We start from the raw sequence: 72,089 nt of genomic DNA, 5'->3' as shown, positions 1-72,089 counted from the left end.
AGGTTTAACCTCACGGAGCAGCTCTCATATCCTCAAACACTTACTCTGGCACGGAGCAGCTCTCATATCCTCAAACACTTACTCTGGCACGGAGCAGCTCTCAGCTCCTTACACGTCACTTACCCTGGCACGGAGGAGGGCGAGCTAATGATCGACTGATTCAGAAAGAGACACTCAAGAAAACAAAGGGGGAGGAGGGATTGGTAGGTTCAAGTTTACATTACTGTCTTGATATTATATCAGATATTGATGCCTAAAGATGCTGCTGCTGGTGGTGCTGATGAGGGGGCGGAAAAGGATGCTGAGTATCACAAGTAATAGTATTGATTTGAAGTGTTTCACACATTTTACCTCAGACTGCAGCGTCAAGACACCGTGTCAGCATATAATGCCATAGGGAGTCCATGAGCTGCTCTTTTGACCAGGTGAAGTCAGGTTGAAGCCAGGTGAAGGAGGTTCCCTGATTAGTTACAGACTACTGGAGAACATCTCCTCTCTCTTGTTCTGCTTCATTGGCCAGGTGATGACCTCTAAGAGCTGGAGAGAACATCATTCTGGAGCTGCCCCAGTAATAAGAAGACAGAAGGGAAAGAGAACAGAGGATCCTAGTCTTTGCCAAGTATCCAAGGATTTCAGGCTCTGTAGGACAGTATTTTTTAAATAATTGTTTCAATGTAACCATTATTTAACTAGGCAGGACCACCAAACTCTGGATCATCAATACAGTGTCTTAGAATCCTATGTGGGCACCTGAATAATTAAATAATTTTTTTAAGTCCCTATAATCCAGTGTTTTTTGGGAGGGCAATATAAAAGCAAATGTAGTCCTACTTCTATTAAATGAACGTCTTCACAGTGAATGTGCTGTTATTGTTTTCACAGCAGTGCTGTATTATGATTATATAACATTTATAATTAATAACTGCATACAAACACATGCATGTTGTTCCCTTCTGGTGACTGCATAAGGATTACATTACAAATGCAATTTGGCTTGATAGATTGGGCTATACAGCATTTAGCTGAGGCTTGGACAACAGCGCACTCGTGTGGTGAGCAAAAAATACTCAAACGCACCTGTCCAAAACTAAAAAGTTAAATTAGAGCACCACCTGCAGGTGAAAAGGCATGGTGTCTATATAATATGTTCAGTACTATAATTTCACCCTTACCTACAGTATGTATCTCTATTCTATTCAGTGTCATGTAAGACAACATGCATGTATTGTAACACTTTACTCATATCGCTATTTCGTTCATAGATTGTTCCATATTTCTAAATGTCAAGTACTTAGTTCAGTTGTTTGCAAATAACAGCAATGGTTGATGAATTCTGACTACTAATTCTAGCGGTGTGTTTAGGGTGACTGGGACACAGATGGCATTGAACTAGAGCCGCTGGAGCCGTGCTAGCTCTTCAGTAGGCCTGGCTAGTTGTCACCAATGGGGTGTGAAGGTGTTTAGAGCTGAGCAGACCTCCAGACCTGCATGTCCTGCAGAGTGCCAGATAAGCAACCTCTTTCTATCTCGCGTTGGGGGGAGCCTGGAGGGGCTGTCTAGGCTAATTGGAGAGCCAGGAATCAGTGGTTATATTACACTCACTGTACTAAAATCATATGCATAGTAAGCTGTAATCTATCAACTGGAATGAAAAGAAGGGTACACCTGTATGGCAGGAACTGGCTGATGATGTCGTCTGTCCCTCGTTGTAAGAATGTAGATGGAATTAATTTGTATTGAATCAACAGACAATCTATTTCATGTCCAGTGGTTATTGTACACGTGTTCATATGCAAGCCTGATGACTGTGTAGGTCTAAATCACTCATTAGTCACACAGTTCGTGTCAGGTGGTTTGTGCTTCCAGCAGCTGAAGTACTGTCCAAGTGGTCTGTCTCGTTCTCTATTTCTGGAATGACAAACTGTAGCAAGAGACCTGATTGGTTGACTAGAACGAGATGGCTTGATGCAACCTGGGCATAACAGGTGCCCCACTAAACGCTGCAGCTATTCAGGACTCATGGAGGTCCCTCCCTCCCTCCCTCCCCCTTCTCACCCACCCTCAGTAGCTGAGAGCAGCTGCTCCAGCATGCAGTAGAGCTGATCTGCAGTAGCCACGGCTCCAGATGTCTCTGCTGGGCGGTATTAGTGGAGGGTCATGCTCTGGAATTTACTGCAAATCTTCCCCATCCTTCACTGCTACCAGAATGTGCGGACCCCCCTGGAGTTTGGCCCTGAGACGAGTTAGCGGGAAGCATTTCAGTGCGATACCTACTGCATTTTTGTAGACCCTAGCATTAGGCCTAGGCTATATCTGTATGAGGTATGCTGAGTTAAGGGAAGGCATTGATTAATAATGGTTTACTGACTGTAGTGGCTCCCACATGTGTGACAGGTGGGGAGACAAAGTTGAGATCCGTTTTCCCCATCCAGTGAAATAAAAACCTTGTTAAAGCTCAGCTCTGTTTGCTTTTTAAAGCCAGGTGGTCATGGCGACGGCCACTTAAAGGTCAGAGGTCAGAGGGAGTGGGGCATCTATTACTTGACACTGACGTGCACTATTTCCACCACCAGGTGCGGTGAGCGCTGTGACAGCCATTGTTAATGGATGGTATGCCACTAATATGGCGCAGATGTCTTCGCATATGGTTCCCCCACCGCCACACCGTTTCATTGGAGTGAACAAATTAGGCAGGTGGCCGCGGAACGGAAACTCGAACACAACTGGAGCGTATTCATTAGGGCACATCGTAGCAAAACGTTTTGCAAGGACAATGATAAATGTTTAAGTCAGTTTTCTACCGTTTGGTGCCTAATGAATACAACCCAGATAATCAAAAGGGATAGGCCTACTTCCTCTCTCAGAACTGTCTGTATGGATATTCCGTGAGAGGACCTATACCAACATGCTGTTTAGAGGCGGGTCTCCATTATGGAATGTATGACACTGTATGCTACTACACCACATGTTTACTGAAAAAAACAGGCAGGTTGGTTGAACAGCTGAAAAATATAGGCCTACATCAGGAACATGATTGTGTCCAAAATGGCACCCTATTCCCTAAATAGTGCAATACTTTTGACCAGAGCCCTATGTGTTGTGGTCAAAACTAGTCCACTACACAGGAAATAAAGTCCTATTTGGGACACAAACCTGGTTTGAGGAGCATTAGCTAATGACATGAGCTGAGCCTTGGTCATGGTGAAAGGATGCAAATTGTTGAGTCATAAATCCTCATCTTGTCATCCTCTCGATTTGTCTTCTCTGAGATAAGAGGGTTTGCAGAGAAGCACGCCATCAGCCCCAGAGGGCTTTCATTCTCTCCCCTGTCTGGTCTTGTCTGGAGAGCCACAGCAATAGGACAAATTGTTATTCTGTAGGGAAGACTGATGGTGCAGCAAGTTGAGCATTGCTATTACAATATCAGAAAGGAAGATATATTGAGCAATGCATACATGTATATGACTTGGCTTTATGTCTGTACTGCTTACGTTTTGCTTTCGGCTTTGCTACCCCCATCTTTCCCTGAGGATGGGATTGGAAGCCTCTTCCTTATAGGAAACATATTTCTGGTCACTGGTCTTATCACAAAAGTAACGTAACGTTTAATAGTATTAAAAACCTCTACCACAAGAATACATCTGTTAGCCGTCTGCTGTAAAGCGTTATTTGTAAGGGTTAACGTTGGGAGGACTATTTGGGTACTTGAGATGAGGGTACTTCAACACTAGATGGTGCTCTGGCCTCACTCTGAAGTCAAAAAAAATCAACACAGTTGATATTACTCAGAAGTCTGTAATACTGAACCAACATTTTGGCACAAAGCCTGCGTTTACACAGGCAGCACAATTCTGATATTTTTTTCCTCATTTGTCTTTTGACCAATCAGATCAGCTCTTTTGCCAATAATTGGAGAAAATATCTGAATTGGGCTGCCCGTCTAATTGCAGCTATAGTGACTGCCTCAGGGCTATGACTTAGTTGAAACAGATTATTTGTATGCAGTGCAATCAGTGTAACCAATGACCATAGTGAGAGGTAACGTAATCTTAGTGGTATACTCAGTGGTTTTTAAACAGTTCATATCTGGCTTCCATTTGATAATATCCAAAAGCATTTCATGAAATACCCTTTTCTGAGTGTTTATTGAGTGTGGTTTGTCTGAGGCTGAGGGAGGAATCAACATGCAGCCAACTGAGCCACATTCCCTCTCCCACTCACCACCCCAGAGTGAGACATCCAACCAGGTGGGATCATAGCCTGACAGATAGAAGCATTAGAGAAGGCTGGGGCCCTGTACACTGACATGGAATCTGAACCTTGGAAGGACATTGGGGACCTACTTGCAAGCCCATTGATCCCATTTGTTTAGATGTCAGGCTTATGAACTCTATTTCAGCGCTTTCTTCAACATAGAAACATAGCATAGGTCTATGTCAAATCCTCTTCAGGATAATGTGTGGCTTCCATAGTGTTCATCAGTATTCCAGTTAAAACTCTGCAGTGAAAGGCCTTCAATACACTCTTAGAAAAAAGGGTTCCTAAAGGGGTTCTGCGGCTGTACCCATCGGATAAACTTTTTTGGTTTCAGGTAGAACTATTTTGGATTCCATATGGAACGTTCTGTGGAAAGGGTTCTACATGGAACCCAAAAGGGTTCTACCTTGAACCCTTTCACCTATGGCGACAGCCGAAGAACCCTTTTTGGTTCTAGATAGAAAAAAAGGTGCTAATTGTAACATCCTTCTTTGAGCCACGAAACCAAAACATTGGCTTACTTAGAGAAATGAAGGAATTGGTAAATGGAATGTACAGTACATAATGTTAAGTACATGTAAACAACAATATTGTGTGTCTACTCAGATTTAGATAGCACAAAGGGCTTGGAGATATTTTAAACTGATTTCCCCTCAAGATAATGTAGCCAATATAGACTGAATAAGCCTTGTGTATGCATGCATGCACACACTGCCAGTATAGCTTGTCCATTGGTTTATTAATTCAATTACATATCAAGATGATAGAAACGGTAGGAGAAGTTATGTGACATCAAATATACATACAGCTACTAATTTAGGGTTGAGACAACATCTATTCCTAACGAGAGCTTACACAGCATGGAGATGTGTGATGTTTAGTTTTAGACTTGTGGCAAGTGAGTGGCAAGTGAGTAGGATGCAGAGCATGGAAACAGACCCTCAGGGCCTGCAGAGGCTAACATGGCCACAACAACCCATTATTATTTACAGCATTGATACAGGTGTAGGATCTTAATTTGATCACTTGTTGCAAGAGAACTTTCCTGCATGCAGGACATTTTCAACGTGCAGTGTATTTGAGGTTTAAAAAGGCTTCTGAATTTAGAAATTTCCACTTAGAAATTTCAGACTTGATTTTCCCTTACGAAATGTTTCATCAACCCATACAAAAATAGCCATTAATTATAATCCACATAATAATTCACATTTCCTGTTGTTGCAGGATTAATTTCCTGTTGTAGCAAACTGGTTCATATGAAGATTTTTTACCTTTTGCTTTCTGCTCGAAATCTCTCACACAGACCTTCACCAGAACTGACAGTGGACATAAGAATATTCTCACGGCATGGGAAGGACAGCCTCAGGACCAGGTCATTTGCCCTATCGTACCAACTCCTCGTCACTCATTGTCAAGAAAAACAAGATTTGGCTTGACAATGAAAGTAAGGGAGTTGACAAGAGCACCTTCAGATCTTGGACCAGACTATGAGAAGGAGGCTTCAGGTGTAAGAATGAGAAAAGGACATATTGATGTTAGCTAGATCTTACATATGCTCCATATACTGTATGATAAGATGTATTCTGAAGATAAGCAGCTGTGTTTTGTTTTTAACAATACAATAAACCAATTCAGCTAGCACAGTTACGGCTCTTCAGTGATCCATGTGTAAAAGCGTCCTCTGGCTAAGTGGCTAGGATTGCTTACTGTATAATAGTTAAACAAACCAGGCAGTGCTACAGTCAATGTCCATTTGACATAGTATCATCCAGGTCGAAAATGTATTTCTTTCTAGGGTGGTGAGAGCGACCCCCCCCCACCCCCCCCCCCCCCCCACCAACGACTTTAAAAAGAAAGCAGCGACAGACAGAATCCCTAAGCGCATGAATAATAACAAAGTGCAATGCCCATCACAAGTGAATCTGTCGTGCAATAATGTGATCTCTTCATATAGAGATGGGAGAAGTGTGCTGTTGTCATTTGGCTCTGTATCCCTCCACATCGCTCAAGCTCAAGGCCTATTTTGTAGCCTGGTTAAACCAGACTGAATGCTGCGCTCACCATTGTCTCACAAAATGGGGAAGCATAGAAAACTCAGTGTATTAATATACATGGCTCTGAGGCTACCTATTTTGCACTTTCCTTCTCTCAAATAGGTTCATTCGGTCAGAGGAGACGCAGTATGAAGCTGACTCACAGGACAGTGTTTAATTTGTTCCAGTAAAGTAATTAAATCTCTCTCAGGTATGCATCCCAAATGCCACCCTATTCCCTATGTAGTGCACTACTTTTGACCAGAGCCCTATGGTTCTGCAGGTAGTGCACTAAAAAGGGTGCCATTCAGGATGCAAACAGTCTGTCTGTAAAATAATCACACAGGTCACTGGCTAGATCCATGGGACTACAGTATAAAATTAGCCGGCTGGCTAATCTGGCACAGACATTTTCACACATGTTGATTAATGTGCATTGCCCCTGTCAAACACACCTAATAAAATCAAGTAAAGATGAATGGCAAACATCCACTATAACAGGGATATCATACCCAATGTGTGCATGGATTTGTATTGTATACAATAAATGAATGAGCAGCAATAACCTTCAACCTGTATGCTCTCATAACTTACCATCTGAACCACTGAGACACTGAGTAGACAATGGATACTTAAGCAGGATTAAAGACTTCAGAGTCACTGTCGTTCCAGACATCTGAATGCTGTGCAGAATATATTATTTTGAGCCCTATATTTACTTGGCTCTCAGATGGAAAAGTCAACAGAAAGTCCCTCAGTATGAGACCCAGAGAGACCTGTCATGGACATTTCATTGGCAGAATACAGTTGTTTTCTAAACTTCTTTATTGTTCAATTAATCCAAAGACAATGGCTATTAATCTGAAGTGTAACAAACCCCAGCAAAAACAAAGACCGTAAACTCATACAATATTCTTATAGATAAACCCCTGCGACACATATGTCAAAGATATACACACTGTATACTGTAAACATACAGCTGAAAACAGCATATCATAAGACATGAAAAATAGCACTTTATCACATAATACATGGTGTTATATCGTATGTAACATCACCTAATATGTGCGCATGTCAGTAACTGAAAGTAAAATGTAAGCATTATTAGAGCACAGATAGGAATGGGATAAGACAGACGGAAAGCGGTAGAGTTGTGTTGATGCTTATTACAATTGGAATAATGTGGATACATGTGGGCGTCAACAAAAGTATGCTTTCACAGTATAACGATACAGCTGATGGTAAAAGCTGTGAAGGGAGAAACCAGTGTATCACTGAGTGGAATTTAAAAAATTTAAAAAATAACATTTAACCCTCAGATTTTGTCCTACCACTGTGTTATTCTACAAATAAAAAGCCTCCATGATCTGTAGTCCTATGTTGCAAGCACGCATGCACGCACGCACGCACACACAAACCAAACACACACACACACACACATCACATTACCCCACATCAGCTACAGTTGAAGTCGGAAGTTTACAAACACCACAGCCAAATACATTTAAACTCAGTTTTTCACAATTCCTGACATTTATTCCTCGTAAAAATTCCCTGTCTTAGGTCAGTTAGGATCACCACTTTATTTTAAGAATGTGAAATGTCAGAATAATAGTAGAGAGAATGATTAATTTCAGCTTTTATTTCTTTCATCACATTCCCAGTGGGTCAGAAGTTTACATACACTCAATTAGTATTTGGTAGCATTGCCTTTACATTGTTTAACTTGGGTCAAACATTTCGGGTAGCCTTCCACAAGCTTCCCACAATAAGTTAGGTGAATTTTGGCCCATTCCTCTTGACAGAGCTGGTGTAACTGAGTCAGGTTTGTAGTCCTCCTTGCTCGCACACACTTTTTCAGTTCTGTCCACAAATTTCCTATAGGATTGAGGTCAGGGCTTTGTGATGGCCACTCCAATACCTTGACTTTGTTGTCCTTAAAACTTCTTATGGCTGCAGGGGCAGAATTGAGTAGCTTGGATGAAAGGTGCACAGAGGTGCCCATAGTAAACTGCCTGCTCCTCAGTCCCAGTTGCTAATATATGCATATTATTATTCGTATTGGATAGAAAACACTCTGAAGTTTCTAAAACTGTTTGAATGATGTCTGTGAGTATAACAGAACTCATATGGCAGGCAAAAACCTGATAAAAAATCCAAACAGGAAGTGGGAATTCTGAGGTTGGTCGATTTTCAACACAGCCCCTATTGAACACACAGTGGGATATGGATGAGTTTGCACTTCCTACGGCTTCCACTAGATGTCAACAGTCTGTAGAACCTTGTCTGATGCCTCTACTGTGAAGTGGGGCCGAAGGAGACAGGAAATAGTCAGGTCTACCATGACCTGGCCATGCTCTGACCATGCGCGTTCACATGAGAGGGAGCTCTGTTCCATCGCACATCTGAAGTTAATGTAATTCTCCGGTTGGAACGTTATTCAAGATTTATGTTAAAAACATTTTAAAGATTGATTCAATACATCGTTTGACATGTTTCTACTGACTGTTATGGAACTTTTTGACATTTCGTCAGCTTTAAGTGAACGCTCTTTCTGACTTTGGATTTGTTTACCAAACACGCTAACAAAAATAGCTATTTGGACATAAATGATGGACATTACCGAACAAAACAAACATTTCTTGTGGAAGTGGGAGTCCTGGGAGTGCATTCCGACGAAGATCAGCAAAGGTAAGTGAAGAGTTATAATGCTTTTTATGAGTTTTGTTGACTGCACAATATGACTTCCTTTTGTGGCTGAACGCTGTTCTCAGATGATTGAATATTGTGCTTTTGCCGTAAAGCTTTTTGAAATCTGACACAGCGGTTGCATTAAGAACAAGTGTATCTTTAATTCTATGTAAAACATGTATCTTTCATCAAAGTTTATGATGAGTATTTATGTTATTTGACGTGGCTCTCTGCAATTTCTCCGGATATTTTGGAGGCATTTCTGAACATGGCGCCAATGTAAACTGAGGTTTTTGGATAAATATATGAGCTTTATCGAACAAAACATATATGTATTTTGAAACATAAAGTCCTATGAGTGTCATCTCATGAAGATCATCAAAGGTTAGTGATTAATTTTATCTCTATTTCTGCTTTTTGTGACTCCTGTCTTTGGCTGGAAAAAATGACTGTGTTTTTCTGTGATTTTGCGGTGACCTAACATAATCATTTGTGGTGCTTTCGCTGTAAAGCCTATTTGAAATCGGACACTTTGGTGGGATTAACAACAAGATTACCTTTAAAATGGTATAAGATACATGTATGTTTGAGGAATTTAAATGGCTGGGATTGCAGCCATTTAAGCCATTTTGCCACAACTTTGGAAGTATGCTAGGGGTAGTATATTGGGTCATTGTACATTTTGAAGACCCATTTACAACCAAGCATTAACTTCCTGACTGATGTCTTGAGATGTTGCTTCAAAATATCCACATAATTGTCCTTCCTCATGACGCCATCTATTTTGTGAAGTGCACCAATCCCTCCTGCAGCAAAGCACCCCCACAACATGATGCTGTCACCCCCGTCTTCACGGTTGGGATGGTGTTCTTCGGCTTGCAAGCATCCCCCTTTTTCCTCAAACATTACGATGGTCATTATGGCCAAACAGTTATATTTTTGTTTCATCAGACCAGAGGACATTTCTCCAAAAAGTATCTTCTTTGTCCCCAAGAGCAGTTGCAATCCGTAGTCCGGCTAATTTATGGCGGTTTTGGAGCAGTGGATTCTTCCTTGCTGAACAGCCTTTCAGGTTATGTCGATATAGGACTCATTTTACTGTGGATATAGATACTTTTGTACTTGTTTCCTCCAGCATCTTCACAAGGTCCTTTGCTGTTGTTTTGGGATTGATTGCACTTGATTGCACTTTTCGCACCAAAGTACGTTCATCTCTAGGAGACAGAACGTGTCCCCTTCCTGAGCGGTATGACGGCTGCGTGGTCCTATGGTGTTTATGCTTGCGTACTATTTTTTGTACAGATGACCGTGGTACCTTCAGGTGTTTGGAAATTGCTCCCAAGGATGAACCAGACTTGTGTAGGTCTACAATTTTTTTTCTGAGGTCTTGGCTGATTTCTTTTGATTTTCCTATGATGTCAAGCAAAGAGGCACTGAGTTTGAAGGTAGGCCTTGAAATATATCCACAGGTACACCTCCAACTGACTCATATGATGTCAATTAGCCTATCAGAAGCTTCTAAAGCCATGACATCATATTCTCTAATTTTACAAGCTGTTTAAAGGCACAGTCAATTTAGTCTATGTAATCTTCTGACCCACTAGATTTGTGACACAGTGAATTATAAGTGAAATAATCTGTCTGTAAACAATTGTTGGAAAAATTACTTGTGTCATGCACAAAGTAGATGTCCTAACCGACTCGCCAAAACTAAAGTTTGTTAACTTCTCTGGGATAGGGGGCAGCATTTTCACGTTTGGATGAAAAGCATACCCAAATTCAACTGCCAGCTACTCATCCCCAGAAGATAAGATATGCATAGTAGACTTGGATAGAAAACACTCTGAAGTTTCTAAAACTGTTTGAATCATGTCTGTGAGTATAACAGAACCTATTTAGCAGGCGAAACCCCTAGGACAAACCATTCAGATTATTTTTTTTGAGGTCACTCTCTTTTCAATGGATTTTCATTGGGAATACAGATTTCTAATTGACCTTCTTGCATTCCTACCGCTTCCACTGGATGTCAACAGTCTTTAGAAATTGGTTGAAGGTTTTTCCTTTGTGTAATGAAGAAGTACGGCCATCTTGAACGAGGGTCACTCGAAGTGTCCTGTTTGTTAGAGGCGCATGACCAGAAAGCTAGCTACAGTTTGTTTTAATCTTGTATTGAACACAGATCATCCCGTCTTCAATTTTATCGATTATTTACGTAAAAAAATACCTAAAGTTGTATTACAAAAGTAGTTTGAAATGTTTTGGCAAAGTTTACAGTTAACTTTTGAGATATTTTGAAGTCACGTTTCACAAGTTAGAACCGGTGTTTTTCTGGATCAAACGCGCCAAATAAATTGACATTTTGGATATATATATCGACGGAATTAATCGAACGAAAAAGACCATTTGTAATGTTTATGGGACATATTGGAGTGCCAACAACAGAAGCTCGTCAAAGGTAAGGCATGAATTACATTTTTATTTCTGCATTTTGTGTCGCGCCTGCAGGGTTGAAATATGCTTCTCTCTCTTTGTTTACTATGGTGCTAACTCAGATAATAGCATCATTTGCTTTTGCCAAAAAGCCTATTTGAATTCTGACATGTTGGCTGGATTCACAACCAGTGTAGCTTTAATTTGGTATCTTTCATGTGTGATTTAATGAAAGTTTGATTTTTATAGTAATTTATTTGAATTTGGCGCTCTGCATTTTTACTGGCTTTTGGCCAAGTGGGACGTTAGCGTCCCACATATCCCAGAGAAGTTAACAAGAAATGTGTGTAGTGGTTGAAAAACTAGTTTTAATGACTCCAACATAGGTGTATGTAAACTTCCAACTTCAACTGTATGTCTTGCCTACATTGGACACCTAATCAACACCAAACATCCCTCGCGAGGGCAGAGCACTCATTGTACTGCTTCAACATAGCGATCCCAGATCCACAGACGGCCCGTCTGCACGTCCTCCTGTCAGTCACCATCTAAATCTAACCCTGTCAGTCATCATCTAACCCTAAACCTGTCAGTCATCATCTAACCCCAACCCTGTCAGTCATCATCTAACCCCAACCCTGTCAGTCATCATCTAACCCCAACCCTGTCAGTCACCATCTAACCCCAACCCTGTCAGTCATCATCCTCTTTGCCTATCTCCTCAGGTAGCGGTGTGCTGAAGTCCTGAAAACATGTTCTGAAGTAGCCAACCAGGGACTCAGACAGGTGCTTCTGGCTCTGCAGGGACAGGAAGTGGCCCTCGTCTGGGTAGAGCTGTCTCAAACAAAGGTCAAAGGTCAAACACAAGGTGAGTCAGGATAGTACTGTCCAGCATTGGGACTGTCATTCCTGTAGTGAATTGTGGTTACTCATCTATCAGTTAGATCGAACAAGAAAGTAACTCAATGTTTTTCCTGAGAGGTGTGTGTGTACGCGGGCGTGCACATGTGCGTGTGCGTGCACATGTGTGTACGTGCGAGTGTCGTGGGTGAGTGCAAATATATCGGCTAGCAATCAAAATCACTTCAATAATCACATTATGTAATCACTCATTCAACATTTTCATTCAAATTTGTTGATCACGGCTCGTACCTGCATTGTGTAGTTCGCTCCAATTTTGATCAAGTGCTTAATCAACTCTGCTGAATGTTGGAAATGAACATTTGCTGAGAAAAGAACAAAAAAGCACCAATTGGTTTTGCAAATTGACTTTGAATACAACACTAATCACTGATTTTGACGGATTTAGGAATGTCTATTTTCCATTTCTGTTGGACAAAAAGGTAATTACCATCAGCGGTTCCATGAATCAACAGAAAATCCGGTCCTTGCGGTCCTTTCATCATGTTTCCTTGCAGTCCTTTCATATTTGGAAGCACTCTAGAAACCTGAAAGAATAGATATGGGAGACAGTGTAACCTCAGGTTCTCAATTTTTTTGAACCTTTATTTTGACAGGGAGTCATGCTGAGACCAAGGTCTTTCTCACAGATGAGCCCTGTATACACATCAATATACACATCAATATTCACATCAATATACACTACCGGTCAAACGTTTTAGAACACATACTCATTAACAGGTTTTTCTTTAGTTTTACTATTTTCTACATTTACATTTACATTTAAGTCATTTAGCAGACGCTCTTATCCAGAGCGACTTACAAATTGGTGCATTCACCTTATGATATCCAGTGGAACAACCACTTTACAATAGTGCATCTAACTCTTTTAAGGGGGGGGAGGGGGGGGTTAGAAGGATTACTTTATCCTATCCTAGGTATTCCTTAAAGAGGTGGGGTTTCAGGTGTCTCCGGAAGGTGGTGATTGACTCCGCTGACCTGGCGTCGTGAGGGAGTTTGTTCCACCATTGGGGTGCCAGAGCAGCGAACAGTTTTGACTGGGCTGAGCGGGAACTGTACTTCCTCAGAGGTAGGGAGGCGAGCAGGCCAGAGGTGGATGAACGCAGTGCCCTTGTTTGGGTGTAGGGCCTGATCAGAGCCTGAAGGTACGGAGGTGCCGTTCCCCTCACAGCTCCGTAGGCAAGCACCATGGTCTTGTAGCGGATGCGAGCTTCAACTGGAAGCCAGTGGAGAGAGCGGAGGAGCGGGGTGACGTGAGAGAACTTGGGAAAGTTGAACACCAGACGGGCTGCGGCGTTCTGGATGAGTTGTAGGGGTTTAATGGCACAGGCAGGGAGCCCAGCCAACAGCGAGTTGCAGTAATCCAGACGGGAGATGACAAGTGCCTGGATTAGGACCTGCGCCGCTTCCTGCGTGAGGCAGGGTCGTACTCTGCGAATGTTGTAGAGCATGAACCTACAGGAACGGGTCACCGCCTTGATGTTAGTTGAGAACGACAGGGTGTTGTCCAGGATCACGCCAAGGTTCTTAGCACTCTGGGAGGAGGACACAATGGAGTTGTCAACCGTGATGGCGAGATCATGGAACGGGCAGTCCTTCCCCGGGAGGAAGAGCAGCTCCGTCTTGCCGAGGTTCAGCTTGAGGTGGTGATCCGTCATCCACACTGATATGTCTGCCAGACATGCAGAGATGCGATTCACCACCTGGTTATCAGAGGGGGGAAAGGAGAAGATTAATTGTGTGTCGTCTGCATAGCAATGATAGGAGAGACCATGTGAGGATATGACAGAGCCAAGTGACTTGGTGTATAGCGAGAATAGGAGAGGGCCTAGAACAGAGCCCTGGGGGACACCAGTGGTGAGAGCACGTGGTGCGGAGACAGATTCTCGCCACGCCACCTGGTAGGAGCGACCTGTCAGGTAGGACGCAATCCAAGCGTGGACCTTGCCGGAGATGCCCAGCTCGGAGAGGGTGGAGAGGAGGATCTGATGGTTCACAGTATCAAAGGCAGCCGATAGGTCTAGAAGGATGAGAGCAGAGGAGAGAGAGTTAGCTTTAGCAGTGCGGAGCGCCTCCGTGACACAGAGAAGAGCAGTCTCAGTTGAATGACTAGTCTTGAAACCTGACTGATTTGGATCAAGAAGGTCATTCTGAGAGAGATAGCAGGAGAGCTGGCCAAGGACGGCACGTTCAAGAGTTTTGGAGAGAAAAGAAAGAAGGGATACTGGTCTGTAGTTATTGACATCAGAGGGATCGAGTGTAGGTTTTTTCAGAAGGGGTGCAACTCTCGCTCTCTTGAAGACGGAAGGGACGTAGCCAGCGGTCAAGGATGAGTTGATGAGCGAGGTGAGGTAAGGGAGAAGGTCTCCGGAAATTCTACATTGTAAAATAATAGTGAAGACATCAAAACTATGAAATAACGCATATGGAATCATGGAGTAACCAAAAAAGTGTTAAACAAATCAAAATATATCTTATATTTTATATTTGAGATTCTTCAAATAGCCACCCTTTGCCTTGATGACAGCTTTGCACACTCTTGGCATTAATCTACAACGTATAAAATAGTAAAAATAAAGAAAACCCTTGAATGAGTAGGTGCTCTAAAACATTTGACCTGTAGTGTACACCATACACATCAATATACACATATATATACACATCAATATACATATCAATACACACCAATTTTCATATCAATACCTGAAAAGTAAAACAAAACCTCAGGTTTGAACAGAAATCAATATCTGAGGGAAAACCAACCACAGCACTGAATAAATAGTTGTGAAAAGATCACGTTAAACAACTAGCCTTGTTAAATCAGACTGCTCACTTATTTCTTCACTTCACAAACAATGCTGAGCACAGTGTTCAGTCTGGTTGAGCCAGGCTACAATACAGGACTGGATCAAACCTGTCTAACACCCCAGGGGATCCAGTGTGTTGCTTCATTATAAATCTTCTTCTGGATCGGTGTCCCTTCCACGGGACGGTTAAGCTAACGTAGGCTAATGCGATTAGTGTAACAGTATAGCTTCCATCCCTCTCCTCGCCCCTACCTGGGCTCGAACCAGGGACCCTCTGCACACATCAACAACAGTCACCCATGAAGCATTGTTACACATCGCTCCACAAAAGCCACGGCGCTTGCAGAGCAAGGGGAACAACTACTTCAAGGCCTCAGAGCGAGTGACGTCACCGATTGAAACACTATTAGCGCGCACCACCGCTAACTAGCTAGCCATTTCACATCGGTTACATTAGCATGAGGTTGTAAATAACAAGAACATTTCCCAGGACATAGACATATCTGATATTGGCAGAAAGCTTAAATTATTGTTAATCTAACTGCACTGTCCAATTTACAGTAGCAATTACAGTGAAAGAATACCATGTTATTGTTTAAGGAGAGTGCACAATTTTGAACATGATAAGTTATTAATTAACAAATTAGGCACATTTGGGCAGTCTTGAAACAAAATTTTGAACAGAAATACAATGGTTCATTGGATCAGTCTAAAACGTTGCACATACACTGATGCCATGTAGTGGCCCAAATCTAAATTGCACCTGGGCTGGAATAATACATTATGGCCTTTCTCTTGCATTTCAAAGATGATGGTACAAAAAAAATACAAAAGAACGGTTTGTTTTTTCTTTGTATTATCTTTAACCAGATCTATTGTGTTATATTCTACTACATTCCTTTCACATTTCCATAAACTTCAAAGTGTTTCCTTTCAAATGGTACCAAGAATATGCATATCCTTGCTTCAGGGCCTGAGCTAAAGGTAGTTTGATTTGGGTATGTCATTTTAGGCGAAAATTGAAAAAATCCTAATCCTTAACAGAATGTGCCTTTTTCCATCTACCTCTAAGGACTGTATGAGTGATGCCCCGCTGTTCGTTTATGATCAATTTGACCTACTTCTCTGGACTAGCATCATTTACATTTTAAATGGCTGGAACTGTGTGGCCCACATATCAACAACCCACTTTCAGGGGAACACTTTCACTGATAACACAGTAATCTCTCACAGGAAGTTGTACAGCTTCACTAGTTATTATTCTGACTGATGAACAATACCTGGCCCATGAACATACGCACACACGTAAATTTGCGCACGTACACACACATAAATACAAACACCCAACACACACACACACGCACACACACCTCCCACTGTTCTCCAATCTGCTGTGAAATACTGTAGAACAACAAATAGAAAACCATCAATAACAACAACAGATGGACTGTGATAAACAACTTACTTGATATCTGTTGTCGTTCTTTGACGTCAGGCCAAAGTATCGCTCTGAAAATGCTGAAGCTTCATGTAGAGAAAGTACGCAACATTTCAAAAAAGTAGTCAGTTCTTTCATCTCCAATTTCATTGATAATCACATTTGTACAATATTTAATCCTAGACTGAGCCTAAACCTAGACTAGAAAGCTATTTCAATGGAGATTGTCCATTCAGCTTGCTTTTCAATTCAGGACTAGGTTTAATCTCTGTCAAGGAAACTGACCTAAAGGGTAAGATCATGGAAACATTACTCACCGTAAAGTTTCCAGTCAACCACTGGGGAATTAGCAGCTGCACACTTAATCAGCGCAGTGGACCTCAGAAGCATCAAGGTGAGGTAAGCACCGTATCCCTGGAAAGAAAAGAACACCGCCACTTGTTGAACACACCCGTGAGTGTGAAGCATGGTGATCAACTGAAAGACAGCAGTTAACCTTTTGTCAATAGGGGGAGCAGTTAGCATTTTTTTTTTCTGGGTGTTGCCAAATTAAACTGCCTCGTACTCAATTCTTGCTCGTACAATATGCATATTATTAATTCTATTGGATAGAAAACACTCTCTAGTTTCATAAACCGTTGGAATTATGTCTGTGGGTGACCCAGAACTCTTTCTACAGCGAAATCCATGACAGGTACTGCGAAGGTCTGAGAGCGAAGCTCTGGTCTCAGATCAGTTTTAAAGGTCTGTGTGTATCCTATGGAACGACATGAACTGCACCCGCCTTCCCCTGGATGTCAGTAACCAATGAGAAGTGGAATGGGCTTTCTACGTAGCTCTCAGAGGTTATAAAAGGCCAAGGAGTGAGGTGCGCCTTCTTTTCGACGCTGACCATTGCGCAGAGAAGGACCTCAGGATGCCATTTTCAAACGCTCAGTTATCAACCTTAGATGTATCCGTCTGTAATTTAATTCGATATAGGTGTTAGAAACATCATAACGAAGCTATTTTAAACCGAGTTATATCAGATTATGCGAGTATATTGCTATTTTTCGGAATTTCCTCAGTATTGCGTCTTGAGGATTTGGACACGTTGGGGCAAAATAGCTATTGTTAGCTATTGTTAGCTGCTATATCAGAAGTTGAATGCAACGTTTTACAACCAAGCAACGATTCTTTTGGACAAAGGACCACTTGGCCAAGATTCTGATGGAAGCTCGTCGAAAAGTAAGAGCTATTTATGATGTTATTCCGTTTTTATGTGGAAAAATGTAAACTCAATAATGGCGACTAGTGACGCCATTATTGCGGCACTAGTCTGGCTGTAACGCACACTGTATGTCTAGTAACGTTAATTTTAAAAATCTAACTCAGCGGTTGCATTAATAACTAATGCATCTTTCATTTCATGTCCAACCTGTATTTTTTTAGTCAAGTTTATGAATAGTTTTCGATAAAAATAGTTGTATTTTCAAGATGGCGCCGGGCAGATTGCTTGAGTAGTTGGACACTATTTCCATTGTGTAAGCACGATTTGTGCCGCTAAATATGCACATTTTCGATCAAACTCTATATGGATTGTGTAATATGATGTTACAGGAGTGTCATCGGAAGAATTCTGAGAAGGTTAGTGAAAAAATTAATGTATTTTGGTGATGATAACGCTATAGCTCATTTTGCCTTGAATCAATGCTCGGGTAACGTTTGCAAATGTGGTATGCTAATATAACGATTTATTGTGTTTTCGCTGTAAGACACTTTGAAAATCTGAAATATTGTCTGAATTCACAAGATCTGTGTCTTTCCATTGCTGTGAGCTGTGTATTTTTAAGAAATGTTTTATGATGAGTAAATTGGTAATACACGTTGCTCTCTGTAGTAATTCTAGTCGCTTTGGGGAGATTTGTGATGGTGGCTGCAATTGCAAACTATGATTTATACCTGAAATATGCACATTTTTCTAACAAAACCTATGCTATACAATAAATATGTTATCAGACTGTCATCTGATGAGGTTTTTTCTTGGTTAGTGGCTATTTATTTCTTTATTTGGTCGAATTGGTGATAGCTGGTGATGGAGTGGAAAAATAGTGGAGTAAAAAAAATGGTGTCTTTTGCTAACGTGGTTAGCTAATAGATTTACATATTGTGTCTTCCCTGTAAAACATTTTAAAAATCAGAAATGGTGGCTAGATTCACAAGAAGTGTATCTTTCATCTGGTGTCTTGGACTTGTGATTTAATGATATTTAGAAGCTACAATTTACTTGTGACGCTATGCTAGCTATGCTAGTCAGTGGGGGGGTGGTGGGGGGTGCTCCCGGATCCGGGTTTCTGAGGCAGTAAAAGTTAAACTTGCCTTTCCGTAGATTCCGATCCGCGCGCGGTCAATGTATGGGAGTGTCATCAAGTATCTGTAATAAGTCAATAAAAACAACCCAAAACCGATTGACTAATTCTTTTTCCAGACATTTCATGAGGGCTTTAACACAGATGACTGACAGGGAAGTTGAGTACACAACCATGACATTCATTTTCAATGGATTTCAATGAAAAAGGGAAAATATTGTATCGTACCATATTACATCCTGTCTTATCTTATGGTATTGTCTTTATCATATCGTATGGCATCGCACCGCACTGTATATAGCATTACATGTTATATATTGCATATCGTATCATATCATCTGATAGTGTATATCGCATCGTATTGTACTCTATATTATATATATATACATATTCTATCCATATACTGTCCATAATGTCTATACATCCCATCATATGTAAATAAATAAATATATATAGATATGATATATTATTATATATACATATATATATATAATCATATCACATGCTGGTCGGAGGTTACATACTCCAATGCAGCTATCTGGTCCTGAACATCCACGGTACCCAGGCGCTGGTGGACCTGCTGCAGGACTCTCAGGCCCCGGAAGCCTGTCCCCCTGCCGTCCAGCCTGGCCACGATCACCTCATCACAACTGACCAGCACCGAGTCCCAACCCAGCTCATACTCATCACTCACCGACTGACTGCCAGGCCCACCATCACTAAGAGAGGGGCGGAAGGGGGAGGGAGAGGGAGAAAGAGGGTGGTTAATTCAAGCTTCACAAACAAGTTAACAAATTTAAAGTTCCATATTATGTGAAAACATCTTCGCTTAATTAAAGAAAGCGTAATCTCACATCATGGACTTGGAGTTAGAAAATCATTGTGTTTGTTCTCAAGGTAACGTATTCAGTTCTAAATGTATTGCTGAATGAAAATGTACTTAAGACTGTGTTACTACGTTAGAACGCCAGGAAAGAGGAGCGATACTTACACAATCAAAAGAAGGCCATAGAGAAGAGATTCAGAAAAGTCAAGTGGATAGGTGAGTTTCAAAGGCAGCTCTGTGAGAAGAAAATACTGAATTACAGTAATTATTAAAATAAACGATGTGTGAGAGAGAGAGAGAGAGAGAGAGAGAGAGAGAGAGAGAGAGAGAGGGAAATATATATACACAGAGAGAAATGGTTAGTTACCAAAGTCTTCACTTGGAATAACCCTGACATCTGACTTAGAGATCTTTTTGATTTCCAAGGCAGCTCTCAGCGGCATGTTGTTGTCCAATATAAAGTAAGCTGTGAGGATAAAGTGTGAAAGTAACCATTGACATACTGTGTGTAAAGAGACACAAGGATACCGATTATATGGGGTATTAAACTGTGATGGAAAAATCAATCAACATATTGTTTCACGAAGCACATTCATTTGAGTTTAAAATGTTTCTAATACAGTTGGCTGACTTCACATAGGCCACTGCACCTAAACCACATGTCCTGTGATTCTTTGTTTTAGACTGTCACCAATCACATCATTTCAGTACAATTATGCCTCATATTCAGTATCATTGAAAAGCATCCAGGCATATAAAAGACAAATCAATACAATTTGCATTAAAAACACTTCCCAGATGCTCATTTAAACCTTGGCAGAACATTTCATTTGGACAGCTGTTGAAAATGTATTTCACACGATGTGAAACACAGCCAACAATCTCGTGGCCAAATATGAAATAGGAACCATTAAAACAGACCGGAAACAGTACAGTACAGGAGACGAGAGTTCATATCAATACTTAGTATTACTCACTGTTTACATCATTAAAACTCTGTAGCATCACAGATGGAGCACCGGGACCTGTGGAACAGAAGATACACTAGCAATACTGCATGGCATCACTTTGAGACTGAACAAACACTCAGTATGATATTCTAACATGGTTTTATAGTAGTATTGTAGCTACCCTAGCCTATGTAAGCCCAACGACGTCACCCGCGGGATATACTTATTAAAGCAGTGGTTAGGAGACCCAGGCGCCATCTGCTACTGTATCATAAAATACATAATGGCATAATTACTCCCTAACCATATCTCATACATTACCCAGAATAGGTTGGGTTTTACTACATAAAGCTGTATTTGGCTGAATGATTTCCAGAACGAAAAAACACAGACCTTACCTTTACACTGTAGAATAACATGCTGTTTGTTCGGGCTGATGTCTGCATCGAAGAACGTGCATGCTTCCTGGTTCATCTCGCAGGTCAAACATCGTTGAGAGAACAGACCAATAGTAGATGCACTGAAAGAGGGATTTTTTGATGTTGTTGCACTTCTTCACATTCTTGAGATAATTGCATTTCAACAATGTATTATATCTATGCAGTACGAATGGGTAAGATAAACTGTAGCTGAATAGGGCTAACAGCTACTAGAATGCGGCTGAAATGTCTGGTGTTATTGAGAAGAATATTTTCGACATACAGCATGCGCATTTCTTCATGGGGAAAACGTTTTAAAATAATTTCTCACCTGTACACGTGTCTCTTTTGTGGGGAGTCTTGAGTACTGATAAAATATCTATATAGGTGAAAGCAGAATAACTTTAACTAGGGCAAGTACAAGAAACTATAGTTACAAATATAATAGTTTCAACAGAAGAGATGTTTGAAAATAGAAAAAAGGTCAACACTTGTTGAAGCTCATATCTGTAGCACAAAATATGATATTCAATTATTCTCCTAACTGATCTGAAACGATCGGATAGACTTACATGGTTTGCTCCCCCTCATCATAAGCTAATATCTTGGTCACCTCCCAGTTGCCTGACGTCAAGTGACGGACATCATTTTGATCACTTCTGAACTGAGAAAAGACAAATTGTGATTTTTTTTCTCTCGATAAAAACATGTAAAAAAAAAAAAGACACATAGTGACCACTGAAAAAGCCAGAGAATGACAAGATGACCCATGTGTATTTCAGAATTGGAGTATGACAGCACCCACCGATTTGGTGAGCATGGCAATATGATGGAAGTCTCCTTGTCCCCCCTGCTTCACCGGTATGGTCAGGAAAAACCTGCTCCCGTCCTTTGAAAACACTGGCTCCTGGTTCTGAGGACATTGGATTTTAAGGGACAGTCAAAGTGCATCAATTTCCTCTTTACTATTAGCATATAGATACAATACTCACTGTTTTAAAATTGCAGCACAATTTGAACCACATCAAGCCCACAGTAGCATTCAAATAAAATGTTACTAGATGGAAATATGAATTTGCTAATATTATAGAACATTTACATTTCAGCTTACCTGTCTGGTGAGCCAGAGATCTGAAGCTTCCTCATGTTTCTGAAATTCAAGTGAAGGAACACGTCTTAGATCCAACATGGAGTACGACACAGACGACGCCAATAAAACCCTTTTCTAGGGAGGACCACTTTAGCGTAGATGAAGGAAAAACCCACCTGTACACAGGATCCGACGGTGGCGTCACACACAGTGAGGAAGGACACGTTCTGGGGCCGGTTGAGCCATCGAACCGCTGCATGGGTGTTGCTGATCCACTTCACCATACTCACATAGTGTTCTCTGGGTCAACGTCAGACAAACATTCAGACGTATAGCAACTACTTCTCTGGGCCATTTGAATCATATTTCTGAATGATGGTTGTGTACTTGTGAATGGCACTTGATCAAACATGCACTGTAACAATCAGGGGCGGACTGGCCTTCTGGCATTTCAGGCAAATGCCAGATGGGCTGGTTCATTTTTAGTCTATGGGCCTCTTTAGCTTGGATTTTTCACGCAAAATGATCACTTTCTGGCTAATAATGGGAGCCTCGATGGGAAAACTGGGCCAATGTAGGGGCCTTGAGGAATATAATGGACGGTTTGGGGGTTTCAAGGGGAAAAAATTGCCGGTGTTTTAGAAATGACAATACCGATTTCTGGTCCCAGTCTGCCCCTGGAAACAATTAAACATGCAGCCATACAGATTCAATTGTCGTATACTGGTTATAACGGTTAGTAAAGAAATAACATGCAAAGAATAACCTGACACACCTGGTGGCACCACAACAATTACAAATGGACACTAAAATAACTAAGGGGCTGCCAGAATGATGTGTCTTCCTCACCTTCCTCTCAGGCCATCAGGTGGTACCAGCTCCTGAGTGTGTGTGGGACCGTACAGGTTTACCACCAACAGCCTGACTGTAGGGTTGGGCTGGCCAGCCTGTCAGCAAAAAGATCCTCATAAGGTCAATTAGTTAGTATTCCGAGAAAAACAAATACTGTTGCTACACCGCTTTCAAACCAGGGTGCATGAACAATGGATATTCAGCAACTCATTATAAACTATGCAAACAATCAATGCTTCAAATGACCGCACAGGTTATTATATTCTTAACATCTTTGTTTTGCCTGGACCATTTGGATGTCTGTTCTAGCTTAACATCTTTGTTTTGCCTGGACCATTTGGATGTCTGTCCTAGCTTAACATCTTTGTTTTGCCTGGACCATTTGGATGTCTGTCCTAGCTTAACATCCAACGAGAGATTATCTCAGAGATGACCGAGCAAATCATCTATTTATTTTTTTTAATCCCTGGAGGTAATGACTGAACTGGCAGAATATCATTGTGAATTCTTCATACAAGCAGGCTTCTTTGTTCTGGCGGATGTAGATAGAAGTAGGGCTGGCACGGTAAATCTATAATCGTGTAAACAACGATTATGGATGAAGAATGTCATTTTTAAGTCGACAAACTTTACCTGAAAGCAATAAGTAAGAGTAAGCCTGATTCACTAACAACCAATGTAAGGAGAGATGAGAGAAGATAAAAGCTGACTGTAGACTGTAGACAGCTGACTGTAGACTGTAGACAGCTGACTGTAGACAGCCGGGCATTTAAAAAAGACCAGACGTGCAGTCACGAGCCAGAGGAGCCAGTGCTTCTTTTTTTTTGCTATTCGAACGGTTATACTTGTAACTATAACCGTGATCATTTGGCTGACAAATAACCGTAATTCAAAATTCCATAACCATCACAGCCTTTGTTAGAAGCGCTATTACCTCCTGCTACAAAATCTGAGCAGTGTTCTGATCATTTTGTCTAATCATTTATTCAGTTTCCAATTTCCCTTTTGTTGAGACTCCATAAATACTTGATCTATCAGAATATAAGACCTTTATGTGAGAAGTATTTCTAACCAACTCTATGCGCGGGATAATCTAGATAACTGGATAGCCATAGATGTTGTATCGACAGGCAGTACACATAATACAGCGCATCAGTCGATAGCACAGAAACATGACTTCCGGAGCTCAAATCTAGTATACTGTGTGAATCAACAAAGACATACAATAGTTATATCATCAGAACTGAAATAACTGTTCCTTGAGCCAACAGTTGTTGTTGTTGTTGTTGACCAATAGTGTTGTTTTTCCAACAAACAAGCACAATTTCACCAATGGAGGCAAAATAATGACACAGATAGATACATGCACTTTCTTCAGCAGCATGCTATCCCATTATATCGCATCTCTCCATTACCTTGGGGTATGGGTACTCCTGTGATCTGGGGTAGGGGCTGCCAGTGAACCGTGGCAGGAACATGTTGGGTACCAGGGTATCGTTGATCATGAGGAAGGCCAGTCTCTCGCCGTCAGGTGACCACCAGTGTACTATGTGTGACTGCAGAATCTCCTCTGAAAACACAAGGACCAAACTGCCATCAATTACACTCTGAAATATACTATTGTTTTTTCCTTTGGATCGAGTCCTATCCACATGAATTTTAGGCTTCTTCTGTACACCAGTACTTAAAGTTGCTATATACTGTATAAGAGCAATATGTTATTGTAAGTAAAGTTAAGAGAAAGTTAGAATTTGTGTCTGCATCAATTGGAAATCTGTGTTTTACACAACCTTGTTGAAAATATGTCAAAAGGATGACAAATAAAAAATTCTTACAGTTTTTTTACGGAACTTGTTTTTGGCTGATGTAGATAAAACACAAAATTGGTCTTAATTAAGTCAGGGCTACAATCCATCATTAAGGTGTAAATAATAAGTGCAAATTATGAATGAAATTGTCCCTGCTATCCCTGAGCATGGAACAATGTGTGGATTATGGCCCATTCATGAGGAGACAACACTGCTGTAGTGAAATAATGACTTTCCTTCATCTATATTTAATTAACTTTGATAAAAATTCTGAGTTAGTTCTCATTTATTCAATTATTCTTCAGAAATGGGACTAATATCGTTAGTAGAGTTCATTTTGAATTCTTATTCCATCCGTCCCTGAATGCGACTGAGAGCTGTTCAACTGTGAAAGTGATGAATTCCTTTGTGGCTGAAAATTATTTATTTCCAATGCCTGGAATACCTTTCCTGACATTATGTCCTTGGGTACAAGGCATTCAGACAAACCTTCATACAGCCAGTCAGCGATTCCATTAAATATGACTCCTTCCTCTCCCGACGAAGTAATCCTAAGAGAATTGCTCTGCACATCTGATTGGTAATAGATGTTGTTTTCAAAGATGTAGATCTGAAATGAGAGTAAAGAGAATTGTAGTTCTGCTTTGCACGGTCGCTATAAAACTATAGCACAGCAAACGCCAGACTCTGATTCCCATCAGTATCTACAATACAGCACTAGTTCACTGCCAGAGAAATATGGTAGTCATTTTATGACTTATTTCCATTTATGATCCATTTCAGGAATTAAAGTGCACCGTAATAGGTAGTATTGATTAATGACTATATATTGCTAAACTTCAGTATTCTCTTTTTCAATCAGTTCCTTTCACAGGTTCACTTTTGTACCCTTTTAACAATCAAGTGTGCTTTGTTAGGCCGCCAGATGTTCGGCAAGACAAAAATCACATGCTGGGTTTTGTTTGTGACCAAAAAAACTCTGAACGGAGTAACAGATGCTCAAATGTCTGGTCCGGAAAAGCGTCGTCTGCATCCCCATCTGTAACAGGACCACCTGCTGTCAAAATGGCTGCCTGATATACAGCAAATAGTGCTTTCTACTCCTTCACATGAGAAACTGTACCTCAACTTGTCATCATAACAAATATAAATACAGCACATTTTATACCAACCCCTAGTGTGACGACTGGGTTTGAAACCGGGTATCCCGCATGCCAGAAAAGCACATTCAACACATCTTGATGGAACATGTCCAAAATCCATCAATAATGCTCACACCTATCAATTTCTTTCATATGTGTGATGAGGCATCTATGACAGTCTAGGAGCTGTGCCCATAGGTTGATTTCCGATTGGCTGAGAGAGAGAGAGAGAGAGAGAGAGAGAGAGAGAGAGAGAGAGAGAGAGAGAGAGAGAGAGAGAGAGAGAGAGAGAGAGAGAGTGAAAGAGGTGTATGGCATCATAGAAGAGGAGAGGAGAGACTCACCAGCTGCTGTCCCTTCACACCCCACGCTGCATGCTGGAGCACTGCATTCTGGACCTCCGGAGGATTCAATTCCCACACCTCTCTGAAACACAAGCACGCACACAAAAGTACACAAAGACAGGCAGACAGGCATGAACAAACCCCAGCTGTTGTTGAACTAGAGATGTCAAAGATTGGGTGTAGCATACATAATACAGTATGTTCTTCAGTGTGGGGGTATGCATGTCAATACAAGACATGAAGCATCAACCAGTCCATTCAGTCTCTTACCTTGTGTGGATGTTGTAAACAATGTACGATGCAGTATAGGAATGTCTATACACCTGAAATTGAAAGTATTGACAATTCATGTTATAATAAATAATAGACAACAATAAAGCATATATGATGCAAACGATTCATGTTAGAAATCACGTGTCGGGATTCCACAATGTAACTGTTTCCGAAAATAATTCAAGACTGTGTTAGTCCGCACAGCTCAGGGATCCAACGCACATCTTCAGTTGTCAGGCAAGGTTAATCATCACGCAAACTTTGATACTGCATAATAATAATGCATAACACAACTAAACAACATTTGCATCAGTCCATTCTCTAGGGAATCCCATTCTGGTGCAATGTTTCCAAACCTTTGCCAGCGATCCAGCCATTAAACAAAGAGGAAATCAATGAGAGATCCTTGGTTTGGCCTAAATATTAATACGTAAAAACACATAAAAGGTGAATAAAGAAGGAAAAAGAAGATAAAACTCAATGAGGTTAGTACACCCGCCATTAAACCAGCTGGTGCAATCTGATTTCTGATCAGAGCCTATTTGCGATTTGGTCTCTTTCCCAGTCAGACTATGGGTGAATCTCAATTGCAACTCCCTTGAATCCTCGCGTCCTCTCTCCTCAAGTCCTTCTCAAAACGCATTAAAACAGAAGATCTGAGATTTCCTTCGGACCTTCTCCTCCGATGCATTCTGAGAATGAGGCGAGGAAAGAGGAGGCTAGGAATCAGGGAATAACAATTGAGACTCAACCTATGCTTAGGGTCATGGGAACCACTGAATTGGACCGATTAACAAGTTTTCTCTCTGAAAAATTGAGTTTGTTTAATCTGATTGTCATAAGGTTCCATGACTTTGTCCACACAGGGCATCTAAACACACAAAATACATTTTGATGATTTTCATGACATTTTGGGTGTTTTATTTAACTTTTGTACACCTGTGGTGTTCCCAGTCAAAAATGACCGGTCATTAGAAATGAATGGGTGAGACTACAATTAGTGTATAAAATTCAGTTCCGGCACATGCCCATTCATCAGATGGACACACTTCCTCTCCCAGACCCCCACATGCATGTGTGTTTGATCACACACACACACACACCTCACTCCCCTTCTTGGCTTCCATGGCAACCCCCCGTGGGAACCTTTCCCCAATAGAATCTTTCCCCCATGGGAACCACACCTGTTGGCATTCTCACAAACAATCGCAACATTGTTTCAATAATATATAGAACTTTTCCATGCAGCTCTGGTATATAAAGCTTATTTGAGGCCTTGCTCACAATTCATTCTGTGGCAGCACAATGACCAAACGATATACTGTGAGACTCTTGATCATATCTTTGATCATGACACTGGTGAGGAGGAGAGAGGCCAGGAAACTGACAGTGAAGTAGTCTGTGATAAAGAGCACAATGTGTTTGTTATAGTCAAAATAATCCATACATTATGCTTTTTTTACTCAAAAACAAGATGTATGAGCTCAGGTCAATGAGGCCTACAGGCCATAAATAGAAAATAGAAGTTCAAAACTTGTAATGTTCACAAGAACTTCAGTTGATAAAAAAGATCTAACACAGCATTAGGTGATAATATACATACATTATTATGGATTTATAATCAGCTATAATGGGGCGGTCATTTTGGACCGGGAACACAGAATTAATTCACATGAAACGAACACAACAGGAGGGTTAACGGCTGTTCATATCCTACCTGTTTCACTTCGTAAGCAAATAGCACATATTTCATGTCTGGAGAGAGGGAATATTTGGCAACTTTGAAAGACACCTAGGACAAGGGAAAGACAGAAGTCACAAATAAAACATCTAAAGGTTAATACATCTTGTACATAGATCTAGGACATATCTTGTACATAGATCTAGAAAGTATATTTTACATAGATCTAGGAAGTATCTTGTGCATAGATCTAGGACATATCTTGTACATAGATCTAGAAAGTATATTTTACATAGATCTAGGAAGTATCTTGTGCATAGATCTAGGACATATCTTGTACATAGATCTAGAAAGTATATTTTACATAGATCTAGGAAGTATCTTGTGCATAGATCTAGGACATATCTTGTACATAGATCTAGAAAGTATATTTTACATAGATCTAGGAAGTATCTTGTACATAGATCTAGGACATATCTTGTACATAGATCTAGAAAGTATATTTTACATAGATCTAGGAAGTATCTTGTGCATAGATCTAGGACATATCTTGTACATAGATCTAGAAAGTATATTTTACATAGATCTAGGAAGTATCTTGTACATAGATCTAGGACATATCTTGTACATAGATCTAGAAAGTATATTTTACATAGATCTAGGAAGTATCTTGTACATAGATCTAGGACATATCTTGTACATAGATCTAGAAAGTATATTTTACATAGATCTAGGAAGTATCTTGTACATAGATCTAGGACATATCTTGTACATAGATCTAGAAAGTATATTTTACATAGATCTAGGAAGTATCTTGTACATAGATCTAGGAAGTATCTTGTACATAGATCTAGGAAATATCTTGTACACAGATCTAGGAAGTATCTTGTACATAGATCTAGGAAGTATCTTGTACATAGATCTAGGAAGTATCTTGTACATAGATCTAGGAAGTATCTTGTACATAGATCTAGGAAGTATCTTGTGCATAGATCTAGGAAATATCTTGTACATAGATCTAGAAAGTATATTTTACATAGATCTAGGAAGTATCTTGTACATAGATCTAGGAAGTATCTTGTACATAGATCTAGGAAGTATATTGTACATAGATCTAGGAAGTATCTTGTGCATAGATCTAGGAAGTATCTTGTACATAGATCTAGGAAGTATCTTGTACATAGATCTAGGAAGTATCTTGTACATAGATCTAGGAAGTATCTTGTACATAGATCTAGGAAGTATCTTGTGCACAGATCTAGGAAGTATCTTGTACACAGATCTAGGAAGTATCTTGTACATAGATCTAGGAAGTATCTTGTACATAGATCTAGGAAGTATCTTGTACATAGATCTAGGAAGTATCTTGTACATAGATCTAGGAAGTATCTTGTACATAGATCTAGGAAGTATCTTGTACATAGATCTAGGAAGTATCTTGTACATAGATCTAGGAAGTATCTTGTACATATATCTAGGAAGTATCTTGTACATAGATCTAGGAAGTATCTTGTACATAGATCTAGGAAGTATCTTGTACATAGATCTAGGAAGTATCTTGTACATAGATCTAGGAAGTATTTTGTGCATAGATCTAGGAAGTATATTGTACATAGATCTAGGAAGTATCTTGTACATAGATCTAGGAAGTATCTTGTACATAGATCTAGGAAATATCTTGTACACAGATCTAGGAAGTATCTTGTACATAGATCTAGGAAGTATCTTGTACATAGATCTAGGAAGTATCTTGTACATAGATCTAGGAAGTATCTTGTGCATAGATCTAGGAAATATCTTGTACATAGACCTAGGAAGTATCTTGTACATAGATCTAGGAAGTATCTTGTACATAGATCTAGGAAGTATCTTGTACATAGATCTAGGAAGTATCTTGTACATAGATCTAGGAAGTATCTTGTACATAGATCTAGGAAGTATCTTGTACATAGATCTAGGAAGTATCTTGTACATATATCTAGGAAGTATCTTGTACATAGATCTAGGAAGTATCTTGTACATAGATCTAGGAAGTATCTTGTACATAGATCGAGGAAGTATTTTGTGCATAGATCTAGGAAGTATATTGTACATAGATCTAGGAAGTATCTTGTACATCGATCTAGGAAGTATCTTGTACATCGATCTAGGAAGTATCTTGTACATAGATCTAGGAAGTATCTTGTACATAGATCTAGGAAGTATCTTGTACATAGATTTAGGAAGTATATTGTACATAGATCTAGGAAGTATCATATCACAGTACATTCTGAAAGTTTCCAGACCCCTTGACTTTTTCCACATTTTGTTACGTTACAGCCTTATTCTAAAATGTATTTCAAACATGTTTTTCCCTCATTAATCTACATACAATACCCCATAAACAAAAACAGTTTTTTTGTAAAAAAAACAACAACAATTTATTACATTTACATAAGTATTCAGACCCTTTACTGAGTACTTTGCTGAAGCACCTTTGGCAGCGATTACAGCCTTCTTGGGCATAACGCTACAAGCTTGACACACCTGTATTTGGGGAGTTTAATCCATTTTTCTCTGCAGATCCTCTCAAGCTCTGTATGGTTGGATAGGGAGAGTTGCTGCACAGCTCTTTTCAGGTCTCTCCAGACATGATCGATCGGGTTCAAGTCCGGCCTCTGGCTGGGCCACTCAAAGACATTTAGAGACTTGTCCCGAAGCCACTCCTGCATTGTCTTGGCTGTGTGCTTAGGATTGTTGTCCTGTTGGAAAGTGAACCTTCACCCCAGTCTGAGGTCCTGAGCACTATGGAGCAGGTTTTCATCAAGGATCTCTCTGTACTTTGCTTCGTTCATCTTTCCCTTGATCCTGACTAGTCTTGATGCTGCCACCCCCATGATTCAACGTAGGGATGGTGCCAGTTTTCCTCCAGGCGTGATGCTTGGCATTCAAGCCAAAGAGTTCAGTCTTGGTTTCATCAGACCAGAGAATCTTGTTACTCATGGTCTGAGAGTCATTTAGGTGCCTTTTGGCAAATTTCAAGCTGGCTGTCATGTTCCTTATACTGAGGAGTGGCTTCCATCTGGCCACCCAACCATAAAGGCCTGATTGGTGGAGTGCAGAAGAGATGGTTGTCCTTCTGGAAGGTTCTCCCATCTCCTCAGAGGAACTCTGGAGATCTGTCAGAGTGACCATCGGGTTCTTGGTCACCTCTCTGACCAAGGCCCTTCTCCCCCCGATTGCTTCTCAGTTTGGCCGGGAGGCCAGCTCTGGGAAGAGTCTTGGTGGTTCCAAACTTCTTCCATTTAAGAATGATTAAGCCCACTGTGTTCTTGGGGACCTTCAATGCAGCAGACATGTTTTTGTACCCTTCCTCAAGTCTGTGCCTCGACACAGTCCTGTCTCAGAGCTCTATGGACAATTCCTTCAACCTCATGGCTTGGTTTTTGCTCTGACATGCACTGTCAACTGTGGGTGCTTTTATAGATAGATGTGTGCCTTTCCAAATTATGTCCAATCAACTAAATGTACCACAGGTGGACTCCAATCAAGTTGTAGAAACATCTCAAGGATGATCAATGGAAACAGGATGCACCTGAGCTCAATTTCAAGTCTCAAAGCAAAGGGTCTGAATACTTATGTAAATAAGGTATTTCTGTTTTTAATTTTTAATACATTTCCCCCCCCCCCAAAAAAATCTGTTTTTGCTTTGTCATTATGGGGTATTGTGTGTAGAGTTATTGGGGGGGAAAGTATTTAATCAATTTTAGAATAAGGCTATAACGTAACAAAATGTGGAAAAGGGGAAGGGGTCTGAAAAATTACCAAATGCACTGTAGATCTAAGAAATAATTCAGATGATGGTAAACCAATACACAGCCTGTATACTGTACTTTGCCCCTTAGGGCCACCGTGCTATTACAATCACAGGCATATGACCTGTCCACCCAAAATTGTAGCTAGCATGTCTAAACATTAATCAGGGATTAATGGTGCCCTGCTTTCCACCCAGTTAGATTATTAAATGGCAAAAAGCAAGCCTGGCAATGACAGTCAAAAGCCGCTTAGCCTTATGCAACACATAAAACATGACCTGTCAGATCAGTCTTTTTTTTGTTTTACGATTATATCCTTTTTCTCAAACAATAACAACCATACATAAACAAATGACAATACACAGACAGACATACATTTCATTAAACATCAATGACATCACAACTGCTCAGACCTACGTTCCCACCGCAATGTCTCACAACCACACGTCCCCTCATCCTTCATCCCCTGGAACTTTCCAGTGCTTGTAGCAGTCTATGCCATATTCTCCGTAGCCCACACCTTTTCAATATTTAAATTGATTTATCACAATGCTACAGGAGGCAAATAATGACAATGTGCTCAGCTTTGATATTTCTATGCAATATGGTACAGTGTTATGAATGCTGATGGGGCAATATAGTACTTTGTTATGAATGTTGATGGATCAATATTGTACTGTGTTATGAATGTTGATGGATCAATATGGTACTGTGTTATGAATGTTGATGGATCAATATGGTACTGTGTTAAGAATGCTGATGGGTCAATATAGTACTGTGTTATGAATGCTGATGGGGCAATATAGTACTTTGTTATGAATGTTGATGGATCAATGTGGTACTGTGTTATGAATGCTGATGGGTCAATATAGTACTGTGTTATGAATGCTGATGGATCAATATGGTACTGTGTTATGAATGCTGATGGGTCAATATGGTACTGTGTTATGAATGCTGATGGGTCAATATAGTACTGTGTTATGAATGCTGATGGATCAATATAGTACTGTGTTATGAATGCTGATGGGTCAATATGGTACTGTGTTATGAATGCTGATGGGTCAATATAGTACTGTGTTATGAATGCTGATGGATCAATATGGTACTGTGTTATGAATGCTGATGGGTCAATATAGTACTGTGTTATGAATGCTGATGGATCAATATTGTACTGTGTTATGAATGCTGATGGATCAATATGGTACTGTGTTATGAATGCTGATGGGTCAATATGGTACTGTGTTATGAATGCTGATGGGTCAATATGGTACTGTGTTATGAATGCTGATGGGTCAATATAGTACTGTGTTATGAATGCTGATGGGTCAATATGGTACTGTGTTATGAATGTTGATGGATCAATATGGTACTGTGTTATGAATGTTGATGGATCAATATGGTACAGTGTTATGAATGCTGATGGGTCAATATGGTACAGTGTTATGAATGCTGATGGGTCAATATGGTACTGTGTTATGAATGCTGATGGATCAATATGGTACTGTGTTATGAATGTTGATGGATCAATATGGTACTGTGTTATGAATGTTGATGGATCAATTGAGGTTAGAGAGGGGGACCCATAGGTGGCAAGCTACTTACAAACGTGATATTTCTCAGGATCATTTCTGTTTCATTTAAAGCAAAGTTGAACTTGATGACGTGGCCGTCTCGGTTCCTGTACAAAACCTCTGAATCTGTAAAATGATAAAAGAAAAAGGTTGTAAAATGTTCCTTAATAACCACATTTTAGATAAGATGAAAAAAATAGGCCTACACATTCTGACATTGTATAACACTTATCAATATCCATTTCAGACCCCAAAGAGAGAGGGAGAAGGCATTTCATTTTCCAGCAGTTCATTTTAAGAGTGCCTCTCATCTCTCATCATTTCTACTGAGCAAAACCTTTTTGACCTGCAGTCAGCCAGCCAGCTTTTGTTCTGCATTACAAATCTCACTATCTATCTTTAGGAAGATGGCTCCCAATTCACAGTTGTTGGCCTCGGGCAGTTGCTCTGAGTAAAAATGTGATCTTAAATGCAGCTACGTAACTGGTATGCTAAATAATGCAGAACGAGTGTAAAACGGTTGGTCAGCATTATATTATGTTATATATTATAGAACTGAATTCCTCAAATAATAAAAAATAACAATGGAAAATGTCATTCAAATCTACAAAGCCACCTAGCAACGGCCAAATGTGCGAAATGACTAGGACGTTGCAACGTTAGAACGTTAGCTTACTGCTTGTAAATACACCTTTGTGATTTCACACGAAACATCTTACAAAAACATGCCAAAGCATGAATTCTTTTGGAGGGGCGGTTCCTCAGATGGTTCCTAAAACGTGGAGGATGTCTAACTGATCCATTGGGAAGTTGACGGAGAGGAGTAGGAAGCTACATGCTTCACTGGTCCAACGCAATTGGAATATTTGAATGACACCTCAACTCGTACTTTTGACATGATAATACAGGTAAACTATGATGATATTCCAGCAGCTATGGTGGATGTGTAACCAGGCCGGTGCAGTACAGCTTGACTGGCTCAGTAGTGTGAAAAGGGTAGCCTACTACAGGGTTTCCCAAAGTCGGTCCAGGGGCCCTCCATAGGGTGCACATTTTGTTTTTTGCCCTAGCACTACACAGCTGATTCAAGTAATCAAAGCTTCATGATGAGTTGGCTATTTGAATCAGCTTTGTAGTGCTAGGGCAAAAAACCTAAATGTGCGCCCAGGGAGGGCCCCAGGAACGAGTTTGAGAAACCCTGGCCAACTATAGACCATTTAGCAATACTTTGATTTCAGGAGAACTAGGAATAAGACAACCAACAAGCCCAGTTCAAAGCCTGTAGCCTATGTGGTGAGTCACACTATCTAGCTGGAGCTCATGTGACACTATAACCTTTAAACAGCCTGTTCGCTTAGCCACTGCCGTCTCTGCCTCGGTGACGTCATTCGAAATATATTTATATTCAGTTAATGAAAATTCCTCCTATGTCCACAAGGCTAGGCAATTATAATATTGAAATAGCCTTCCTCACATGACATTCAACCACTATCTATGTAGACCATAATCAGGTAAAATTAGTGTTGTGGTCCTGTGTGGCTCAGTTGATAAGAGTATGACACTAGCAACATCAGAATTATGGGTTAGATTCCTGCTGGGGCCAGCCATGAGAAAATGTAGGCACTTTGGATAAAAGCGACTGCTAAAAATACGTCTTCCAATTTGAGATACTACTACGGTATTCATGATTAATAGAAAAACTGTATCAGTCACCAAAACATGGACATGAAAATATATATGAATACAGAGGTGAACATAAATAATGAATTATTACAGAGACATGTCAGAGGTTATGGAATCACATATGCTAGTAGTCGTGATCATGCTGGACATGTGTATGGACAAGCTAATAGGGTATGACTGTGGTGATGAAGTTGATACTATGTTGAATCACTCATGACATCCCCCAGGGTATACCTATAATATACACTTCATATTCTATATGTATGGACAACCACTTCATATTCTATATTTATGGACAACCACTTCATATTCTATATGTATGGACAACCACTTCATATTCTATATTTATGGACAACCACTTCATATTCTATATGTATGGACAACCACTTCATATTCTATATTTATGGACAATCACTTCATATTCTATATTTATGGACAACCACTTCATATTCTATATGTATGGACAACCACTTCATATTCTATATTTATGGACAATCACTTCATATTCTATATTTATGGACAATCACTTCATATTCTATATTTATGGACAATCACTTCATATTCTATATTTATGGACAACCACTTCATATTCTATATGTATGGACAACCACTTCATATTCTATATTTATGGACAACCACTTCATATTCTATATTTATGGACAACCACTTCATATTCTATATGTATGGACAACCACTTCATATTCTATATTTATGGACAACCACTTCATATTCTATATGTATGGACAACCACTTCATATTCTATATTTATGGACAACCACTTCATATTCTATATGTATGGACAACCACTTCATATTCTATATTTATGGACAACCACTTCATATTCTATATTTATGGACAATCACTTCATATTCTATATGTATGGACAACCACTTCATATTCTATATGTATGGACAACCACTTCATATTCTATATGTATGGACAACCACTTCATATTCTATATTTATGGACAACCACTTCATATTCTATATGTATGGACAACCACTTCATATTCTATATTTATGGACAACCACTTCATATTCTATATGTATGGACAACCACTTCATATTCTATATTTATGGACAATCACTTCATATTCTATATGTATGGACAACCACTTCATATTCTATATTTATGGACAACCACTTCATATTCTATATGTATGGACAACCACTTCATATTCTATATTTATGGACAACCACTTCATATTCTATATTTATGGACAACCACTTCATATTCTATATTTATGGACAACCACTTCATATTCTATATTTATGGACAACCACTTCATATTCTATATTTATGGACAACCACTTCATATTCTATATTTATGGACAACCACTTCATATTCTATATTTATGGACAACCACTTCATATTCTATATGTATGGACAACCACTTCATATTCTATATTTATGGACAACCACTTCATATTCTATATTTATGGACAACCACTTCATATTCTATATTTATGGACAACCACTTCATATTCTATATGTATGGACAATCACTTCATATTCTATATTTATGGACAACCACTTCATATTCTATATGTATGGACAACCACTTCATATTCTATATTTATGGACAACCACTTCATATTCTATATGTATGGACAACCACTTCATATTCTATATGTATGGACAACCACTTCATATTCTATATGTATGGACAACCACTTCATATTCTATATTTATGGACAACCACTTCATATTCTATATTTATGGACAACCACTTCATATTCTATATGTATGGACAACCACTTCATATTCTATATTTATGGACAACCACTTCATATTCTATATGTATGGACAACCACTTCATATTCTATATTTATGGACAACCACTTCATATTCTATATTTATGGACAACCACTTCATATTCTATATGTATGGACAACCACTTCATATTCTATATTTATGGACAACCACTTCATATTCTATATTTATGGACAACCACTTCATATTCTATATTTATGGACAACCACTTCATATTCTATATGTATGGACAACCACTTCATATTCTATATTTATGGACAACCACTTCATATTCTATATTTATGGACAACCACTTCATATTCTATATTTATGGACAACCACTTCATATTCTATATGTATGGACAACCACTTCATATTCTATATGTATGGACAACCACTTCATATTCTATATGTATGGACAACCACTTCATATTCTATATTTATGGACAACCACTTCATATTCTATATGTATGGACAACCACTTCATATTCTATATTTATGGACAACCACTTCATATTCTATATGTATGGACAACCACTTCATATTCTATATTTATGGACAACCACTTCATATTCTATATTTATGGACAACCACTTCATATTCTATATGTATGGACAACCACTTCATATTCTATATTTATGGACAACCACTTCATATTCTATATGTATGGACAATCACTTCATATTCTATATTTATGGACAACCACTTCATATTCTATATTTATGGACAACCACTTCATATTCTATATTTATGGACAACCACTTCATATTCTATATGTATGGACAACCACTTCATATTCTATATGTATGGACAACCACTTCATATTCTATATTTATGGACAACCACTTTTTATATCACTAACGGGGTAAACAGAGTGTGTATGGTGTTCACATTTCAGAGGCTATATTTAGTATGAACATCGTGTCGTCTTCCCTGATTAAAACACGTGTTCTGACTAATATGTTGTGTGAAAATGTAGGGTTAGTTCTCATTTACATAAGTCACATATACAGTACATCCCACTGGCCAGAACAAACAGTTGTTTATCCTTCCCCAGTCTGTGGAGAATGATATACACCACGTACAATATATTCAGGAAATCGATAAATAAGGTATATAGTTTCCGTGGTTACACAAATTAATTGTATGGTATTTAAATGAATTGTTGGGATGCAGGCTGTTTGGAAGTTCATGTAGTGTATGCACTAGAAAATAACAAGGGCCATACGCAATATCATGATCAGCAAGAGTGTGTTTACTATTACAACATTATTTACGGCATGTGAAATTAACACTAATTGATACTTTTTGGTACTTATGTTTAAAAAATATAATAATAATGATGAACTAGAACCGACAACGTGATACACAGTTAGTGCTGATCATTTCAAGATGATAAAAAAAGACAATTCAGTTAACATGAATGCGACTGTGAACACTAGTTTTCTAATGGTAATAGTCTAAACCTGAGCAGCTTTTCTAAGGGGCTGTGTCTACTTAGGAACAGTCTGATCGTGTTGCAGCATAGCACGCTAGCAGCAGGCAGACAGGGAGCGCTCACCAAGATAATCCCCCCAAATGTAATGAGGTCCTAGCAGGAACTGTCTCTGCAGCTGTGCCATGGCAGACCACTGCCCTTCACCAACGCATCACTGTCTGTCTGTCTGTCTGTCTGTCTGTCTGTCTGTCTGTCTGTCTGTCTGTCTGTCTGTCTGTCTGTCTGTCTGTCTGTCTGTCTGTCTGTCTGTCTGTCTGTCTGTCTGTCTGTCTGTCTGTCTGTCTGTCTGTCTGTCTGTCTGTCTGTCTGTCTGTCTGTCTGTCTGTCTGTCTGTCTGTCTGCCTGTCTGTCTTCATACCACCTGATGGCTTGGCTCTAATCTCACCAATATTTACCACTATAACGTAATGTCAGCTAACATGAGAGAGGTGGTGATGAAAACACTGGTCATTATATTTCTCACAGTGTTTTATGGGGGGGGCAGCAAAGTTTTATCGCTGTGTCCTACAGAAGGAGAAACGTCAGCGTGAGCGGACGAGGGGGCGGACGATATGGCTTGATCCATCACGGAAGGCGTTGTGAAAAACGACGGGAGGCCCATAAGAGTTAATGCAGTCCATCAGGTCAACACAGTGTGTGAGAAGGCATCACACTCCAATCCCCATAATGAGAATCAACAGGCGACTGAAAAAGTCATTTGTATTTGCTACCCTTGGATGGAAAAGCTCTCCGCAGGCTTCCAGGCCTCAATTTCATACGCAGGCTGGAAGAGATTCCGCTCGCTGTGGCCAAGACGAGCGAAGAAGAACCACACCAGCTCAGACAATAGAACAGACACCAGCGCTGCCACCCCAAACGATTCTCTCACACTATTATGAAACCTGCTAGGTTTTGGAGAAAGGGGTGTTGTTCTGGATACGGGGCTGGGAGATTTGACCTGAGAGTATATCCCAGAAGGGCTCCCAGTGATGGCTTGAGATAGAGTCAACCCTGTTTTGGCAAACCGGACAGAATAGGGGCATGACTGGGAGGCCATCTGTTTTACTGAGACTGGTCAGGAGGTGTTGCTCCCATGTCATGCTAAACTCTCAGCTGTCATTATAGCTCAAGATGAGATGAAAGCTTGAGCTATCATACTCCCATGCTTGAGTTGAGAAGATCAGAATGCTCTGCTTGTGAGTGAAACAAAGTTTAAAATGTATAACAACAAACAAACAAAAATCTATGATTTAATCGTTTATGAGAAGTACTTTGGATTGTAGGATCATGTCAAGAGAATAGAATCTCTGTCACCCTCATCCAACTATCAGATAGACTGTAGCCCAATAAGCTTCCAAAAACTAGCCAACCTGGCCACACCCTTTCTCTTATAATAGTAGCCTCCTGGCCACACCCTTTCTCTTATAATAGTAGCCTCCTGGCCACACCCTTTCTCTTATAATAGTAGCCTCCTGGCCACACCCTTTCTCTTATAATAGTAGCCTCCTGGACAGACCCTTTCTCTTATAATAGTAGCCTCCTGGCCACACCCTTTCTCTTATAATAGTAGCCTCCTGGACAGACCCTTTCTCTTATAATAGTAGCCTCCTGGCCACACCCTTTCTCTTATAATAGTAGCCTCCTGGCCACACCCTTTCTCTTATAATAGTAGCCTCCTGGGCAGACCCGTTCTCTTATAATAGTAGCCTCCTGGCCACACCCTCTCTCTTATAATAGTAGCCTCCTGGACAGACCCTTTCTCTTATAATAGTAGCCTCCTGGACAGACCCTTTCTCTTATAATAGTAGCCTCCTGGACAGACCCTTTCTCTTATAATAGTAGCCTCCTGGCCACACCCTTTCTCGTATAATAGTAGCCTCCTGGACAGACCCTTTCTCTTATAATAGTAGCCTCCTGGACAGACCCTTTCTCTTATAATAGTAGCCTCCTGGCCACACCCTTTCTCTTATAATAGTAGCCTCCTGGACAGACCCTTTCTCTTATAATAGTAGCCTCCTGGACAGACCCTTTCTCTTATAATAGTAGCCTCCATACCCTTTGTGGCACTGCTGAGGGCTTATAATCTGTTGCTTTTGGGGATGCATTTTAATGAAATCCAACCTTTTCATGTGAGACCCCATCAGATTGAGAGTATAGGGATCAGTCTAAAGGCTTCGTTAGAACAGGAATGTTAGACGGTTATCCTGAAAGTACTTACCACTTATCCACCTGGCCTCAGGATCGTGCACGGAGAACTCTGGTTTAAACAGGTCCAGCACAGTAAGTCTGGAGTTAGCCACACCAGGAAGTTCCACTGCAAACAGGATATCAGTGTTAGGCCAGTTATCAAAATACAGATATTACAGCCTGATAAGGATAAAATCACACAGGAAAATAATTGATATTCATACACACATAACAACAGTCAATATTACACTGATCATAAAACTGTTTTGAAAAACTCAGGGCTCTGACATAACCTGACCAGGAAAAATTCTGGTTATTATATTTTGTTAGTTAGAATACAGGCCTACAGTAACTATGACTCTACAAATAAACCCCATGAGGTCTCGTGGTCCCCTGGTGGGTACACTACCTGGTGTGAGAACAAAGACAGACATGGTGATGAGGGAGCAAACTGCCACTATGACCAGCAGGGAGATGGCTATTCCTTTGTAGTTCCTTGATTCGGGGCTTACTTGCACAAAGTCCTGGAAAAAACACACAAAGCAAACTGAGAACACTCTTCAAGTAAATATTGTACTGTAATGATTACTACCAGACATAAACATGTTCGGTAGTAGAGGCCCCTATGAAAATTAGAGGCTCCTATGGAATGAGGAAATACGGTGTTCATATGCACTTGTGGATTGTCAATTAAACAGTGTTGCAAGATTCTAATTCTAAATTGTAATAAAGTGGAGTCCACTTTTGGTGTCAGCAATGGGAACCAACCCCACAACTTCCTACAATATAATCCCTAATATAATTACAGTACCAGTCAGTCACTGCAAGCTCATGGTTTAATTAAATGGGATCACACTGCTGTCTATGGACATGTCTTTGTCTCAAAGCATTAGGTGTCCACCCTTTCATAATGATCATTCTGAATAGGTCAAAGTGAATAGGTGTATGTCTAGCAATTTTTTTGACTGGCCAGAGCTGACATGATTAGAGCTGAGAGGTGTATAGATGGGTGTTACAGTACACCACCTAGCCTTCCTTTCACAGTAGAAAAGGGACGTAGGGAGGGCAGAGAGTGGGCAGAGAGTGGTGGAAACACAAACTATTGATTGCTCTCAAGAAGCTATCTCCAGAGAGAACACTCCCTGAGACCTTCAAATGTCCCTTTCATTTCTCCTCTAAAAACACTGAGTCATAGCCACTGAGTCATAGAGTTTTATCACGGCGTGTTGCATCTATTTTTGGTATGTCTATAGTCTATACATAAATAAATTACGTCAATTTAATCTAATGTTGGTAAGCGGTTGGTTGCATTGATTTGGGTGAGAATGCAGAATTACAACTGTAAAAGCACACCGGATTTACATGGTTGGTTCACAGCCTGTAACCTATGCCCAGTTAATGTACTATGTATAACAACTATAAAACCAAACAAATTTTTGGTAAATGCGCTCATACTGTAGGTGGTTTTTTCATCATTTGCTAGTTTGTCATGCGTAGGTTATAACAATTCAATACAGAAAATATTTTGGACGGCAACATCCGGCCAATCATGTTTCCAACCTGTTACATTTAGGAAACAAGACCATAAATCTGAAATATGCAAATAGACAACAAAGGATGCAAAACAGACAGGCAGTCCAGCGCAAGGTAATCAACATCGTAAGTAACACCTGTCATGTGAGACACTGCTGGGCAGACAAACAAACTAACGAGGTCATGTTCCCGCCAACTGTGGCGTTACATTCATCTTTTGATTAGCACTTAGAAGCATGAGTCATGGCTCTGCGAATCTGAACTTGTTCGTCTAGCCTACTGTGGAGAGCCTACTGTGATCTCCCAAGAAACCAGTTAAGGAGAACATTGTTTTCACCAGGATCAGAAACTTACTAGCCTGGATTTAATGTGAATTGCTCTGCTTCACTTCACAAAATGTAAATAGATCAATTCAGTCTGGATCCAGGCTAGAAAGTACACCTGTAGATACAGTTGAAGTCGGAAGTCGGTTTACATACACCAAATACATTTCAACTCAGTTTTTCACAATTCCTGACATTTAATCCTAGTAAAAATCCCTGTTTAAGGTCAGTTAGGATCACCACTTTATTTTAAGAATGTGAAATATCAGAATAATAGTAGAGAGAATGATTTATTTCAGCTTTTATTTCTTTCATCACATTCCCAATGGGTCAGTTTACATACACTCAATTAGTATTTGGTAGCATTGCCTTTAAATTGTTTAACTTGAGTCAAACGCTTCGGGTAGCCTTCCACAAGCTTCCCACAATAAGTTGGGTGAATTTTGGCCCATTCCTCCTGACAGAGCTGGTGTAACTGAGTCAGGTTTGTAGGCCTCCTTGCTCGCACACACTTTTTCAGTTCTGCCCACACATTCTCTATAGGATTGTGGTCAGGGCTTTGTGATGGCCACTCCAATACCTTGACTTTGTTGGCCTTAAGCCATTTTGCCACAACTTTGGAAGTATACTTGGGGTCATTGTCCATTTGGAAGACCCATTTGCGACCAAGTTTTAACATCCTGACTGATGTCTTGAGATGTTGCGTCAATATATCCACATAATTATCCTTCTTCATGATGCCATCTATTTTGTTTAGTGCACCCTTCCCTCCTGCAGCAAAGCACCACCACAACATGATGCTGCCATCCCCGTGCTTCACGGTTGGGATGGTGTTCTTTGGCTTGTAAGCCTTCCCCTTTTTCCTCCAAACATAATGAGGGTCATTATGGCCAAACAGTTCTATTTTTGTTTCATCAGACCAGAGGATATTTCTCCAAAAAGTACAATCTTTGGCCCAATGTGCAGTTGCAAACCGTAGTCTGGCTTTTTTATAGCGGTTTTGGAGCAGTGGCTTCTTCCTTGCTGAGCGGCCTTTCAGGTTGTGCTGATATAGGACTCGTTTTACTGTGGATATAGATACTTTTGTACCTGTTTCCTCCAGCATCTTCACAAGGCCCTTTGCTGTTGTTCTGGGATTGATTTGCACTTTTCGCACCAAAGTAAGTTAATCTCTAGGAGACAGAGTGGTATGACGGCTGCGTGATCCCATGGTGTTTATACTTGCGTACTATTGTTTGTACAGATGAACGTGGCACCTTCAGGCGTTTGGAAATTGCTCCCAAGGACGAACCAGACTTGTGGAGGTCTACAATGTTTTTCTGAGGTCTTGGCTGATTTCTTTAGATTTTCCCACGATGTCAAGCAAAGAGGCACTGAGTTTGAAGGTAGGCCTTGAATACATCCACAGGTACACAATTGACTCAAATTATGTCAATCAGCTTATCAGAAGCTTCTAAAGCCATGACATCATTTTCTGGAATTTTACAAGCTTTTTAAAGGCACAGTCAATTTAGTGTATGTAAACTTCTGACCCACTGGAATTGTGATACAGTGAATTGTAAGTGAAATAATCTGTCTGTAAACAATTGTTGGAAAAATTACTAGTGTCATGCACAAAGTAGATGTCCTAACCGACTTGCCAAAACTATAGTTTGTTAACAAGAAATTTGTGGAGTGGTCGAAAAACAAGTTTTAATGACTCCGACCTATGTGTATGTAAACTTCCGACTTCAACTGTGTACAGTGTACAGTCCTATATAATTCTGTGCTTGACGTGAGAAATCTATTGTATACAAAACCATGTTTGCACACATCATCCACTAGAATAGTGATTTTTGACAGACCATCTTCTCAAGGCATTGGGGTTTAGGAGAGCAGTGAGTATTCTCCCTGCAGTCACTGAGTCTCATTAACTTCCTGACTATGTGCCAGCCACTACAAACAAGTGCAATTAGGGAGAGTGAGGCCCTGCCAAGTCCTTACAGAACACATCTCCCTCGCCCTCCAATCTGCTGTCAGACTCTTCTTGTTTGTGACCACAGGGCCACCTGTCACTGTCTGGCCCCTAATGACCCCTTTTATGAGTCCCAATTCCTAACAGATATTCATTTAAATCTCTGGTCCACGATGTTAGTGGGGCTTGCTAATGCTGAGCCTGTGAAGGAAAACACACTCACACCCAGGACCAGAGCTAATATGAATATAATATTTATAGATACGTGCCAAGTAAATAGATGGGTTTGATCTCCCAAGGCCCCCTACTCAGCCTTAACTCAGTCTAACCTGTCATGAATGTATTGAATCGAACAGGCATGTGGAGTTACCCCTGGGCCGTGTACAGTACATACCCATAACTCCCTACTGGGCAGCTTTCAGTGAATTTTGAATTATTTAGAGGTGAGCTGTTGTAGTGGTTTCATTATGAGATCTGTTGGCAGTACATTCAGCGAGCCAGCCTCGCCATACATCAGAGCGGAGCTGTAGACAGGTATAGACTAGTAATGTCTCACTCTCTCCCTCTAGTTCATTGTATTCAGGCCATTGAAAAGAGGACCATGATGTGAGTGCAAAATAGGCAGCCTATAGGGAAGTCAGAGACCTGGCAGTGTGGTGCAAGGACAGCAACCTCTCTCTCTCAATGTCAGCAAGACAAAGGAGCTGATCGTGAACTACAGGACACGGAGGGGCGAGCATGCCCCTATTTACATCGACAAGGCTGTAATGGAGCGGGTCGACAGCTTCAAGTTCCTCAGTGTCCACATCACTAAGGAATTAACATGGTCCACACCCACCAACACAGTTGGGAAGAGGGCAGGTCAGCTCTTTCCCCTCAGGAGGCTGAAAAGATTTGCCATCGACCCTCAGATCTTTAAAAAGTTGTACAGCTTCACCATTTAGAGCATCTTGACTGGCTGCATTACCGCTTGGTACGGCAAATGCAAGGCACAAGACCGCAAGGCGCTAAAGAGGGTAGTGAGTACAGCCCAGTACATCACTGGGGCCAAGCTCCCTGTCATCCAGGACACCTTTCAAAAGACTCCAGCCACTCAAGCAGTAGACTGTTCTCTCAGCATAGCAAGCGGTACCAGTGAAGCAAGTCTGTAACCAACAGGACCCTGAACAGCTTCTACTCCCCAAGCCATAAGACTGATAAAACAAACGGCTACCCAGACTACCTGCATTGACCCTTTTTTACTCTACGCACACACACTGGACTCTACCCACACACTCACACATACTTACACTGACATCCCAACACACACATGCACACACATAGCACACGCATACGCACATGCATACTGACACCACACACCCACGATCACACACACATTCACACTCACCATATGCTGCTGCTACTGTCTATTATCTGTATGATCCTGTTGCCTAGTCACTTTACTCCTACCTAACTGAACATAGATACGAGTGATGGGGAAAAATATACAGCTACATATCAGGATATATTTTTTTAACATATCGTGTCGTTTTGACAAAATCTGAGTATTGTTTTTGCTGTACCAGCACCAAAACTACAGTATTTTTCCTTCATAGCTTGTTCTCCATCTTCTTTTTAAATTGGGAGCCAATTTGTTTTCAGCACTTTTATTCCCATGACTGATCAACACTTGTTTTCTCGTGGCTGTCTTGTCTCTCTGCAGCAGACATATGGTGAGCAACACGTTTGGAACATCAAATGGCAATAAAATCAAAATATTGATTTGTAATATATAGAATCGCAATACATATCATATCGGCACCTAAGTATCGTGATCATATCGTATCATGAGGTCCCTGACAAATCCCAGCCCTAATAGCTACCTCAATTACCTTGTAACCCTGCACATCGACTCGGTACTGGTACTCCCATGTTACCTGTACCTGTTATTGTTATTCATTATTCACTGTGTATTTATTCCTCGTGTCACTATGTACTTTTTTTCATTACATTTTGTATCATTATCTTAACTCTACATTGTTGAAAAGGACCCGTAAGCAAGCATTTCACTGTTAGTCTACACCTGTTGTTTACGAAGCATGTGACAAATAAAATATTTATTTGATTTGAAAATAGGCTACCACACTTGCCCTTTTGGATGACCTCCAGCCAATGGGGGGCATTCTCATGTGCATCAGTTAAAATGTGCATCTAGGTCACACACTTACGAGGACGGTCCTATCAATGTCAAGAGTATTCACACAAACAAGGTTGGTGTAGAGTGAGGGAAAGGGTGAGCATGTCACACACACACACACACACACACACACACACACACACACACACACACACACACACACACACACACACACACACACACAGAGAGAGAGGTCACACACACACAGAGAGAGAGAGAGGTCACACACACACACAGAGGGACAGATTTGTTTTCTGCTCCTAATCCAGAGAAGATTTAGAATAAATCATGTTCTTTCCTACTGAGACTACATGTCCGTCAATAGGATTTCCACTCTACTCACCAGCTGCCTGAGCAGTCACTGCACAGCACTGGGCTTTAAAAGTCCCAGAGTATTTGTTAAACACGTATCGGAGCTATCCTTCTACTTATCAAAGACAGATAAAGCCCAAGCAAGGTGCTGGCCAGACTCTCCTGAAACCGCTTAAAACTATGTTTGCAAACTGGAATCATTAATGAAAACCAGAAAATAATACCGGTAAGAACTGCAGTCCAGTGGTTTTACATAACATTAAAAAAATCTAGATTAAACAGCAAGAGTTGGCTGAGGAACTCTACTCGTCGCAATGTGTTCGGCTAATGAAAGGATTTGTACAACAAACATACCTTGATTGTCAGTTATGTAAGAGATCTCAGAGATTCCCTGATACCGAATGACCATTTGGGCGGTCTTTGGTATCGCTTCGGTTATCATAAGGAAAGCGTTTGTCAGTTTGCTGCTAAACATTTTAAACAGAATGCCTACATTTGTATACAAAACTGACAATAGTAATTTCCAAAATGTGCAATGAGCTAAATCATTTCCTTTGTCCCTGTAGTTAAAGTTGATCATCTTCATGGATCCCAGAGAGCTGGTGTAACGGCTTTCCTCCTCCTCTTCATCCGAAGAGGAGGAGCAAGGATTGAACCAAAATGCAGCTTCTTGAGATGACATGATTTATTAAATTCAAGACGAAAAAACACGAAAACACTTTAACAAACTACAAAACAATAAACGACGTAGACGCACCTGAACATAAGAACTTACATGACACGAAGAACGCAATAACAGGAAAACTGACTACATAAAACGAACGAACAAACAAAACCGAAAACAGTCCCGTGTGGCGTAACATACAGACACTGACACAGGAGACAACCACCCACAACAATCAATGTGAAAACACCTACCTTAATATGGCTCTCAATCAGAGGAAATGAAAACCACCTGCCTCTAATTGAGAGCCATATCAGGTCACCCTTTAAACCAACATAGAAACAGAAAACATAGACTGCCCACCCAAACTCATGTCCTGACCAACCAACACACACAAAACTAACAGAAAACAGGTCAGGAACGTGACATAACCCCCCCCTTAAGGTGCGAACTCCGGGCGCACCAGCACAAAGTTTAGGGGAGGGTCTGGGTGGGCATCTGACCACGGTGGTGGCTCAGGCTCTGGGCGAGGTCCCCACCCCACCATAGTCAATCCCAGCTTACGTTTCCCCCTACGACTGACCACCCTCCTATTCCACCCACTTAATTTTTTGGGTAACATCGAGACAAGGGGCAGCACCGGGACAAGGGACAGCACCGGGATAGAGAGATAGCTCGAAACAAAGAGGTAGGTCAGGATAGAGAGGTAGCTCAGGATAGAGGGGCAACTCCGGACTGAAGGGCAGCTCCGGACAGAGAGACAGCTCTGGACTGAGGGGCAGTTCTGGATAAATAGCCGCTCTGGGCTGAGGGACAGCTCATGACTGGCTGACGGCTCTGGACGCTCATGGCTGGCTGACGGCTCTGGACGCTCATGGCTGGCTGACGGCTCTGGACGCTCATGGCTGGCCGACGGCCCCGGACGCTCATGGCTGGCTGACGGCTCTGGACGCTCATGGCCGGCCGACGGCTCTGGACGCTCATGGCTGGCCGACGGCTCTGGACGCTCATGGCTGGCTGACGGCTCTGGACGCTCATGGCTGGCTGACGGCTCTGGACGCTCATGGCTGGCTGACGGCTCTGGACGCTCATGGCTCGCTGACGGCTCTGGACGCTCGTGGCTGGCTGACGGCTCTGGACGCTCGTGGCTGGCTGACGGCTCTGGACGCTCGTGGCTGGCTGACGGCTCTGGCAGATCCTGTCTGGTTGGCGGCTCTGGCAGATCCTGTCTGGTTGGCGGCTCTGGCAGATCCTGTCTGGTTGGCGGCTCTGGCAGATCCTGTCTGGTTGGCGGCTCTGGCAGATCCTGTCTGGTTGGCGGCTCTGGCAGATCCTGTCTGGTTGGCGGCTCTGGCAGATCCTGTCTGGTTGGCGGCTCTGGCAGATCCTGACTGACGAATGGCTCTAGCGGCTCCTGACTGACTAACGGCTCTGACGGCTCGGGACAGATGGGCGGCTCTAATGGCTCGGGACAGACGGATGGCTCAGACGGCGCTGGGGAGACGGATGGCTCAGACGGCGCTGGGGAGACGGATGGCTCAGACGGCGCTAAGGAGACGGATGGCTCAGATGGCGCTGCGGAGACGGATGGCTCAGATGGCGCTGCGGAGACGGATGGCTCAGATGGCGCTGCGGAGACGGATGGCTCTGGCTGATCCTGTCTGGCGGAAGGCTTTGGCTGCTCCTGTCTGGCGGAAGGCTCTAGCGGCTCCTGTCTGGCGGAAGGCTCTAGCGGCTCCTGTCTGGCGGAAGGCTCTGTAGGCTCATGGCAGACGGGCGGCTTTGCAGGCTCATGGCAAACGGGCGGCTTTGAAGGCTCAATACAGACGGGCAGTTCATGCGGCGCTTGGCAGACGGACAGTTCAGGCGCCGTTGGGCAGACGGCAGACTCTGGCCGGCTGAGACGCACTGTAGGCCTGATGCGTGGTGCCGGAACTGGAGGCACCAGACTGGAGACACGCACTTCAAGCCTAGTGCGGGGAGCAGGGACAGGGCACACTGACCTCTCGAAGCGCACTATAGGCCTGGTGCGTGGTACCGGCACTGGTGGCACCGGGCTGAGTGCACGCACCTCAGGACGAGTACGGGGAGAAGGAACAGTGCGTACAGGGCTCTGGAGACGCACAGGAGGCTTAGTGCGTGGTGCCGGAACTGGAGGCACTGGGCTGGAGACACGCACCATAGGGAGAGTGCGTGGAGGAGGAACAGGGCTCTGGAGACGCACTGGAAGCCTGGTGCATAGTGTAGGCACTGGTGGTACTGGGCTGGGGCGGGGAGGTGGCGCCGGAAATACCGGACCGTGCAGGCGTACTGGCTCCCTTGAACATTGAGCCTGCCCAACCTTACCTGGTTGAATGCTCCCCGTCGCCCGACCAGTGCGGGGAGGTGGAATAACCCGCACCGGGCTATGTAGGCGAACCGGGGACACCATGCGTAAGGCTGGTGCCATGTAAGCCGGCCCAAGGAGACGTACTGGTGGCCAGATATGTAGGGCCGGCTTCATGACATCCGGCTCAACGCTCAATCTAGCCCTACCAGTGCGGGGAGGTGGAATAACCCGCACCGGGCTATGCACACGTACAGGAGACACCGTGCGCTCTACTGCGTAACACGGTGTCTGCCCGTACTCCCGCTCTCCACGGTTAGCCTGGGAAGTGGGCGCAGGTCTCCTACCTGCCCTTGGCCCACTACCTCTTAGCCCCCCCCCAAGAAATTTTTGGGGTTTCTTCTCGGGCTTCCTTGCTAGCCGCGTACCTTCATATCTCCGGTCTTGAGCTTGATTCTCCGGCTTCCAGCCACGTCTCCTTGCTGCCTCCTCATACCACCGCTCTTGGGCTCTCGCTGCCTCCATCTCCTCACGAGCGCGGCGATATTCCCCAATATGTGCCCAGTGTCCTTTTCCCTCCAAGACTTCTTCCCAAGTCCACGAGTCCTGATTATTTGGTCGCTGCTCGTAGTCACACTGCTTGGTTCTGGTAATTTGGTGGGTGGTTCTGTAACGGCTTTCCTCCTCCTCTTCATCCGAAGAGGAGGAGCAAGGATTGAACCAAAATGCAGCTTCTTGAGATGACATGATTTATTAAATTCAAGACGAAAAAACACGAAAACACTTTAACAAACTACAAAACAATAAACGACGTAGACGCACCTGAACATAAGAACTTACATGACACGAAGAACGCAATAACAGGAAAACTGACTACATAAAACGAACGAACAAACAAAACCGAAAACAGTCCCGTGTGGCGTAACATACAGACACTGACACAGGAGACAACCACCCACAACAATCAATGTGAAAACACCTACCTTAATATGGCTCTCAATCAGAGGAAATGAAAACCACCTGCCTCTAATTGAGAGCCATATCAGGTCACCCTTTAAACCAACATAGAAACAGAAAACATAGACTGCCCACCCAAACTCATGTCCTGACCAACCAACACACACAAAACTAACAGAAAACAGGTCAGGAACGTGACAGCTGGAGATACCACATGGCGGGGTTGGTCGGACACACACACACACACATATTAAGAAATCTCCCTCTACTCAATAGCACTTCCTACTCAGACAACTACAATAATAGGGAGCAGCAGTTAGCCTAGCGGTTAGAGCGTTGGGCCTAGAGCTGGGAGATATGGACAAAAATCCATATTGCAATACATAATTATTGCTAATTTGTGTGGTAATGATAAACAGGTTACATTTATAACATCATTATGCAGCATCCTTTAAAGTATTACTACTGGTTTGATGGTTGTAGCCATTCATTGTCCCATTAACATCATACATATTAGCAAACACATTTCATTTCAAACTCATATTTCTCTAGTATAGGCTACTTATCATAATGAATGATATCAGTATGGTCCGTGTCGATCATTTTCGGTTTATCATCCCAGCTATAGTTCGGCCAGTAACCAAAAGGTCGCTAGTTCAAATCCCAAAGCAGACAAGGTGAAAGATCTGCTGATGTGCCCTTGAGCAAGGCACTTAACCCTAATTGCTCCAGGGTCGCCGTTGATAATGGCAGACCCTGGCCGTGACCCCACTCTCCAAGGGTGTCTCAGAGGGAGTTCGGCAGGGCGGATATGCAAAAAAAAAGCATGTTCTATTCACACATGTGTATAATGCACACTTGTACATCTGTGAAATAGGACAAATATAAGCACCCACCTAATTATTATTATTGTTATTGTTATTAATAGGAATCACTTTCAAGTAATAAGATCTCACCTTGAAATAAGTGAATTGGCTTGAATCCATGAGATGTACATATTTGATGTGAATATCAACTAAACTTGTGTTCGATTGAAGCTACACATAACTGAATATGGGGTTTATTAACTGAGGTTGACACATCTGTAATGAGACTAAGTATATGTGGCTCCTAATACATGCATGCTATACTTCTCTGAGAGTTGGCTTAACAGCGTTCATATTGGTTTGAGCATGTGCTGAACTCGAATGGTCGGGACATTGTTATTGCTGTGATAAGACGAGGCAACTTCAGAAACCTATGAAACAGTTCATCTTCGCATTTATGGTGTAGTAGCCAGGGTCGTGATGGAAAGATGTCAATACAAGATGCATCATTCGGAGTCAATTAATAAAACTACCATGAATGGTAGGCTAAATCTGAATAAAAATGTCGTCAAAGTGTGCCTATCCGAAGAGATCAATACATCGCACGTCTTTTCAAACAGAACGAATCGCTTGCATTATGGCATCAGTTCTGTTTCGCATGATGACGGATCTGTTGCATCCATCACGCAGTTGACTCAGACTCAATTGGAAAATAAGCACTCCATCTCTACACAAATGCAATGCCTCAATCAAAATCAGTATTAGCGTGTACCATCCTACCTCCTCTCCTTCCTTTGAAGCTGTCATTGTGGAATCTTGATTTTCGGACCTCCTCGGTCAGATGGACTCGATAATGTGTGCAATGTATGCACAGACCTTTCGGGGTAGCTGATGTATCTACGTATCAACCCAGAGAATGGCGAGGGGCTTGACACACAACACAATCCAGAAATGTTAACCCAAGTCAAGTAGGGGGCATCACGATTTCAAGAAATCTACCGGAGCTCGCATTTCAAAGAAGCATATATGAAGAAAAGGTAACCCCCCCCCCCCCGCCCCCCTTCCCAGTGTATCAAATATCCCCTATCTCTTTCAAGCAGAGGAAAGCACGCAATATCCCGAGAAAGAAAGTATGTGAGGTGTTTGTTGCTAACGCTGTAAACATCCATGACCACGAGTAGAAATATCCCCCGCTCACACGACAATAAAATAAACAAACACTCGGCAAAGGGGGCGGGAAATAATACACTTCGTGTTCATTGCAAGAGTTTTCAGAGTACTGGATACAATTAGACTGGCAAGGGGTTCTATCATTAGTGTGATGTGTCTTTTCTTTGTATCATTATACAGTTTAGTGTGAGTGTGAGTTTGAATAAATTCGTCTCGCACTTTGAAGGATACGGCGCTCAATGTGAGCTGTCCATGGTGCTGAAGTTCCAAACTACACTACGGCATTGTGCTTTGAGAGAATGGACAGTCGTTCCGTTCACTGAAGCAAACAAATCTAACAAACCAGAAATATTACAAGGAAAATGAGATATCACCTACATGGACTTTGAGCAAATAATCTTGCCAGTCTTAAACCAGCGGCCTACAGTGCCTTTCATGCAGAGGCCTCCTGCCCATCAGATTATTTCTGTAAAAAATATATATATTATAGAAAAATATTCTATATTTTATTTAAAATAAATTGTTGTTGTTTCTCTGTAGTACTACTAGCTCCTACCAATTTTATGAAGTTGGCTTTACAGTGGCTTGCGAAAGTATTCACCCCCCTTGGCATTTTTCCTATTTTGATGCCTTACAACCTGGAATTAAATATGGATTTTTGGGGGGGTTAGTATCATTTGATTTACACAACATGCCTACCACTTTGAAGATACAAAATATTTTTTATTGTGAAACAAACAAGAAATAAGACAAAAATAACAGAAAACTTGTGCATAACTATTCACCCCCCCCCCCCCCCCCCCCCAAAGTCAATACTTTGTAGAGACATATTTTCCTTTGTAAAGCCATCAATTACAGCTGCAAGTCTCTTGGGGTATGTCTCTATAAGCTTGGCACATCTAGCCACTGGGATGTTTTCCCATTCTTCAAGGCAAAACTGCTCCAGTTCCTTCAAGTTGGATGGGTTCCGCTGATGTACAGCAATCTTTAAGTTATACCACAGATTCTCAATTGGATTGAGGTCTGGGCTTTTGACTAGGCCATTCCAAGACATTTAAATGTTTCCCCTTAAACCACTCGAGTGTTGCTTTAGCAGTATGCTTAGGGTCACTGTCCTGCTGGAAGGTGAACCTCCGTCCCAGTCTCAAATCTCTGGAAGACTGAAACAGGTTTCCCTCAAGAATTTACCTGTATTTAGCGCCATCCATCATTCCTTCAATTCTGAGCAGTTTCCCAGTCCCTGCCGATGAAAAACATCCCCACAGCATGATGTTGCCACCACCATGCTTGGGGAGGGTGTTCTCGGGGTGATTAGAGGTGTTGGGTTTGCACCAGACATAGCATTTTTCCTACATTTTAGTCTCATCTGACCAGATTACCTTCTTCCATATGTTTGGCCTTTTGGCGAACACTAAGTGTGTCTGACTTTTTCTGGTCACTCTTCCGTAAAGCCCAGCTTTGTGGAGTGTCCAGCTTAAAGTCATCTTATGGAGAGATACTCCAATCTCCGCTGTGGAGCTTCGCAGCTCCTTCAGGGTTATCTTTGGTCACTTTATTGCCTCTCTGATTAATGCCCTCCTTGCCCGGTCTGTGAGATTTGGTAGGTTTGTTGTGGTGCCAATAATGGATTTAATGGTGCTCCGTGGGATGTTCAAAGTTTCAGATATTTTTTTATAACCTGACCCTGATCTGTACTTCTCCACAACTTTGTCCCTGACCTGTTTGGAGAGCTCATTGGTCTTCATGGTGCCTCTTGCTTGGTGATGCCACTTGCTTAGTTGTGTTGCAGACTCTGGGGCCTTTCAGAACAGGTGTATAAATACTGAGATCATGGACACTTAGATTGCACACAGGTGGACTTTATTTAATTAATTATGTGATTTATGAAGGTAATTGGTTGCACCAGATCTTATGTAGGGGCTTCATAGCAAAGGGGGTGAATACATATGTACGCACGACTTTACTGTCATTTATTTTTTCTTGAATTTTATGTAATATATATATTATTTCATTTCACTTCACCAATTTGGACTATTTTGTGTATGTCCATTACATGAAATTCAAATAAAAATCTATTTAAATTACAGGTTGTTATGCAACAAAATTGTAAAAACGCCAAGGGGGATGAATACTTTGCAAGGCACTGTAGCTAGCCCAGATAGGCTCCCAGTCTCCCAACCTCATAACTAGGTACCAAGAAGCCATTTCAGGCACCAATCAAGTTAGAGTAGCTAGCTTGTCTAACTCTCCTGCTGGCAAGGTTGGTAGACTTTAGAAAAGCAAGTCAATTACTAAATGTACTAAATAAGACTCACATTCCTGTTAATCTTTTACCCAGATATTACATTTTGGACATAGAATTAAGCATGATGAGTATGGCTCTAGATTACAGGAAGATGCTGTTACAGGTGTTTGAAAAATCTCCAGCCTGAGTTAATGATGCAGATTGCAGCGTTCCTTTATCTGCTGCACTGCCAAGCAATCATGATCCACAAAGCAGCTCTCAGAATAGCCATCCATCCCCAGTCCTGTTCAAAGACTCTGTGAGTCATACGCGGGCCTGTTCAAAGACTCTGTGAGTCATACGCGGGCCTGCATATTTTTCACAACATCATTACTCTTCCAAATGAGTGCCTTGTCCTGCAAGATTATAATTGTGATTTACAAATTGGTACAAATTCCCTGCTGCTCACAAACACAGGGCTGAGTTGTCATTGAGTTAGTGTTTGAGAGTTTGGTATGGTGTGGGTGTGTACCAGAGAGAGAGAGAGAGAGAGAGAGAGAGAGAGAGAGAGAGAGAGAGAGAGAGAGAGAGAGAGAGAGCGAGAGCGAGAGCGAGAGCGAGAGCGAGAGAGAGAGAGAGAGAGAGAGAGAGAGAGAGAGAGAGAGAGAGAGAGAGAGCTGAGTGAGAGAAATACAGTACCTTTGGAAAGTATTCAGACCCCTTAAGTTTTTCCACATTTTGTTACGTTACAGCCTTATTCTAAAATGGATTAAATAAAAAAATGCCCTCGGCAATCTACACACAATACCCCATAATGATAACGCGAAAACCGTTTTTTAGCAATTTAGCAACCTGTTTTGAAAGGCACGAAACTATCTATATAAGGTCCTACAGTTGACAGTGCATGTCAGAGCAAAAACCAAGCCATGAGGTCAAAGAAATTGTCCGTAGAGCTCCGAGACAGGATTGTGTCGAGGCACAGATCTGGGGAGAAGGGCCTTGGTCAGGGAGGTGTTCAAGAACCCAATGGTCACTCTAACAGAGCGCTATAGTTCCTCTGTGGAGATGGGAGAACCTTCCAGAAGGACAACCATCTCTGCAGCACTCCACCAATAAGGCCTTTATGGTAGAGTGGCCAGATGGAAGTCACTCCTCAGTAAAAGGCACATGACAGCCCACTTGGAGTTTGCCAAAAGTTGCATAAAGACTCTTAGACCATGAGAAACAAGATTCTTTAGTCTGATGAGACCAATAAATAACTATTTGGCCTGAATGCCAAGCATCATGTCTGGAGGAAACCTGGCACCATCCCTACGGTGAAGCATGGTGGTGGCAGCATCATGCTGTGGGGATGTTTTTCAGCGGCAGGGACTGGGAGACTAGTCAGCATCGAGGCAAAGATGAACGGAGCAAAGTACAGAGAGATCCTTGATGAAAACCTGCTCCAGAGCGCTCAAGACCTCAGACTGGGGCGAAGGTTGACCTTCCAACAGGACAACGACCCTAAGCACACAGCCAAGACAACGCAGGAGTGGCTTCGGGACAAGTCCCTGAATGTCCTTGAGTGGCCCAGCCAGAGCCTGGACTTGAACCCGATCGAACATCTCTGGAGAGACCTGAAAATAGCCATACAGCAACGCTCCCCATCCAACCTGACAGAGCTTGAGAGGATCTGCAGAGAAGAATGGGAGAAACTCCCCAAATACAGGTGTGCCAAGCTTGTAGCATCATACCCAAGAAGACTTGAGGCTGTAGTCGCTGCCAAGGGTGCATCAACAAAGTACTGAGTAAAGGGGCTGAATACTTATGAAAATGTGATATTTAGCAAATCATTCTAAAAACCAGTTTTTGCTTTGTCATTATGGGGTATTGTGTGTAGAATGATGAGGGGGGAAAAAACGTTTTAATCAATTTTAGAATAAGGCTGTAGCGTAACAAAATGTGGAAAAAGTAAAGGGGTCTGAATACTTCTCGAAGGCACTGTAGAAGAGATTGAGAGAGAGAGAGAGAAATAGAAAATATTGAGAGAGAGAGAGAGACGGACGAGCGGACAGACAGACAGACAGACAGACAGACAGACAGACAGACAGACAGACAGACAGACAGACAGACAGACAGACAGACAGACAGACAGACAGACAGACAGACAGACAGACAGACAGACAGACAGACAGACAGACAGACAGACAGACAGACAGACAGACAGACAGACAGATAGACAGACAGACAGACAGTACTACTATGTGAAGACATCTCAAGACCCCACTATAAGGAAAGTGATATAACCCACCAAATCCGCGTTAAAGTCCTCTAACTTACAAATACAACCAATCAAAATATAATAATAACAGCCATGTTACATCAGTGATAGAACAGCAGCCGATGGGTGTGACTGAGATTGACCTTTAGATTTTAGCTCCTCTGTTAAAAATAAAAGGAGAGAGGAAATGTAATCAACAGCCCGGGGATATTTTTCTTTAAATGGCTTTTTTGGAGTTGGGAGATACTGTATAAGTGACATTTTTGTTTAATTATTTAACTTTTATTTATTCCCAAATCAACATGATAATTCAATAAAACATCAAAAAAGAAACTACAACATACAGCAGTTACAGATACACTACGTTTCAACAACACAAGTACATTAATACAATCAACCAAAACACTCGAAAACCTCAGTGAATCCATTCCTCTTCAGCATTCAGCATTCTAAACTGCCCTGTTGGCACCAGGGATTCAAGATGTAACGAGGTATGTAGCGAATTCTTCCAAACAAGGGATGCATTAAAGCTAAAGGCTGATTTTCCTAGGTTGGTAGAGACACCAGGGACCTCAAGAGTTAACCAACCCTGTGAGTGGATTTGGTGCCTTCTATTTGTATACTTTAACAGAGTAGTGAGATATGTTGGACGCTTGTGCAGCAGAGCTTTGTAAACAAAAAGGGAGAAATAAAAGGATCTACGGGAATTTATAGAGGTCCAGGCGACTTTCTTGATAAAGGATGCAGTGATGAGTATTAAACCTGTCGCCTGTGATAAAGCGAAGCACGCTGTGGTACACAGTATCCAAGGGTTTTAGAGTAGTGGCTGCTGCATTCTGATAAATGGTGTCACCATAATCAAGAGCTGGCAGGAAGGTTTCCTGTATAATCTGCTTCCTGCTGTTTAGGGAGAGGCATGATCTATTTCTATAAAAGAACCCTACTTCAGCTTTAGCTTCCTAATTAGTTCATCTGTGTGTTTTTTAAATGTCCAATTTTTTGGTCAATCTAAAAGCCCAGTTATTTATAGGCGGGAATGAGAGAACCATCCAATGCATGAATGTGTAAATTATCTGAAATATTTCTATGAGAATTAGAAAACAACGTAAGTTTCGTTTTTCCCTGCATTAAGTATACATTTCAAGTCAACAAGATCTTTCTGCAAGGCAACAAAATACGATTGCAGCTCTAACATAGCCTTGTCAGCAGTAGGGGCAATAGTGTACATAACAGTTTCGTGTGCATACAGATGAATGTTACTGATTTTTGCAGATAGACCAATATTATTTAAATAAATACTAAAGAGGACATGCCCCAATATCGACCCCATATTACCTTTAGTAATATCGAGGTAACTTGACTTATAGCTCCCTGGTCGAGGCCCATTTCAGACAACCTCCGAATGAGTAGAGGATGGTCGACACTATCAAAGGCCTTGGATAGGTCTATAAATATGGCAAGTTAACTATAACCAGACTGGTGCACATTAAGCACATCATTTGGAATGAGCAGGAGAAGAGAGAGAGAAATCAAAACCACTCTCCCATTAAATATTTAAACAGAGAAATCAGAGACTGTGTGTGAGAGTGTGTGTGTGAGAGTGTGTGTGCGTGTGTGCATTCGTGTGTGTGCATGCGTGCGTGTTTATATGGTCTTCGCTCTGACTCAAGGAGAGTTGTTACCCCCCCTAGAGTGTTGAAGTTCAGTCATATCCTCTAGACTGGACAGAGTCCACGTTGTGTCATTCTATTCCAAATGAACGTATAGGGAGCCTTCCTCCCTTCTCTTCTTACTGATACCCTGACTAATTGAGGCAATTTACATGGCGAAGGTCTGAAGAATACAACGCAAAACAATCACGTATGAATATCTTGCTGTGGCAATTTGAAACACCGTAATCATGGTAGCTCAATTTGAATTGATCTTGATGTGTAGGCTACACCATTTATAGATAGTTGATGAGTAGGGTTCGTCTATAGCTCCAGGTGGTTTTCTAAGTGTGATATCCTGGTATTTTTAGCCTGGTGTGCTCTCCAAGTGGGGGGAGAGGCTGGGGTAGGGCAGGAGTCTCCTCTGTCTATTAGGATTGTAGGTCATTGGAAACGACTCAAACGAGAGCTTGCAAGATCCAACTCTATTTCCTAAGGGCTGTCGTCACTTAGTCTCTACTTATTTTTTTGGGCCAAGAATCTTCACACTGATCTTTGGTTGGGCAATTTCAAAGGCATATTATCATTGCGGAGAGACAAACACCCTATAATCTTCATTTCCATTCCTCTCTTGTAGAAGGAGAAGACACATGCTCAATGTGGTACTCACGGCCCAGAGCTCCGCTGATGTCAGTAATCAAATATTCTCATCTGAAATACTCTCAACTGGCCGACCTCCAGGGACGTGTTCCAAATAACACCCTATTCCCTATTTAGTGTGCTACTTTTGACTAGGGCTGCATAGGGTTCTGGTCAAAAGTAGTGCACTATATAAGGAATGCCATTTGGGAAGCAGTCCAGAAGTTCCTAACCGCCAGGTCCCAAATGAGAGCCTGTAAGACTGTGTTCCGGAAGACAATGCACAGACAATATTATCTCGCCGGAGGCTGTCGATCTCTCAATCTCAATTACAGCTGCAGATTATCGTCTCATAACTCAATCCTGCATTAACCAGACTAGGCCCTACACATGGGCCTACTTCTCCACTCTGAGGCACGGTGTCAGAGTGCATCAACTACATTTACTTATTAAACAGACGCCTACAGTAGGGATGGAAACAGCAACGCACGCAGACACCTGGACTGCAGAGCAACATGACCTCTGAAACAGGTTACGTTGCCTCCTATCCAGAGGTAGACACTAGAGAGGAGGAACAAGACAAGAGTCCTCGTCAAGTCGTCTGTTATTATAGCAATAGACTGACCTAGCCAACGAGCATTTCCTCTGAATACTTAAACAGGCAGTGGACATGTACTGGAAGACAATGAGCATGGTTGAGTCGGGATGTGCTGCCCACGGGCTAGCCTAGGCCTTTGAAAACCAACCCCAAATACACCAGTGTAGAGAGTCGGCGCTCGACAACAAACTGAACACACAGTGCTACAGTTACCCTGGGTGCGTCCCAATAATATCTCCTTTCTCCTGAAGAAAGTGTGCACTCATTCACTACTTTCCAAAAACCGAAAACCCTTGTATGAGGTGGAGGCATGGGCTAGTGGGAGCTTCCACCATATTTCTTGTATCGGCCATTTCCCTCTCAAATCAGTGAAGGGAAGTGAAGTGCACACTTCGGGAGGGAGGAGAGATAATTGGGACATAGCCCCATTTCCTCACATAAGCACTATAGTCAGTGAACCAACTCAGAAGGAGATTGTCGGAGCGCCAGCTACACCGACTATATCCCTGACCATATCTACTGTGTGCGGTTAATGATAAGGTGTAGTGGTATACAGATAATTACACTCAAAATCAGAGACGGACAGATAGAAATATAAGAAAGTTTAAACTATTCTCTACCCACTCCTGCTGGCACTAATAAATGCACGGGTCAATTGTTTTTTGACCCAGGTTGCCCTGACCATTTGAACAAATAGCCCACCTCCACCAAACACGACTGAAGCACAGCGAACATTTGAATCAGTATAGAGACCATTTCAAAGGTTAACTATTATGTGGTGATGATCTGCGGTGATTAAAGAAATCTAATGAAACAAATGAGAAAAATGGAAGAAGATAAACATGCCACTATGATTAATCTTCGCGCAGAGCCAGTTGACATAATGATGCATTATAACAGGAAACTGAATTAAGGCTAACCAACATCAAACTTAATGGCCAAAGTAGCTGGAGTACACAACTGGCAAAGGTGCATCAACAGCATAGTGATAATTCCTTCAAATTCCTTCATTTACATTGCAGTCATTTAGCAGATGCTCTTCTCCAGTGAGTGCATACATTTTCATCTTTTTTTTCCATACTGGTCCCCCATTGGACATTGACGTCTACATAGAATATAAAGGCATATTGGTGTTCAACAGCTGTCTATGTATGTCAGTGCAGGGAGACAATTATCTCTGGGATAGAACAAGTACAGCACTGACACACTTCAGATCCCTCAGGGTCTGTGTCTATATTTCATATGGCCTGTCTCTCCCAGGGATACATAACAGCCACGTCTGTGTCTATATTTCATATGGCCTGTCTCCCCCAGGGATACATAACAGCCACAGGGTCTGTGTCTATATTTCTCATGGCCCTCTCTCTCTTCCAGGAATCCATAACAGCCACAGGGTCTGTATCTATATTTCTCATGGACCTCTCTTTCTCCTGGGGATCCATTACAGCCACAGGGTCTGTGTCTATATTTTTCATGGCCCTCTCTCTCCCAGGGATCCATCCCAGCCACAGGGTCTGTCTATATTTATTATGGCCCTCTCTCTATGCAGCCACAGGGCCTCTATGTTCCTCATGGCCCTCTCTCTTCCAGGGATCCATACCAGCCACAGGGCCTCTATGTTCCTCATGGCCCTCTCTCTTCCAGGGATCCATACCAGCCAGGCACTGGAGTCTTACTCTTCACATCCCCTCCCCCTGTCCTCCTCTGTCCTGCTCTTAATCCAGCACCCCTCCAGGGACTTCAGCCTGTATGGTAGAAAGACTGTTTTCTCACAAGCAACCACTCTCTAAACCCCTTCTGACATACGGGGGAAGAGGGGATGGGAGAGGGAGTGGTGGGGTGTTGAGATCCATCATACACACTTCACCTCTGTAATGTCGTCCTCAGTCATCTTTGGACGCGTTGTCGAAATATTTCCCCCATTCAAATCATCCTATCAGGGCGTTTTTTTTCTTAGGTGCCGTGACTCAGGACAGGACAGGATATATGCTGATTTCCTCTCCCCTGTCCGGTGTGGATTTACTTCTAGCACTGAGCTGTTTCGCCTTCACGGTTGAGTCATTTGTCCAGAGGATAACACAGCCAGTAATGCAGTGCAATTTGTTTCAGTGCGATTCCAAACATTGCATCAGCGCCACTAATCTAGCCTGCACGTGTAACAGGGAGGAGCCCTGGCTTGGCCTCTTGATTTTTATTTACATACACAGAAAGAATCCAGTACCTCAATATACATTATGACAAGACAACCAACCATCAAATCTCCCTTCTATTCTGTTTACAGACATACAGTACAAGTAAGATTGATTATAATTCCATTGTGTTCTTCCACATCAAATTATTGAAATTGTCCATATCAGAATGTCCTGGTCTCCAGCCCTAACTTCCCTTTCACAGTGAAACGAACAGGAACCAGAATGGCTAATAGCAGCATCTCAAAAGATGAGGCTGATGGGGAAGGTCTTTGCCCCCACTGACCCCTCCCTTGTTCAAGCTGCAAAAATAGCCCCCCTTCTCTGTCTGGAGTGACATCACAGATCATGGAAGGCTCTACTTGTTTGGGCAAAGCTTTACTAACGAGGAATACACAGCAAAGGCTGCCAGGCAACATTGTATGTCCTGTAGTGATGCTCTGGGGCTGGTTGCACCAGTTGGGTTTACACCTGGACCTGTTTATATTGACCTGATAGAATGGGGGAACTGAGTGGGGAAGCTATGGGCAACTCCTAAACATATAATGTCCCCAATATTCACATAACACTTATTCCTATAATGTAAACTACAATGTTATGGATGGAACAAAATACGGATTATTGATTAATTGACATAACACCAACAAACACCAACCAATCGATTTCAAGATTTACTCAGTTTACAATTCAAGGAGTCATCTTCTGTTTGCCCACAGTTTCTCAACTCCCTTGAATTTCTCTCTTGGAACAGAGACATCCTGAACACCCAAAACCTTTGTGAAACTTACAGTAGGTAACCTTGTACATGAATTAAATCCAGTTGGATTTTAATAGATGTTATGAGGCACATTCTGAGTCAGCCCAAATCTACGGACAATGACAATAACGCAAACAAACAGGAAGTACAGGTCAATCTAAGGTGAACATTTACATATTCCTACATATAGTCTATTACAGCCAATGTTTACACAGAGTTCTAGGTGTATTGCAGCCAGAAAACTGGTACTGTATATGAAGTTTACTGTTGATATAACAGTCTGGTACTCCAGTCTATCCGCACACTAACCACAGAGCATTCCATCCTGTCCCAGAACATCTTGTAGAACTGATGGATACAGCCTACTGTCATAACTCAGTGGAATAACTGCATAACAACTCACAAAGATGTCCATTAATTCAACAAGAGCACCTAGCTGAGGGCTTTACATTTTCTCACAGATTGCTGTGAAATTGTCCATGTCTTGTTGGACTGTCTAGAAAGAGAACTTGGGTTACTTCAGCCTTTGATGTTCTCCACAATGATTTCATGAGCAGGGATGTTGGGTAGTCACAGGACATTTCATATTTTGTGTACCCTAAAGGGTACTATTAACCTTGTATCCCATCAGTCCCCTGTCCCTGGCCTGTACACTGTGAAATTACATAATTATCCTCCTCAATGTTGGTTTAGATTAATTTACTTCAGCCATAAAGATGAAGTTCACTTTGATGGCAGTATAAATAAGATAGCATTACCCTCTAGTGGTCAAGCATGAGATGTGCATATGTACGACATTCATACAGCAAGGATGACTTCAATATAATGCATTACCACTAAGCGACAGTATTATCTACCTTAGTTCTCTTTCTCTCGACGTTTTCACTCTATCTGATCGAAGTGACATGGTCTGTGGTTCTGTACAGTGTGTCAACTGTTGAGGTGTGAAGCACACTATGATACACAGCTTTTTAATGGGCTCCTGAGTGGCGCAGCGGTCTAAGGCACTGCATCTCAGTGTAAAAGGTGTCACTACAATCTCTGGTTCAATTACAGGCAGTATCACATCTGGCTGTGCTTGGGAGTCCCATGGGGCGGTGTGTAATTAGCCCAGTGTCACTAAGGTAGGCTGTCATTGTAAATAAAAATAAGGAATTGATCTTAACTAATTGCCTAGTTTAAAAAGATATATATTGATGTCACCTGTTAATTCCACTTCAGTCAGTGTAGCGAAGGGGAGGAGACAGGTTAAAGAATGTTTTTTAAACGTTGAGGTAATTGAGACATGGATTGTGTATGTGTGCCATTCAAAGGGTGACTGGGCAAGATAAAATACTTAAGTGCCTTGGAACGGGGTATTGTAGTAGCTGTCAGGCGCACGCACTGGTTTGAGTGTGTCAAGAACTGCAACGCTGCTGTGTTTTTCACTCTCAACAGTTTCCTGTGTGTATCAAGAATGGTCCACCACCCAAAGGACATCCAGCCAACTTGACACAACTGTGAGAAGTATTGGAGTCAACACGGGCCAGCATCCCTGTGGAACACCTTTGACACCATGTAGAGTCCATGCCCGATGAATTTAGGCTGTTCTGCGGGCTAAAGGGGGTGCATCTCAATGTCCGTAATGTTTTGTACACTCAGTGTACATACTGAGTAGATGAAACAAACTTGTGAGCAGGGTGTTAATCTGTGAACTTGAAATCACGTTACAAGTAATATCTGAATGACATAATTTCTAATTTTGAGAAATGTCTTTGTTAGCGAAGTATCAACACTCAAACAAACACAAATTAGCTGCTGCCAATCTTGCAGTAAATCAAGCCCAAATAATACAATTATTTGGTCACATCTTACCCTCCAAAACCTGCTGTAGTCCACATTAGCATTTCTAGAGCAGAATTGTTAACAAGAATTCACACCATAAATCATGCATTTAAATGAGGGGATTAAAACTTGCCTGTCACCCTCAGAGACAGCTTCACTGCATAGAGTTAAACACTTCCTTGGGAAAATGCTAATACCACAGCTCCACAGATCATAGTTTTCCTTCTAGTTTTATTTGTCACATGCACAAGCACAGTGAAATGCTTAACTTGTAAGCTCTACCACACAGTACAGTATTCATTATAACAAATATATATACATATACATATACACACACACACACACACACAAACTACCATTCAAAAGTTTGTGGTCACTTAGAAATTTCAATTTTTTGGTCCATTAAAATAACATCAAATTGATCAGAAATACAGTGTAGACATTGTTAATGTTGTAAATTAATTTTGTAGCTGGAAACGGCTGATTTTTAATGGGATATCTACATAGACGTACAGAGGCCCATTATCAGCAACCATCACTCCTGTGTTCCAATGGCACGTTGTGTTAGCTAATCCAAGTTTATCATTATTGTCACGCCCTGACCATAGTTTGCTTTGTATGTTTTGTTTGGTCAGGGTGTGATCTGAGTGGGCCTTCTATGTTGTATGTCTGGTTTGTCTATTTCTATGTGTTTGGCCTGATATGGTTCTCAATCAGAGACAGGTGTTTTGCGTTGTCTCTGATTGGGAACCATATATAAGTAGCCTGTTTTGTATTGTGGGTTGTGGGTTATTGTCTATATGTTAGTTGCTTGCACTGTTTATATATAGCGTCACGTTGTTTTGTAAGTTTGTCAAGTGTTCTTCGTTTCTTCTTTAATAAATAGAAGAATGTATTCAATTCACGCTGCGCCTTGGTCCTCCTCTCTTCCACATCATCACGATCGTGACAATTTTAAAAGGCTAATTGATCATCAGAAAACCCTTTTGCAATTATGTTTGCACAGCTGAAAACTGTTGTGCTGATTTAAAGAAGCAATAAAACTGGCCTTTAGGCTATTTGAGTATTTGGAGCATCAGTATTTGTGGGTTCGATTACAGGCTCAAAATGGCCAGAAACAAAGAACTTTCTTCTGAAACTCGTCAGTCTATTCTTGTTCTGAGAAATTAAGGCTATTCCATGCGAGAAATTGCCATGAAACGGAAGATCTCGTACAATGCTGTTAACTACTCCCTTCAAAGAACAGCGCAAACTGTCTCTAACCAGAATAGAAAGGGGAGTGGGAGGCCCCGGTGCACAAGTGAGCAAGAGGACAAGTACATTAGAGTGTCTAGTTTGAGAAACAGACGCCTCACAAGTCCTCAACTGGCAGCTTCATTTAATAGTACCCGCAAAACACCAGTCTCAACATCAACAGTGAAGAGGAGACTCCGGGATGCTAGACGAAAAAGTAGCTTTTCTTTAAAAAACAAGGACATTTCTAAGTGACCCCAAACTTTTGAATGGTAGTGTATATGTGTATATATACAGAAAACACACAAGAAATAAGAAATAAGAGCGGAAGCTATATGTGGGGTCAGTGCCAGTACCACATTTACAATGTGCAGAGATACTGGAGTATTGAGGTAAATATGTATTATTTGTGGAACAATCTTCAAAATGTTCTTAAATTTGTTGCTTGAAGGGCACTATGGTGTAGTCGATGAACAGAATTTTCACATAGGTATCGCTCTTTTCCAGGTGGGAGATGGCAGAGTGGAGTGCAAATTCTGGCGGTATGCAAATTGGAGTGGGTCCAGGATGTCTGGGATGATAGAGTTGATGTGTAATGATCAGCCTTTCAAAGCACTTACAGATGTGAGTGCTACAGGGTCATTGTGGCAGGATGCCTTAAAGTTTTGGGGAACAGGAATGATGGTAGTCAGCTTGAAACGTGGGGATTACAGACTTGGACAAGGAGAGTTTGGAATTGTCAGTGAAGACGCCTGCCAGCTGGTCTGCACATGCCCTGAGGACATGCCCTGGAATGTCGTCTGGCCCTGCGACCTTATGAGTATTGACCTGTTTAAAAACCTGACAAATGTCAGCCTCAGAGAGAAAGCTCTTATGTCCCCATACCCCTTCCAAAATCACAGATGTAAATGTACAGTATATCTGTGCCAAATATGTTCTATATAATTCAGAGGTGAAGATAAACCAAAGCAAAAAATAAATATATATATACAGTTGAAGTCGGAAGTTTACATATACTTTAGCCAAATACATTTTCACAATTCCTGACATTTAATCTTTGTAAAATTTCCCTGTCTTAGGTCAGTGAGGATCACCACTTTATTTTATGAATGTGAAATGTCAGAATAATAGTAGAGAGAATTATTTATTTCAGCTTTTATTTCTTATTCCCAGTGGGTCAGAAGTTTACATACACTCAATTAGTATTTGGTAGCATTGCCTTTAAATTGTTTAACTTGGGTCAAATGTTTCGGGTAGCCTTCCACAGCTTCCCACCATAAGTTGCGTGAATTTTGGCCCATTCCTCCTGACAGAGCTGGAGTAACTGAGTCAGGTACGTAGGCCTCCTTGCTCGCACACGCTTTTTCAGTTCTGCCCACACATTTTCTATAGGATTGAGGTCAGGGCTTTGTGATGGTCACTCCAATACCTTGACTTTGTTGGCCTTAAGCCATGTTGCCATACCTTTGGAAGTATGCTTGGGGTCATTGTACATTTGGAAGACCCATTTGTGACCAAGCTTTAACTTCCTGACTGATGTCTTGAGATGTTGCATGTTACACATCATTTTCCTGCCTCATGATGTCATTCATTTTGTGAAGTGCACCAGTCCCTCCTGCAGCAAAGCACCCCCACAACATGATGCTGCCACCCCCGTGCTTCACGTTTGGGATGGTGTTCTTTGGCTTGTAAGCCTTCCCCTTTTTCCTCCAAACATAACGATGGTCATTATGGCCAAACAGTTCTATTTTTGTTTCATCAGACCAGAGGACATTTCTCCAAAAAGTACGATCTTTGTCCCCATGCAAACCGTAGTCTGGCTTTTTTTATGGCGGTTTTGGAGCAGTGGCTTCTTCCTTGCTGAGCAGCCTTTCAGGTTATTTTTTTATTTTTATGTTCTATTTATTTTACCTTTATTTAACTAGACAAATCAGTTAAGTACAAATTCTTATTTTCAATGATGGCCTAGGAACAGTGGGTTAACTGCCTTGTTCAGGGGCAGAATGACCTTTCGGTTACAAGTCAAACGCTCTAACCACTAGGGTACCTGCCACCATGTCGATATAGGACTCGTTTTACTGTGGATATAGATACTTTTGTACCTGTTTCCTCCATCATCTTCACAAGGTTCTTTGCTGTTGTTCTGGGATTGATTTGCACTTTTTGCACAAAAGTACGTTCATCTCCAGGAGACAGAACGCGTCTCCTTCCTGAGCGGTATGACGGCTGCGTGGTCCCATGGTGTTTATACTTGCGTACTATTGTTTGTACAGATGAATGTGGTACCTTCAGGCGTTTGGAAATTGCTCCCTAGGATGAACCAGACTTGTGGAGGTCGACAATGTTTATCTGAGGTCTTGGCTGATTTCTTTTGATTTTCCCATGATGTCAAGCAAAGAGGCAGTGAGTTTGAAGGTAGGCCTTGAAATACATCCACAGGTACACCTCCAATTGACACAAATTATGTCAATTAGCCTATCAGAAGCTTCTAAAGCCATGACATAATTTTCTGGAATTTTACAAGCTGTTTAAAGGCACAGTCAACTTAGTGTATGTAAACCTCTGACCCACTGGAATTGTGATACAGTGAATTATAAGTGAAATAATCTGTCTGTAAACAATTGTTGGAAAAATGACTTGTGTCATGTACAAAGCAGATGTCCTAACCGACTTGCCAAAACTATAGTTTGTTAACCAGAAACTTGTGGAGTGGTTGAAAAACAAGTTTTAATGACTCCAACCTAAGTGTATGTAAACTTCCAACTTCAACTGTATATATTATCTTTGGTTTAGCCAATGAAATGTGTGCATTTCATTTTCATGGCAAGAAATGTTATTACTTTCCCAAACATAACACTTGCCTTTAATAGATGATGCAGCCTTCTATGTCTCTAGCATTGGAGGCTCCTCCTCAGAGGAAGGGGAGGAGAATCCTCCTCAGTAAATTTCATAAAAATATAAATAGTGAAACATTAAAAAAGTTACCCCTTTTAGATAAAACTATACTAAACATTTTCATATCACCAAATAATTGACTAAAACACACTGTTTTGCAATGGAGGTCTACATTAGCCTCAACAGCACTGTAAGGTAGCACCATGGTATAGCTGGAGGACAGCTAGTTTCCGTCCTCCTCTGAGTACATTGACTTCAGTACAAAACCTAGGAGGCTCGTGATTCTCACCCCCTTCCATAAACTTAAACAGTAATTATGACAACTTCCAGAGGACGTCCTCCTACCTATCAGAGCTCTTGCAGCATGAACTGACATATTGTCCACCCAATCAAAGGATCAGATAATTATTCTAGTACTGAAAGCATAAGCTACAGCTAGCTAGCACTGCAGTGCATACATTGGGGGGAGTAGTTGATTCAAAAAGAGAGAAAGACAATAGTTGAACAGTTTTGAACAGATTAATTTCTTCAAAAATGAAGGAGAAGCAAGAGAGAGAGAGAGAGAGAAAGATTGAGAGAGAGCTATATTAAGTATTTTTTTCACTTTCACTTAGCTAGTGAATAAAGATAGCTAGTTTAGCTTACTCAAACACCCGGCTCAAACAGAGAGTTACCTAGCTGTCTATGGCTATCCAACACTGGAACTCTTCCAAGTCAAGGTAAGCTGTTGGTTTTATAAATGTATTGCCACCGGGGCCCGCCGGTGTAACTGCTAAACTGCTAGCTACCTGTACACTGTACTGCATGATTGTAGTGGGTTTACTAACGCGTTATTTCAAGTATCTATGTTGACTTGACGTTAGCTAATATGGTGACAACCATGTTGGCTTTGTGTAGCCGTTAGCGGTTAAGATATGAAGGTTTGACTTTTTTCGCCAGGTCACAGACAGCTGATGTGTTGTGCACTGAAGTCCACAAGCGAAGGGAAAAGGTGAGAGGGGGAAGGCGCGTAGATGCGAGAAGGAATTATGCAACCATTAAAGGTATCATGCTGTTTGTATGTCGCTGCTATGAAAGTGAACTGTGTTTGCGTGTGATCAGTGGTGTATTCATTCCGCCGATTATTTCTTAAATGGAAGCAAACATAACGAAACTGGGATAAACATACGTGTAGTTGTCTAATAGAAATTCTCGTTTGCAACCGTTGGATTAATGGGTGACTTTTATCAATATATTCACCTCTATTTAATCTCAGATTCGAAAATGTTAATTAGCATCAGTAGACATCATGCAAGACTACAAATCCCTGCAAGCTCCTGCACGTCATCTCTAGCTGACATCTTTACCAAGAGGTATTGTGTCAATTTAAAACTTGCACAAGACAGTTCATAGAATTGTCTATTTAAAGTAATTTTGCCATTTTATTCATTACTACATTTAGCTAACATTTGATAGTTCATTCTTACCTTTACCTCGATTCGTCAGTCTTGTCTAGATCATGATTTGTAGTTCTTTATAATCGCCACATTTGCAGCTAATTAGTATTTCATTTTTGGGGGGTAAATACAGGCAAATATATTGATAAAAGTCACCTTGTCCTAGAGAGATTTACACAGTTATCAAAACATCATGCCAAGGTGAGCCTACACAAAACACAGCCCTTATTTTAAGTGTTTCTAAAATCTCCTATGGGAGAAATTAATGGTGGAAAAATGATTGGAACCATTTCCCTGTTTAACCACTAGGTTTTATGGGTATTATGACTGTGGTGCTCTATGATTACAACCTAGATCAGCTAGATGCAGGCAAGATGCAGGCGATATATTGAATGTGTCAATGTCTGTCATCTTGATTACTCAAATTTCTCTCGACCTGTGCACCTACATTGTAAACTTTCCTTCACAGGCTAGATTGTAGCAACCTCATGATGGGTATAGGGAAAATTGGATTATCACGTATGTTACATTGAGCTGGGTGAATGGAGTATGAATGACAGTCATCCAATATGCTGTAATAGAAAAAAGGCCATGCTCAAAAAAATAATTGTCCTCCCTGATCTTAAACAGCACCGACTGCCACTGAATCCATTGGATTGTATGTCTATGTTTTCAGACCATGCAATCACCGTTGTTGCTAAGAGACCAGTTGTGGTCACTTTATTTTTGGTATTTCGGATGTTGATAAAGATAATATCCCTTTAATATGCAGCCACTATAATCATTTCATAGGGTTTACAGGGTTTAATTGTTTGCGTGGTGTCTCGTGACAGATTTATAAATTACACACATAAGATTGGGTTCTGGGTGCTTAGATTGTTTGAATAACTATTTTCTATAAAAGGCAGAAGCTGTGCAGATACTCATTCATCTTTCAAGTCCAGAAGAGACAACTTTTAGCCTGAGCAGCCCACCATTGTGATTGACAGTGATGGAAAAATGGAGCTCTGAATACGATTGTTTGCACACACCTGTTCAAACCATTGATCACAATCCCATTGTCATACAGGCAACATTGTAAGCTACAGGTGGGGATTAGGCTACTGTAGACTTTAGACATAGGAAAAAATATGACATATATCTGAATTTATAAGTAGGTTGTGGACCTCATGCACTATAAAATAAACACACTTACCATATCTTTGGATGACTGGCATGGTATTTGATGAGAGACACAGGCTGTGTGATTCATCTTGGACGCAGTTTCCTTTGACGGAGATAAAGACAAATTGATAAAGACAAATAAAATGTGGTCTACAGTTTTCCAAGCTCAGGGTGCATGTTGCTATCAAATGTGTTCGGTGTCTAGAATACTTTGCAGTTACTGCA

The 72,089-nt window shown here is 41.5% G+C and overlaps 1 protein-coding gene across 1 annotated transcript; it reads right to left on the bottom strand.

The window, feature by feature from the left end:
* Positions 1-12,104: 12,104 nt before the first annotated feature.
* Positions 12,105-49,427, bottom strand: LOC120033202 (inactive dipeptidyl peptidase 10-like; the record flags this gene model as incomplete). Its single annotated transcript, XM_038979486.1, has 26 exons — positions 12,105-12,245; positions 12,564-12,637; positions 12,763-12,859; positions 16,605-16,663; positions 16,895-16,991; positions 18,936-18,990; positions 19,450-19,644; positions 19,917-19,986; positions 20,119-20,217; positions 20,729-20,776; positions 21,100-21,221; positions 21,452-21,499; positions 21,693-21,784; positions 21,926-22,033; positions 22,232-22,270; positions 22,387-22,510; positions 23,060-23,157; positions 24,478-24,632; positions 25,360-25,480; positions 26,357-26,438; positions 26,627-26,679; positions 28,347-28,421; positions 33,707-33,801; positions 40,807-40,902; positions 41,185-41,299; positions 49,383-49,427. Coding segments are annotated over 26 exons (2,403 nt in total), but the record flags the coding sequence as incomplete, so codon positions are not given.
* Between the last annotated feature and the right edge of the window lie 22,662 nt (positions 49,428-72,089).

Source organism: Salvelinus namaycush, chromosome 40 (genome assembly GCF_016432855.1).
Source record: "Salvelinus namaycush isolate Seneca chromosome 40, SaNama_1.0, whole genome shotgun sequence".
Classification (NCBI taxonomy): domain Eukaryota; kingdom Metazoa; phylum Chordata; class Actinopteri; order Salmoniformes; family Salmonidae; genus Salvelinus; species Salvelinus namaycush.
Note: the sequence above shows the minus strand (reverse complement) of the source record. Positions and strands in the feature narration are given on the sequence as shown.